This window comes from Cynocephalus volans, chromosome 9 (assembly GCF_027409185.1).
Source record: "Cynocephalus volans isolate mCynVol1 chromosome 9, mCynVol1.pri, whole genome shotgun sequence".
NCBI lineage: Eukaryota > Metazoa > Chordata > Mammalia > Dermoptera > Cynocephalidae > Cynocephalus > Cynocephalus volans.
In genome coordinates, this window is record NC_084468.1 from 137,667,391 (window position 1) to 137,739,479 (window position 72,089).

The following is a 72,089-nucleotide window of genomic DNA, read 5'->3' on the forward strand; positions in this document are numbered from 1 at the left end:
GATCTTGTTTCACAACATTTTGAAAAGCCGTTTTAATATTATATTTCACTATATACTTAATTGATAACATTAAAATTAAATTCTATATATTATGAATATATCAGTAAAATATTGTTGTGACTAAATTTGAAGAGTTCTGTCATAGACATTTTTCAAACAATTTTTTAAAATGTAACTCTTTAACTAACATCACTTTTATTGACACGTTAAGATATTGTATAACCTTGAATTTTTTCAGAAACTGTACAAGGGAAATTAAATCCTGTATTTACATTTGCTAACAATTAACAAGGGGTACATTTGCTAACAATTAACAAGGTGTTTGCATAGGGGAGAATTTTTTTTTTTTACAGGTTAGTTTAAAATAATATGATGTGTTCCAAAAAATCTCTAGTTATTTTTATTTATTTATTTTTTCAGAAACAGATAAATACCAAAAGAATGAATCTCTACAAGTAAGGGGAAACAGAAAGACAATGCAATATTTGGATAAACCAAGCCAAAAATTATGTTATCAGTGGGGAAAAATTTTGGAAGATGTGGTTAGTCAGAATGACTTTCTATATGCCACATTCACTAAAAAGTTGCTTGGCTTTTCTTTCATTTTCTAGGATATCCAACTTGTATTGCATTGATTTTTGTACCACTTAATTAGAAATATATACCCAAGCAACTTTTCTTAAACATTCCTATTTAATATTTTCTGCACATTTGTAAAAACAAATATTTTTCTTTCTGAAAGATCAATGATTACGAGTTTTGTCTCTAGGCCATCTAGATTCATTCTGCAGGTGTAAGTTCCTGTGCAATAGTTAGTTTTGAGTGTCTTCATCTTGACCTGACACAAGAAGAGTTTTTGACAATTATTAGTTCTTTTGTTGAACAGATTTAGTTGTTCATGAGCTACTTGATTTACTTGAGATTGGAGTGATTTCTTGGTTATCCTGAATCATATCTGCTTCTTTTATTTTCTTTCATAACCATTTTGGAATGTCTTACTTATTTTATATTTTTTTCCTCTCTCTTGTGTCCAGGCCAACAGACTTCATCTTCCTATAGCCTTGGGGACTTACCAAGTACTAACAGAATTGCTGGGGAAGAGTGAAGGGCTTTGGGACCAGTTTACCCCTCAGCCCACAGTAGGAGAGAAGGACTACATTATAAAACTTGAGAAGCTCTGGGCATGGTCTCCCTTGCCACAAAAATGTGACTCACTGCTCATAGTTACTAACTTCTCTTACCTGGCATGCTTTCTGGCCATTAATGATCTTTTAATTAAAATAAACCCTTTCTTTTATAAAATCGAAGCCAACTCAAATTAATTAACTCACATACCACTTCTCTATCTCACCATAGTGAGAATTAGCAGGAAGTCAACATAAGACAATGGCTTTGGGAGTGAACATCCTGGGGAAAGGAAGTGGTGCAGACCTACTTCTTAATCCTGAAATGTCTTTCTAGGTCAGACCTATCTACATAGCTCCTTTTGCTATGCCACATTACATTGAAACTACCTGTTTAAATGTCTGCATCTCCTACTAAACTAAAATGTCTAAGTATCCATCACTTGATCTGCAGTGTTTGGCACATAGTGAGTGTCTAATGAGCTTAATATTATTGTGTTTGTTATTATGGAAGTAAGGTTTTTTTCTTCCTCGATGCTATACGTTTTTTTGTTTTGTTTGTTTTTTTGTCTTGAGAATACAGTGTAAAGCACAATATTTGTTTTGTGATGACCCCACATGTAGTATTGTAATCTTGGTCACACAAAGACCCTTCTGTGCTCTTTTCTCATATAGTTTGCAGCCTGTTCAGAACTGCTCGTAAACTGTTATTTCTTTTACAGTCCCCTCATTACCCTTCCTGTTTTTAAGTTTATATCCTTCACTATTGTTACCCTCTCTCCATTACTAGTGCCTATTGACCTCCTGAACATTCCACCATCCTCGAAAAGCTAAAATAGCAGCAGTTTTTCTTTCTACACTTTAATCTGCTGTTATCATTCAAGACCTCATTGAATATATCCATGTGTGACTTTTACTGCCTGCTGAGAATGTCCTGGGATTCAGCCAAACCTTGGTCTTATTATCACTCAGAATTGCTCTAACTGGAAAATATGAGAATCTTACATTCTCTTTTTGATCATAATCTCTTATCTTTCCAATAATTCTCCCACTTACCACCTCCTAACAGCCCCCTTTCATTTTTCTTGGCTGTCCTTACTTTTCTAAGTTTTCCTCTCTTTACTCACTACACTCATCTTAGACAGCAATTTTAACTCTGCTTCAGCCCTCAAATCTGTTACCAGTAGACATATCGGAACCTGCCTTCTTAATCTCAGTTTTGCTTTTAGTGTCTGTTTCACTTTCCTTTTTGTGGATTTAGTTGGACAAAGTGATATAATTGTATCTTTTGGTCAACTCCAATTTGATTCACCCCATCTTTAGGCTAAGGGATGGTTAACAGTGCTACAAAGTTATTTTATTCTTTCTTGGTTAAAACCATATCAAATTCTTTATACGTTCTAGATTTTTCCAGGTTTTCCAGTCCACCCAGATCATCCTAACTCTTTATTCTTAGCAGATAACCATATTTTCTTATTCACAGAGGGTATTAAGTTAGGTGTTGGCAAATTACTCGTCAGCACTCATCTTGAACTCATCTTGAATATAGTAAGCATTTCTTTATCTGGCCACTTTTGAGCATGAGAACTCCTTTCTTACACTGAACTATACTACTTGTGTCTATAGTATTCATATTCTTATGTTTACCTCTTAGAGTACTTATACAAAATGCTTTCACAAATAAGACCTCTTGCAGTCTCTAAGAAAATATTCAGATCCCTCAACTCGTCCTTTTTTGGCTTGGGTTGAAAGTCTCATTACCATCAGGGGTTTCTCCTTTGGATAAACTCCTGATTTTCTTAAGTCTGGTCCCCAGAGCTGAACATGGAGGACTGTCCTAATATCATTGGATATATTGGGTTATCTCCTCTGGATATCATATAGTAAATCAACCTAATATGCCTTTTTCTTTTCTTTTCTTTTTAACAATCACACTACACTGTTCAATTACATGTCTCTTTTGCATATGCTTCTGCAAAAATACTTATTTTCCCTAATTTGATGTCTGGCCACTACTTTTTGATTTTAAAAATATTTACTCCGGTTAAATTTAATATTTATGTTTAATTAGCTTATTGTTCCAGAAGGTCAAGGTCTTTTTGGATTCTGATTCCATAATTCAGATTAGCCACTTTCCCCGATTTAGAGGCATTAACATATTTGGTTAAGATATAATTAATGCCTTCAGGTAACTTGTAAAATGCTGAAATGGAGAGACATTTGTCATGATCGTCAACACCTTCCTCCTGCTTTATGTTACTTCATAAATTAGTCCTCTTTATAAGGCTGTTCACCAGTTATATAGTCAAATAACTCTCTTTCCTTAGAGTTTACATTCCTTTGTGTGTCCCAAGAGTATACTGTGACAGACTTGGTCAAATTCTTTGCTGAAATGAGTTTCCACTTTCTGCAGTATCAAGTAACCCTATTAAAAACAAAAGGAAATAACACTAGGTTAGTTTATAATGATAAGTTCCTGTAACCTTTCACTGGCTTGTAGATAACAACACTTCACATTTTGAGTGCTCACATACCATGTTTTTAAGGATCTCTTTGGAATAGTGCCTGGAATGATTGTCAAGCTCTCTAGGCTAGAGCTGGTGGAATCTACCTTCTCTGTTTTGAAAACTGAGGCAATGGCTGGATTCTTCATTCTCTGTCAATCCTCTCTTCATCATAATATTTTAAAATGTGCTTTTAACAATTCCTTTATTTTATTTGCAAATGCTTTCAGTACTTCATAGTGTAATTTCTCCAAATTAATGGATTTAAACTCATGTAGAATATTTAATATTTTCTTATACCCAGGACATTAAATTTGTTATTTTAATTTACATCCTACTTTTATGAGTATGAATATTATTTTCATGAGGAATTAAGATGAAATGAAATGGGAATAGAGTAGTTTTGCCTATCCAATCATGTACTATTATTTGAATTTCTTCATCCCCCAGCAGCCAGTGTACTCTTTCTATATCTCCTAAAAACACTATCGTCACCACTTTATCTGACAATCATAACAAGAATTAAAAGGGCATTTTTTGTTTTTGGCATTTTCGAAAGCTTCCTCTTATTTTATGTTGTATACTTTATGACACTTTTCATAGAGGTTCAGCTGCAATTTTGTACTTGTCTTAATAAAGTTTATTATGGATTATGCTTGTCACTGAGGGAGATACAAGCAAAGTTTATGGCACTGTCCCTGACTTGAAGGAATTTAAAGTCTGCATGTGAAGACAACAGAACCAAAAAATAATCTCAGAATTATACATGTCAGCACTTAACAATGAGCTTAATGAGCTTTGTGGAACAGTTTTTATGAGTTCTAAAGAACTAAGGAGGAAAGAGAGAGTTCTGTAGGATAGACATACTGAGGAAGGCTTTCCAGAGGAGATCTAAGACTTAGCTGAGATTTTAAAATAAGACCAGGATGCTAGACCTCACAGGACCCATAGGACCTAAATATAGAACATGGTGAAAAGAGTGTTCAAGGCAGAGGAAAGGAAACAAGGTACTGCAGGGAGCAACTGAGTGGTGTGTGTGTATATACCAAGGTATGACAGAAAGGGTGACACTGAGCCTTCTCAAGCCACAGTTTTGAAGTATTCCCTGTGGACAGCACCACTACTCCTCTCCCCTTTTCTACTTTTCCTTTTCCCTTGCTCAGTCTATGAGAGGCCCACACCTGCTCACCCTTTAGATCTCAAGCTAAGCTCTACTTCTCAGAAACTTGCCCTGATCTTCCGAGTGTGAATTGAGTGCCTTGTTATGTTTTCCTGTAACACTCTGAACTTCCTCTGTCATATTATTATACTGCGTCCTAGTTGCGTGATGGATCACCTCTTTTCCCCATTAGACTGATCCCATATGGGAGGAGGCACCATTCCTGCTCAGTTCCCCTACTCTGTGCACAGACACCTAATAGAAGTGCTTGATGGCTCATAATAACTCAGCGAAAATGTGCACTATGTGTTATGTGCCTGCTTGGAGCAATGAGATTATGTTGTGCAGTATTTGTAAAAATTATTTAAGATAAAGAGGAGTTAGATTACAGCAAGTCCAGGATATCAGGCTGACTTTTGCTTTATTAGGTAATATGAAGCTATATTATATTTTTTGAGTTGTTACTTTTAATCAGATCTTCATAAATCAATTCAAACTATTCAAAATTTGATATGCATTTCTAGACTTGACAAGGAAATTATTTGGCATCCTTACCTTGTGTCTTAGTCCGTTTGGGCTGCTATAACAAATTACCAAATACCGGGTGGCTTATAAACAACAGAAATTTATTTCTCACAGTTCTGGGGGCTGGAAGGCCAAGATCAAGGTGCCGATAGATTTGGTGTCCGGTGAAGGCCCTCTTCCTCATAGACAGACAGATGGCCATCTTCTTGCTGTGTTCTTGTATGGTGGAAGGGGCAAGGAACTTCTCTGAGTTCTCTTTTTTAAGGGCACTAATCTCATTCATGAGGACTCTGCCCTCATGACCTAGTAACCTTCCCAAGGCCCCACCTCGAAATACCATCACTTTAAGGAATGAGTTTCAATATATGAATTTTGGGGGGGACACAAACACTCACTCTATAACATGGGATTAGGTGTTTCCATCCCTGAGGTTGAGAAACTCTATGACTTTAATTATGTGTGTTTTTAGTAGAAAAGTTTGTTACTTTACTAGTCTAATTTTATGTATATGTACTGAAATTATTAGCTGCTTGTTATTCTCAGTTTTCAATGATTTTTGCAGCTTCAGATATGTTCTGTCTTAAGTAGATAAATGAAATGACATTATTAAATTAATAAAACATAGATGAGGAATTTCAATATTCCATTAGTATAATATGAACTTTTAAGTTATGTGTTCATGAGAATAAAGTTTAATCAAGACAGCATTATGTGTGAAGTATGTAGAGGGTTACGAATGTAGCATAGATGATTTGATAAACATAATAAAATTGTCAGTACTTGATATGTCAAGATTTAAAACAAGATGTTCTTACACTGCATTAGCACTATACATTTGTAAAGTTTGATTAGCAAAGTTTTCCCAGTGAAAGAGTGAAAATTTGGGGGGTAAAATTGCATTTTAAAAAATATTTTGAAATATTTACAGTCACTAATTATAAATAATATTTCTCTTTGTCCATCTCTATCCCGAATAACAATTTAACATTCCACAGCATCTATTTCTGGTTCTTTTCTGCGATGACTATTTCAGAGTAACTCTTAAGCTCTTGTTGTGTCATCTTATGCTAAAAAAATTCAGCAGTGTTATGTAGAAAAGCTGTGATATTTCTTGATAAGAGTTGGTACTTTGGAGAGCAAATTATCCTAAATGAAGTCACTGCCTTTCTCTTTTGCTCTTTTTTCCCATACCTGTGAAGCTATGAGTTTGACTTGATTTAGACTGGTTGTCACCTGTAACTCACCTGCTAGCTTGGCCAAGAGTAAGAAGGTCATGCACAGAGATATCACAGGGTCACCCTCCACAAATGTTTCTCTCCCACTGGTCCTGCTGTCGGCCCTACAGCTCGTTTGTTTTGATGCAGTTCTTTGGATTGTATTTCTAGGAGCCCAAGGAATAACTGTTTTATCCAGGAGAGCAGCAGCACAATCTTTTTTGCCCAATAGCAAAAGTTATTTTCATCATGTTGCCTTCTGCCTTCTATCAAGAGCATGGTACTTGGCCATAAACTTTTTAAATTAAGAGAAAAAGAAAACTGAGAAGTCCAGCTTCTGGGGCATAGATAAAAATGGTAGACCCCGATAGGGCGTCCTGGGCAGCAACATGGTGCTCGAACAGGAGGAAAGCAGAGAAGATCCTGAAAAGAGCTGTTTCTTCACACATTTGTTGCCCATTAGTTTTCTTCTTGGAGATATTAGGACAGTTTTCCTCATCAGCACGTTGTGTCCTTGGTTATCTACCTAAATCCAACCAGAGTAAAATCAGTTTAGTTATCTTAACATTGGATCTGTTTCTGTGCATAGTGGAAATTAGTACTTGCATGTTGTCACAGTCTATTTTATATGCAGTGAAGTGGCATATGGCTATGATTCTTTACACAAACTGTCCTAATAAATAATAACTGGTTTAGTGAATAGAAGTCTCAATAATTTTTGCTGCATACCATGTGTTAGAAACCATTTTAAGTGGTGGATTAGTCCTGCAGTGTTCATCAGGTCACGCAGGTCATCTAACAGCCATACTTTACTGCCCAACTGCAATCCATGTCTTGATCATTCTCTTACTTGAATACTGTGTTTCAGCCTTGTCATTTTAACTACAATTCGTTACCAAGCTCTTTTTCAATTCCATGTCTTTGTCTTTCGCACATATTTTTTTGGCTCCTGTAATGTCCTTCTTGTTTTCTCTGCCTTGTTATTTTCTACTTATTCTATGAAGCTCAGCTTAAATGTCACTTTTACCAATGTATCATGCAGGGTTAGATCCAGATTGTCGGTGTGCCCATTACAACCTGTCACGACATACTGAACTGAATTTGTGTGATTTCAGTCTGCCCACATCCCCTACCCCTGCTTGATACACTCTTTAAGGGTCTAGGGTTGGCTTGTTTTCATTTTAAATTCCTGAAACCCCATCCTTTAGAATAGAGTAATAGGTGCTTAATAAATATTTTGGGGATATATGAACAAATGAATGAATGACTGAATTGTCAGATGGATTGATGAAAGATTCTAAGGGAAGAACAGGTAGAGTCATTATAAAAGAAAGGTCCTGGAGAAAGTGTGTTGTGATGGAGTCCAGAACAGAATATAAGATTATAAACTTTAAAGAGGCCCTGTCCAATAATTGAGAGAAGAATGAATCAGTAGGTACAGAGTTAATGTGATGTTGTAAAGACTATGGAAGATCTAAATGGTGTTACCCAAATGATTAGTGAGATATAAATTTACAGCATATAATTCCTAAACAGTAACTAACTACACATTTAGTAAAAGAATCCACAATCATTGTATGATTGTTTGGAATAAAAAGGAATATGTTTTTAACTTTGAATAAAATTCAGGTTGTGTCGTTGAAAATATTTGAAAGGAAAAAAATTCCAGCCTTACAATGACCAATAGTTGGAAAGGGAGGAGTGGTATTGTAGTGTATACTATCAGATAATTGTAGATATGCTTTGGGATAACACCAAAATTTGAGAGCTGATAATTTCTTAAATGTTACCTGCACTGTGGGATATAAAACCATTAATATTCCTTGTTCTGTCCTGTACTTAGAATGGGTCTTTTATTCATGCACAGTTTTCTACATCATGATCACATAACATCATAGTCATTTGGAAGATATTGTTCCATTGAGATTTACAGATTTTCCAAAGGATGACACACTTTATTATACAGTATCAAAAGGTCACGTTCATTAATATCACCACTGATCTCATCGGGACATTTTAAATATTGAGAAGCCATCAAGCTCACATTGGCAGAAGGAGATGGTGCAGCTGTGGGTGGAGAAGGTCTTCCAGGTTCCTTTTTTGAAGCCAATAATCCATCTTTAAATATAAAAAAAATAGATTTTGAAGTTTATCTATTTTGTTGAATGTATCTGCTGAGTAATATTCTTTTGCATGTATGGCTGTTCAACGTTTTGCTTATTCATTCTCATGATGATAAACATTTAAATAGTTTTCAGTTTGGGCTATTACAAATAAAGCTGCTATATACATGTACATACAAGTCTTTGTTTGAATATATGTTTATATTTCTCTTGGGTAAGTACCTGAAATGGAATAGCTGGGTTGTATGATAGGGAATGTTTAACATTTTAAGAAATGCCAAACTGTTTTCTAAAGTGATTGTGCCTTTTAACATTCCCACCAGCACTTTATGAGTATTCTGGTTATTGTCAGTAACTCTTGAAATTATCAATTTTTTTAATTTTAGTGATTCTAATTGGGTTTTGCCTAATAATGACTAATAATGCCGAAAGTATAAAAGTTTATTGGCTGTTCTTATATCTTCTTTAGTAAATAGTCTGTTTAGATCTTTTGCCTATTTTTAAATTGAATTGTTTATTTTCTAAATGAGTTGTAAAACTTTGTATATTCTTCACTCAACTTTTTGGTGATATATGTTTTGCAAATGTTTTCTCCCAGTGTGTGACTTTTTTCTGTACCTAATGATGTCTTTCAAAGAGTCAAAGTGTTATTTAATTTTGAAGTCCAGTTTTTTATTTAATTTTGAAGTCCAGTTTTTAAATTTTTTATGTTTTGTGCTTTGACTCCACATGGTCATAAAGAATTTCTGTTATGTTTTCTTCTGGAAGTCTTATAGTTTTAACTTTTGTATTTTGGTTTGTGATCCACTTAGAATTAACTTTTGTGTATGGTACAAAGTGTGGATAAAGGTTTTTTCTTCTTTTTTTTTTCACAACTCAGTTGTTCCAATGTCATTTATTGAAAAAACTTTTCTTTCTCTATTGTGTTGCCTTGATGTGTTGAAAATGTAGTTATGGATCTCTGTTCCATGGATATTTGTGTCACTCCTTCAAACCAATATTTAACTTCGTTGATTACTGTAGCTTTATAGTAAGTTTTAAATCAGTTGTGTAAGTCCTTCAGTGTTGTTTTTCTTCTTTAATACTGATTTGGCGATTCTATGTCTTTCATTAAATCTTAGTATCATTTTGTCGATTTCTACTAAAAAGCTGCCTGGATTTTGACTGAGATTGCATTAAATCTGTAGACCATTTAAGAGAAAATTGATACTGTAACAGTACTGAACATTTATTTCCATTTATTTAGGCCTTCTTTAATTTGTCTCACCAATGTTTGTATTTTTCAGGGTAGGGGTTTTGCAAGCCTTTGGTTAGATTTATTCCTAAATATTTTATATTTGTTGACATTATTATAAGTGGGTTTTTAAATAATCATTTCCCAGTATTTGCAGGTAGTACAGAAAATGTAATGGATTTTTGTATATTAGCCTTGTATCCTGAAACCTTGCTAAATTTACTTCTTAGTTTTAGTTGTTATTTTGTAGATCCCTTGGAAAATCCCACATGAATGACTATGTGTGCGTGTGTGTGTGTATATATATAATTTCTATACATATATAATGTATACACATATAACCTACATACACAAACACACACACACACACACACACACACACACACACACACACACACGAAGGATGTTCAAAAAGTTCATGGAAAAATTTATATTATCTTTAATTCTATTTTTTGAAGTACTGTCATATGTATGCCTGTATGTCAAACAGGTAATCTTTTTGCCTTTTGTTTCTTTTTCTTAACTTACTTTAATGGCTAGGACCTAACTTCAGTACAATGTTGATTAGAAGTGGTGAGAGCAGGCATCCTTGCTTGGTTCTAGTGGGAAAGTCTTTCACCATAGGTGTGACTTTAACTGTAGTTTTTCATAGGTACTTTCTGATGGAGATTTTTTAAAACCATGATTATATAGCTTGTCTAACTTGTTCTCACTGCCAGGGTTGGAGTGGGAGTCTCTTGTGATTTTCTGCAACCCAACCAGAAAGAAAGACCTTGTTCTTTGATTTTATTTGAGCTAACATTGTACAAGGTGCAGTAAGTATTTCTATTTACAGAAAGCTACTAATAGAGTTACATAAAGAAAGAGATTTCCTGTCCTCAAAATTCTTTTTCCAAACTTGCTATTCCTCAAAGCAGTGTTCTTTATGTAATCTGTACTAACTTGCAGTACAGTGTTTCCTCATCTTAACTCATTTCCTTTCACTTTCACCCACTATTCTTATTAAAATTTCTCTCCTAAAAGTTCTAAATGTCTGTCTAATCTAAAAATTAAATGACATTTTCTCATCCTCTTCATCCTCTTCAGATTGGCGAGGTACACACACCGTATGCTTCTCTTTGCACATTTGTCCTCTTTGCTGTTCCTTGTCATCATGCTTTTCTAATGGCTGCTTCTCTGTCTTAGTCATAACATCTTTCTCCAGTCCTTAGGCATTATTCCTCCGAGTACTAAAGTTGGCCATTTTCTCTCTCTATATGTAGCCCTTCGATCTTGAACAGTTTGAATTAAACTCTTGACTTTGATGGTTTCCTTTATGTGGAAGGGCACAAATTCACACTTCTCATCTGTTATATGCTTCTGAATTAAAGACTCAAATTTTCAAATGCATCTTTACCTAGATGCCCCGCTACCAGTTTGAGATCCATATATACAAAAAAAAAAAAAAAAAAATCAGCATCCTTACATTCAAGCCTACTGGTCTACTTCTGTTACCTCTTTCTATTAATGACACCTTATCATCCCAGACAAAACCTCAGAGTCATTGCGCTCCTCAGATCTGGTGAGGTGCCACATCCCTCCAACTTTCATTTTATGGTATCTCTAGCACCCGTCCTTTCCTCCCCCTCTCCCACAACTTCCTTCATTGCTTGCATTCACTCACGCTGTTCTCTTTCTACGGCATGTCCTTTTGCCAGAGTCTTAAAGTCCAAATGCTAGTCATTTTAAAAAACAAGGGCAAATTCTGTACATTCCAGGAAGGCTTCTCTGATCATCCTTATACCGCCATTGTCTAAAGTGATTATTTTTTTTAAAAATTGTTAACTCTCTGTCTCTATCTATTCTCCACGTTTTATTATAGCCATTTAAGAAAAGTCAGTGTATATATGGATATGTGTATATATATATATGAGGGTCCTTCAAAAAGTTCATGGAAAGACTCATATTAGCTTTCAATTTTATTTTTCCACAAACTTTTGGAAGTACTCTCGTGTTTATAAACTAAATACATGTGTGTATATGTAGCTATATATCTATACCTCTATCTATCTATCTATGTGTCCCACCCATACTAGGCTTTGAAAATAATTAAAGGAAAAAATAGCTTTATCCTTTCAGAATCTCATTAAGTTTTAATTGAATTACAAATGAATTTATTAACAACCATTTTAAAATTTGTTTCCAAGAAGCATGAAATTCTGTAGGCGCTGATTTAGCTTCATTTTATTTGTATTTTATAGGGTTTTTTTTTGGGGGGGAGCTTTTTTTGCCCTATATATTGTTTATAGTCAATAGCTTGATATTAATATGTTTTATTGACATGGGTTAATATTCATTGAGTGTCCAATGATGTGTGATACTGTACTGAGTACTTCTGATAAAGCAATGAACTATAGAAAGAATGTATTGCTTTTCATTTAGCTGATTTCACAGCTAGGTGGAAAGGAAGAGTAAGGAATTACATGAGAACTGTTGACTTCTTCAGCAAGCTCAGACCTGAGAAATTCATAAACTTCCATGTATGGTGAGATTTTGTTCTTCCAAAATGAGTAAAAAACTGCAGCTAATAATAATAAAACATAAAAGGATAATATATAGAAAAACATAAAAAAAAATTTGTCAAGTTGTGTGTTATGTACATATGTGTGTTTATGTCTTCACATACTAAGGATCAGGGAAAATAAAGACGGAGTGAATTTGATAATAAGGATTTGGAATAGCTATACCCCTTTCATGTTCATACCAGATGACCTGGAGGCAGTCGTTCTGTCTTTTAATGTCAGTGGTAAATTACTTACTGGAAGCCCAGAGGTGGATAAACTGTGGTCTCCATTGGCTGAAAACATACCTAAATTTTTGATTAGGTCACAAAGACAGAATAATGAGTAGGGTTATTTAGAAAATGTGTTTAGAGAATTAAAGAGAGACTAAAGATAGCTTTTTGAGAAAGTGCAAAAGGTGATGAGAAAATTATGAAAAGGAGCCTGGGAAAAAATTTTATAAACTGTAGAGAGTCAAAGCAATTTTAGTGTGTATTAGTATTAGTAGGATGTGTAGATGAAATGTAACCTTCTGATTGGACTGAGATGAAGTATTTATGATAATGCTTAAAAGATGGCAAGTTGTAGAAATTGAATTAAAAGAACTAAGTGTTAAGTTTTTCTCTAAGCAGTCCCTGCAGTGGCTGGGGTCCACAAAAGGAGAAGTTCTTCTCTGAATTTCAGTTGAGGAGGTGATCAGAGTATATTGGGTGAGCGCTGGGGTTATGGTCCAACTGCTTGAGTTCTTGTCTCACCTCAACATCTCATGAGTTTTGGAGTTTGGGCCAAGTCACTCGAATCTGGACTTCCATTATCTACAAGTAGAAGAAGTTGCAATAAATAATCTCTAACGTCTCTGCCAGATCTAAACTTCTATTATGTAAATGTATGTCTTCATACTGATTTTTAGGTAAGACATACTGAAATGAAGAGAAAAAATTATTTGAGGTTTACCATGAACAGGAAGGTTTCTTTAAATTTTCCGTATTTTTAATAAATTAGGGCAGAAGGCATTAAAAGAATAAGGTTGTGGTTTGGGATTTAATAGGAAAAGACTCAGTTTTTCTCAGCATATACTTTACGAGTATCTAAATATATACCTGCAAAGTATGTGTTCAGAAGCTAAAATTCATTTCTGGTAATGATTTCTCCTAAACTAAGCATTATGTAAAAATTCAGAATGAATTGAATTTGTGTTGGAATTCACTGCATGTTTTTTTGTTAGCCTGGGCCCAGCATAAGCATCAAAAATCTCTGTCCCAGTGTCAGTGATGAAAGGTCATTTTATTTATTTATTTAAAAAATTTAATTGACACATTGTAGTAGTACATGTTTACAGGGTACAATTTGATGTTTCAATACATATGAGGGATCATCAAAAAGTTCATAGAATGATTCATATTATCTTTTAATTCTATTTTTCCACAAACTTTTGGAAGTATCCTTGTATATGTTATATGAAGATCAACTTAGGGTATTTAGCATATCCATCACCTCAAGCATTACCATTTCTTTATGGTGAGAACATAAGCCTCTCTTCCAGCTATGTTGTGATGCATAATGGCTTCCTATGAATCACCATCACCCTACTGTGTGAACAGCAGAACTTATTCTTCCTATCTAATGTACCTGGGGGACGTCACGTTAAGTAAAGTGAGCCAGACATGGCAGGATCTCACTAATATGTGGAATCTAAACATCAGTGAGAGAGTTGATATTATAGAAGCAGAGAGTGGAACAGCGGTTCCCAGAGACTGGGGAGTGGAGAGGGGGAGGGGGAGAAGGAGAGATTGGTCGACACGTATAACAGGTCATTTTCTGTTTCAAGGATCAGAAAGAACTGTGCTTCTGACCTGAAAACTTGAAAAGGCTCCTACAGCTGGGTTTCTAACTAGTGAGTAGTAGCATGCGCCCCAGTCAACCTCCAGAGAAACATCTTCCCTGGGGTTGCCAGGACTCTGATCTACTTCTTTCCCTCACTTTTATTAGGCCTTTTCCCAGAATCTTAACAGAAAATTTCTCTGAGAAATGTTTTTTGTCAGAATTTCTTTCTCTGCTTTACTATGAAAGTCCTTTTAAGACCTATGGTCTTTCTAGTTGCCCTCCAATTCTTCTTTAATTCCTAAAACCAAAGAGGCTCAAAGTAAAATTTGGCAAATCCCAAGTCTCCTTGGAGTTCACCAGGACCCTGAAAGGATCTCTCAATACCTGCATTTTGGGAATATCTAAGTTTCATTGCCTTAATATGCCCAACAATCTGGCCTTCCATTTTCTTCTGTACTCTAATTTAATAGGCAAAATGTAATCTTTGTTTTCTCGGATTATATTTATTTGTAGAGGAACTTGAGTAATAATCATCATGGTATGTAAAAACCCTTTGTTTCTCGAGGTCACTAAGTAGTAATTGTGACAGTCAACATGAATTCATCACATACTGGGGGACAGTTCTTTTCTAAGTGCTTTGTATTTATTGCTTTGTTTAACATTACAACATATTTATGAGATAGTGGCTATTATATCTTTACATTCCAGATGACGAAAGTTGAGGCAAATTTCATTTAAGAACTTGACTATGGCTACAGAGCTAGTAAATGGTAAAAGCAAGACGCAAACACACACCATCTGGTCCTATCGCCTAAGCGCTTAACTGCTACACTAACTCCACTGCCTTGGGGCACGACAGGGCATGGCACCTGCATTTATGTAAACCCAGGTCTCCAAATCATGAAGTCTCTTTCATGCTAATCATCTACATGAGACACCCCCCCCCGCCCCACCCCACACACATATTTCTCAGACACTTAAAAAATTACCATTGCAGAAGGGGGAAAATAAGTATGTATGTATTATATATGTATGTATATAACATCAGGGATATGGAGGGTATACTTCCAGGCCTTCCTGCCTGATCAAAATTAAAACGAAGAAAAAACGGAAAAGTTACAATGCCATGTAATCATCAATTTCATTATGTCACTTAAATGAAATCTAAATCTATCAATCAGCCCAATTATTTAATAATCAAGGATTTGTTTTCATTTTAAAAGTTTTACCAGGTTATATTACCTAAATCATAATCAAAATTGTGGAGTCTTAGAGAATGTGACCTTACTGAGTGTTTCTTCCAGGTAGTTAAGTCAGCTGTTTGTCTTACTTGCAAAATTTCAATCAAACATTAAGAGTACAGGCATTTTTGATATAACATGATATATGTGCTACTGGAAACCTTGTATGCTTCAAAACTGTGTGCTAAAAATAAAAGGACTTAGGAAAGAAAATATGTTGGGGTGAGACCACTCAACACTTATGAGCACTAACAAAAGCAATAACAATCCTCAAAAACATACAAGCTTATTTAAAACATAGGCTGAATTATAATGAATATTTCACTACAACAATTATTGACCTAACACAAGGGGAAAAAAGGGTGAAAGTAGCTTGATGGGGGAAAACTATAAGAAAGTGTTTAGCTTGCTGAGTTATGAAGACAAAGGAAAATAGTGGAAAACTGCAATAAGGACTTCCAGGACAGGAGGTATGCTCAGACTGAGCAGTGAGGAACACAGGGTAAAGGGGCTCGCGTGACTGCCACTTCATTCCTCTATTTATAGGTGCGTCTGAGCTGGTCCACTTTACAGAAATACACAGTATTTGTTTGAAAATAGATAAAAGAAAAGTGTTTTGTTCTACAGTAAAAAGAAATTATGTTTCTTTAACTCATTTTGTAATAATCAGTATATTTTCAGTAAGTATAGTTTTAAGTGGCTAAGTCTCTGTAAGGAACTATTTTAGCAATATAACTATGGTGCAGATCACGGAAAGAGTTGCAGAAAATTGCTTTATATATTTCAGGAATGAAACTGAAAAGTTCCTCCTATTTTCTCATGGCCCGCATGATCCACTGTAAGTGGAAATGCTATTTAATTTGAAGAGGTTTAACTGCATGAATTCAAATTTCAGTGATTATCACACTAGAGAGTTTTTTAAATGTATATATTTAGGATTTATAGTACCAGAGTTTCTGCTCTTTAGTTGGCTATAAAACATTTGGTAAACATTTTGATATAAAACTGAGAAATACAAAATGCTAATTCTTAGAGTTAAAATCTTACTGTATACTAAATTTTTCGATTATTTCAAAGATGTCACAGAATTGCTCCCTAAATCCAGTGAAAAAGATTGTGGATCACACCTACCTTCTTTTTAAGGAAGGATTAAAGTAGTTTATTTAACATAATTTGTGTCCAGAACTGTAGCTTTAGCGAAGCAGTTGTCATCTGCACATGGGGAAAGGGGCTCCTGGTATATTTGATTATTAGAAGTGAGGTTGCAGTTGCCTTTAAAGTTAACCACTTTGTCCTGGGAGAGTTACCAGTATGGGCTCCTTAGTTACAGAAATTTAAGGTAAGCAGCCTCCAACTCTTCTTAAGACTATCAGGAGACAGCTTTCACCTGCATGCAGATACAGTCTGTTGGGAAGATAGGTACTCTTTTCGGTAACAAAAATGGGAGTCTGTTTCCTCATGTCTAGACTATTGAAGAAGAAAAAGAAATTTCTTTACATAAGGAGATTTTAACAGAAAAGTTGGAGCGCCCCAACTCCCACAAGATATTACATAATATTAAAAACCTCAAATCGGGGCTTAGTTATGAACAAATAACTAAGGTATTACGGACTGCTTTGATTGCTCTTCACGGTCCCCAGAGTTTTTCTTTGGCTATGGTATTAAGAAATAAAGTCAGAGAAATGTGTCCTCCCTTTCCTTCAGCCTCTCCATCCAATCAGTGGCCGAGGCCTGTGGTTTTTCTCTCTGAAATACTTCTTCAATTGGTCCACTTTTTTATTCCCAGGGTCACCGTTTTAGCCCAACTCAGATCTGCCATCTGTCCGACTCTTACCCATTTTTCATTCTACGTTCCAAATAATCTTTTAAAAATACAATCTAATTTATTCATACTCTTCATTCTTAGTCATTCTGTGGACTGCTCTTATTTAACGTGGTTTACAGAACTCTGCAAAATCCTGACCTCTGTCTATTTTATCTCTTCCTGCCATCACCTTGCTCTCTCAGACCCCATCCTCTAGCTGTACTGGAATCATTTCAGTTTGTAGGACACGATGAGGTTCGTCTTGGCCTCCAAGCATGCTGTTCTTTCTGGTACCCTCTTCACTGGCTCAGCCCAGATATTTCTCATGGGACAAGGTTCAGACCCCTGATTGTGCTTCTAGAGCACAATGTGCTTCCCGCTTTTGTAACACACGCCACACTTGGAACTGATGTGTCAGAAATAGTTTTCTCACGGGATTGTAAGCTCCTGAGAGCAGAGAATGTTCTTTATACATCACTCTGCCCCTGTGTCTAGAAGAATGCCTGGCACATAGCAGACATCCATAAATATTTGTTGAATAGAATGATAAATGAACAACTGAATGAATGTGTGAATGGAGTAGAAGGCAATTCAGTGATATCAAAGAATCTATGGGAGTTGAGATTATGAAAAAGAAAATGCAAATTAATGAAGAATTCAAGTTCTTAAAACCCCAAAGAATCTTGAGCTTTGTCTTTTAGGCATCATTGAATTTAACAAAGAGTTTTCAGTAACACACTGGAAGCAAAAGCCAGATAGCTGTAGACTTAGGAATAAATATGATTCAGGGTGACAAACACAGCCCATAAGACGTGATCTTTCAGGAAATGGGACAATAAAAAGATAGTGGTAATGCTAGGGAGGATGACGGCATGAAAGAGTCTGACATTCGTTTCCCTTTTTTCTTAATTTAGTCCTGGAGAGACTCGGACATGCTTACCAGTTTTTCTACTCTTTTGTCCTGCTTTCCTGATATAGCACAGTGAAAGTTCTACAAACATTTCCTACTGCAAAGTGAAAAGAAACACATATTAGAAGGCTGGTTTATGAGATTTTATTTAACAGTTTTTCAATTTTTGAGGAAGAAAAAGTTTCTAGGTTTGCAGTCTACCTGATAGTTAAGTTGCTTTCCCTACATTTGTTTATGAAAATGGTTCTTACAATTTGTACTGGAGTGTACAAACTTTTTTCTTACTAAGGCAATTTGCTTTTAAATTCTGTCCTACTTTTGGCGACCTCTTAAAAATAGGGATTTTGAAATTTGATCTTAAAACACTTATATCTCTTTCCTCACAGATATTGACATATCTAAGTCCTGGGTCTGATATTAGACATTGGAAATAGCTATTTGCTTTTACGATGGAGACTTAATTCTTAGGCTTGCCCCACTCCCATTTCTAATTTTGAAATTTGCTCTTGTAAAAGAGGCTTTCCGTGTCAGAGAGTACCTAAGGGGTGTTTTGCTTGGGTCTGCATGACCTTGTTACATGTAGTAAACAAGGTGTTCATGCTTAATTAAACTCTAGAGTTTAAATGATGGAGAGCTCCCTTACCTGAACAATAATACATCCGGTTATTAATACGAGGCCGGTAGCTGGGTCATTCTCACCACAGCAAAGTTAATCACTCACTAGTAAAAGAGAGAAAGCATTTAATATATTCGGAGGCTGTTTAATCATCAACTTTTAGGATGGGAACTACCTCTCCAAGTTTCTGAGAACATGTTATCCTACTGCTTGCCAGGCCTTGTCACCACATTAATTATTTTAATTTATTTGTTTTCCCCTTACCATGTTACTACCGTTTCTACCACCAGCTATGTATTGAATTCATCAACTGACCAAAGCATTTCTAAAGTTACTGCTAATGTTACACATAAAAACTACAACTCATTTAGTTGAAGAATGTATTCTGTATTCCCGGAAGGCAAACACAGGACAAATGCAGGTTTCCAGGGTATCAGCATTGTGGGCATCTGCTTCGTAGGGTAATTTCATCAGCTGAGAAGATGAAGAATGCTAATTAGTTTGTTTATACATATGTGATTTAATGAGACAAAACACTTAACTGCTCTTGAAGTAAGCACAGCTTGTTTCCTGTTGCTGTTTGTAGTTTAATAAAAAAAAAAAAAACAGCATTAGGCACATTTTCTGGAAATTATAGTACTGTGCAATATAGGAGAAGAAAGAATTTCAAGGAAGGTTGACTGGTCATGTATTTCCTGCTGCAGTGAGACTGAACAGAAAGATGAGAATGAAAATATTGGGTTTGGGTACCAGGGTTGAAATCTACTTTAATGGAATGATTTATCATAAACTATTATGTCAAACTTCTAAGTCCAATACTAAAATTCTTATACGTGCTGGCATAACTTATTTTAGGAAGCTGTTCTATACTTTCATCAGATCCAAAATTTAAACTTTTATTTCTTACAGCTTTTTTTTTTTCTTTTTTAAAGTACTCTCTTTTGCTAGTTATGGTAGTTGTATTTTGATATAACTGAAATCATGGCATTTAGTTTACAGCTCTTCTTCCTGAAAATTAATATAAGGTAATGGTATTATTATTTTTATAAATAAAGTTATTTAATATTATCTACTATACTATCTTTGATTCCTTTCAAGTTGTGCAAAAACTGGATCCATATAGGCTGCTGTTTTGGGTAAGAGGAGTGCTGGAGAAGATGAAGGAATAAATAAATCTGGCCCTATAGTCAAAATTATATTTAGATTAAAATGCTTGAGTTGACTAGCTCAGGTTTTTACAACCTGGGGTCAGCAAACTATGGCCTGTGGGCCAAATTTACAGCCTGTTTTTTCAAATAAGTTTTCGTTGGAACGCATCCATGCCCATTCATTTGTAGATCGTCTAGAGCTATTGTCATGCTGCAATGGTAGAGTTTAGTTGCAGTAGGGACCATACAGCCTGCAAAGCTAAGAGTACTCTCCAACTCTTTATAGAAAAGGCTTACTGATCACTTATTTAAACCATAAATCAGAACAGAAGTTAGTAAGCAGTAATAGATTTATTTTGAAAGGTAGTAAAGACTGATAAGCTTATTTATTGAATTGAATCTTTAAAAAAAGTGGGTGAAAGCCTTAGATTTTTGGGTCTCTCAGAATCCAAGTAGCCTTCCCCCCTATTGCCATATTACCTTTGGGCCACCTCGGTAGACTGCTGAGATAGACAGCTTCTATTCTATTCTAACAGAATATGTTTTCTGTTCACAAATATATAGGATCTGCCTTTGTGCTTTTTTTGGAAATTCATAAATTACACATTATCACAGATTTTTGGTATAACTTTAAATACAAGTGTATTTGCAGCTCCTCTTCTGGCCTATAGCATTCATAATCTCCCCCCATATCTAATTAATGTCCCTTGACATGCCCAGGGCTGTCAGATGTTGAATTTAGCTTCCTTATTTGCCCAGTTCAGAAAATGAATTGTCCATTGTTCTAAATTTAGATAACTTACCTGTGACAATTATAACTTACCTGTGACAATTTCCAGGCTGTGGTTTATACATACTGGGAGCATATTAAGGGTATTGAGGAACATAAAAAATTTAAAAAGCAAAACTTGAACTCCAGTTTTACAGATTGGAATATAAGGCTATTTCTGGAATGATTCACACATCATCGGCCAGTGAGCAGAAGAATTTTGTTCTTGATTGATTTTTAGTATAAACTTGTAAACTAATTCTAGTTTATAAACTAAGCCTAATTATGCTGAAACTGTTCTAACTTGGTAATGTGAATTTGGGATCATTGACAACACATTGGCTCTGGAGTCAGATGGACCTACATTTGAACCCTAGCTCTCTCATTTTCTAGCATTTCAAATGAAGGAAAATGACTTAAACTTTTGAGCCTCTGACCCACTGGGGATAATAATATCTGTGTCATGTTGTTGCTGTGGGGATTAAATATAAATATAGAATTCCCAGTGCTGTGTCAGGTGCATAGTAGGGGATTTATAAATGCAGTTTCCTTTCCACATTTTTTTTTTTGTTTTTTGTTTTTCCAAGAGCAGGAAATAGTTGATGGACCCAGTTAAGATCATTAGTATTGTTGATGAGCTGAATTCACAACTAGACAGTTCCAGTGACAAATAACTAATGATAAATTGGTCATAAATTGTGTGACAATTTACAACCACAATATCAACTAAAAGAAAAGTACAAGGAAAAATATGCTGGAATAGCAATGCGTCTGATGTCAGTGGGCTTCTGACAAGAGAGGCTTTCTGGGTTGTTGTATAGATTCAGATGCAGAAACCACTGCAAATCTCATGGTGTGTTGCTAGGAATCAGGAGTTCTTTAAAAAATTTTTTTATTTTGATGATAATATTTAAAAATTATTTTACCATTTATAGCCATAAATATTGTCTTTTGCAATAATTATTTTCATGAAACTTTTTTTTCTTCATCTGAAAGTCGGTGTTTCAAATCAGAAAACATATACTTGGGCACCATTATACATATCTGTATATTTTTTTCTTCTAGAAATTTCTGAGAAATATTGATTTATACTACTATGGTTTTTTAGAAAGGACAGCATAATGAGAGGGTCATGGTACTAGCAGTAACAAAACATAGATTTAGACTTGGCTTCTGTTATAAAACCATAGTGTTTCAATCTTGCAAAATCAAACTTTACCAAATGAGTTATGAAAATGAAAATCGGTAGTTCATGCTGAGGATGTTTTGGAAAAATATATTTTATCTAAAAAAATGTTAAAATAATAAAAGGAAGTATCTTACTAGTATACTAAAATGCACATATTAAGTAAAGATCTTAACCAAATGTTACATTCATTTTATAATTGGCATTTCTAACAGAATTTTTTTTTTACTTGAAAATGACATATGACTGTATGGTCTTTGTTTTTTCACATCTGTCTTTTTCTGTTTTCGTAATTGTGTAAAGTTACTCCTCTTTCTGTTCTGACTTTGTGCTGCCTGTAGAAACCTCAGTCATCAGTGTCCTTGAATTGATAGTGGCTCCTGTTTGTCAGTCCCACATAAGGACAACAGAACATCAGGAGATCGCAGCAGTGAGAGCCATCAACACCATGTTCTGCACGAAGCTGAAGGACCTCAAGATCACAGGGGAGTGTCCTTTCTCCTTATTGGCACAAGGTCAGGTTCCTAAAGAGCCAGCAGAGGAGGTAGCAGGAGGCTCAGAAGCAACTCTTCCCATCTGTCAGGACATTCCTGAAAAGAACATAAAAGCAAATCTTCCTCAAAGAAAGACCAGTCGGAGCCGAGTCTATCTTCACACTTTGGCAGAGAGTATTTGCAAACTGATTTTCCCAGAGGTGAGAGCTTGCCCTTTAGATATTTTCATGATTTTTTGAAATTGTTAAAAAGAAAACTTTTTTCTAAGGAAAATGCCTAGAAACACTCGCCTTCTCACTTACGAGGCTATAATAAATATATTTTATATGTAAATATATAATAGGCTATTTCCTTGAAACACAAAAACATTCTTCTAAAACAATGATGTTTTTAAATTGTATCTAATCTTCAAATGTTTAGCATCTTGAATTCTTTTCAAAAGGATCTTGCATTCTGACAAGCTTTATGTCTTTTGGCAACTGCTTAACCCCTATTAACCTCATCTTCCTTATCTATAAAATGGAAATAATAACAGTACCTACCTACCGGAGTTTTAATGAGTCTTAAGCAAAGTCATCCATTGTTCTTGTGATACTGTAAGTACTCAGTAGTTGCTAGCCATTATTTTAAAATTAAATCTCTTGAGAAATATTAATGTATTTTCTGTGGGTATTCTTCTTCTAATTCCAAAGAGCTTTATATGTTCCCTGAAAATTTGCAGATGTGCGAAAATCATTTTTTGCCTGCTGGCTCTGAGACTGAAGTCTTTGCTTACATCAGGCTTGACCTGCTTCCTTGAGTCAGAGTCATGAGCCTGTGATTGTCTGCCTCTGTGTGTTGTTAGCTCTGACACTTCTTGATATAGCCCTGCAAGCTACATGACATTATGTCATTTTGAAATCTGTGACAGCTTCTGTCAACCCACCTTTAAGAGAACTCTAGGAATAAGGTATATACCCAAACAGGTTAAGTATCTTAGGAGTAGAGAGGGTACGTAGATCTCCTCTCCCCCTGCAGAGCTGAAGAGAAGAGCTATTGAAGTCCTCATGACGCCTTCTTCCCCTTGTCAGTGTTCACAGTTTTATATACACTTACTTGACCTATGAGGTTGGGCGTGGGTATCATCAGACTTCAGCTGTCAAGTCATTGATCATTTTTAATTAACTCAAAACTGACCCTCTACTTTGTGCCAAGCACTGAAGAACACAGACTCACTGACTTTTAGGACTGAAAGTAATTTCAGAGGTAATCTTGATTTATCCCCAGGAAGTGCTAAGGAAATTAAGTCACTTGACTAAAGTCAAACCGTTTTCAAAGAGTAGAGCCATTACTGCTGTAGACAATGTAGACTGGAGTGCCCAAGAAAAAAGAGACTTAGCAAAAAAGAGGGAGCTTATTTCAAATATAATATTATTTTTTTATTATTGATTATTATTATTATCTTCAATATATTATTTTTATTATTTATTATTATTAATATTATTTAGTCATACTTTGGCTAATGGACTTTGAAATGGAAATATGACTCTCAGCCTAATCCTGTCATTAGACAGCTAGCTTTGGCTGGGATCAAGAATGTAGACCTTCTTGAGGAGTTGGTTTGCATCACAGTCGAAGGAGCAGCTGGTACTCTCATTTCCAAGAAGAGAGTGGGATGCACAGAGATGTGCACGTGGTAATGGTGGGGAAGCTGGATAACGTCCATGCTTTCCCTGAGTCTTGTCATTACCATGTTGGCTTCATTATTTTGTTTGATAAATTTTGAATTCCCACAATAGGAGTCATACACATGTTGGAATTTCTTTTTAGAATATTTTGGTTTGCTTGATGGTCTCTCAAAAAAAACCACTGGCCTTCTATACTTCTTTTTATTCTTTTTTTATTTTTGCTCCTTTGACTGAATAATTTCAAATAACTTGTCTTTGAGTTTGCTGATTTCTTATTAAGTCTGCTATTGAAGGTTTCTATTGAATTTTTCAGTTCAGTTAGTATATTGTTCCACTCCAGAATTTCCATTTTTTTTTTGTATGTGTGTGGTTTCTATCTCTTTGTTCACGTTCTCGTTTTGTTCATGTATAATTTTTCTGATTTTGTTTAATTGTCTACCTGTATTCTCTTGTAGATCACTTAACTTCTTTAAGATTATTATTTTAAATTCTTTGTCAGGCAATACAGAGTTCCCCATTTCTTTAAGGTCATTTATTGAAGGTTAATTTTGTTCTTTTGGTTGTGTCACATTTACCTGATTCTTTTTGTTCCTTGTAGCTTTGCTTTGGTGTCTGCCCATGTGAAGAAACAGCCACCCTTTCTAGTCTTTATGGACAGGGAACTACTTTCACCAATTGGCCTAGCTAGAGATTCCTTTCAGACATTTTCCATGGATGTGCATATTCCTTTCTTTTCCCTCTTTCCTGGGGGAGAAGTTTCAGGGTTGTGTGCCTTCTCCCAGTCTTGAAGAGATGTGCAGGTAGCTATAAACTGGGAGTTATAAACACTCCTTATGGGAGTGTACTGAAAGGCCAGAAGGAATACCAAAGTAAGATATAGTTTACTTTTTCTTTGTTTAGAATAAGCTGTATTGTTTGTTCATGGGCTCGTAAAAATAATAATCAAGATTTGACTACAACATCTTGTAGCAGACGGGAGAAGATTATAGGAACTCTAGCAGGTAGAAGTACATTTGGCATTAGTGACTAGGAATCCTCTCCACTAGGGCCATTTGCCTTATGAAAGTAAATGTTCTAATGTTGAGTGCATATGAACTGTGTAGTAATCAATCTAGGTTACTCTTTCAACTGTCCAAACAGCTACCTGTCTGTTAAATACCTATTTTTTTCCTGATTCTTTTTCTAGTTGACATATTTAATGTTTAGCCTACTGTTTAGTTTCAGTTCTATTAATAATCCAAAACACAGAGACTTAAAGTAGCATTTGGCAACAGAGTTTTTGCTTGAGATGATCAGATTCATCTCTTCAATTATGTTTTTATGGGATGGTGAGTATTCAAAGTCATTACCCTTGGCAAATTTAGAATGGGAGATGTCACCTCAAAGTAGTAGAAGACACAGGTACTTTAACATGACTCAATTATCTATCTTTCATCAAGCCAAAAGATAATTGTTCTTTGGCTTGAAACAGCTTGAGAGTGACACCTTATTTACTTTTAGTGTCCTTTCTGTGAGTCAGAAATTTCACAATGCACAACACTTCAGGATCCAAGGGTTGTAAACTTAAGAAGAAGGACTCTGTTCCTCCAAAACTCAAAACAGAGGCCCTCTCAAATATAAGGGAGTTTGAATGCTGGGCAACTAAAACACCTACAGAAGACCGTGGTATTTATAAGTATGTGAATTGTAAAGAATGAATTTTGAAGGAAATAATAGATTCAGTCCTAAAATATTATACTAAACTAAAAATCAGTATGTAGAACTCTTGGGATATGGAGTAGTCCTACAGTGGTTGATTTCATGACATAAGGTCCTGAAGTTGGCTGTCTGTGACAGGTCTCACTTAAAGTTGAGCCTTGCCGATGGCTTTATTGTGGACTCATGTCACCACAGAGTCTGGGTTCAGGATATCTTACAGGAACTACAGCACCAAGGTAGGAAACTCTATGCACCACCAGCCTTTACCAATTAATGTTTACCGGGAAACATTGTGGGTTTTGTTTTGTTTTGCCTTGCTTTGAACTTACAACAATTTTCAAGAAGAGCAATGGTATGAGATGAAGGTAAAATCCCACAAAATTCTATCAATCTGTAATATCACTATAATATGCCAATAATGCTTTGCCAGGACTTCAGCACTTTTTTCTTAAGCAAAATAACTTCTGATTTAAAAGAGAAAGTCAGGAATTCATCTGCTCCACCAACCCCTAGCAATGGGAAGAGGGTCCATTTCTCCTTCCCTCTTACAATGACAGCATCTATGTTAGGAGGAAAGGACGAGAAAAAAATGTTTCTGGTGGCAGTGAGAAAGAAATGAAAGACCAAGAGGCTCTTCACTGAACAGAGTAAAATAGTTTAATCAGAAAAGTAAAGAGGACAAGAATGATAATGTCTCCAGGATCACTGGGAAGGAGGGAGGAATAATTCTTCAGTGACAGAATTGTTTAGATTTTCTTTCCTCATAGCCCATCAAAAGTTCAAGGTCAAAACAATTCATATAGAAACAAATATAATTCATATTATTTTATATTGGAAACAACCTAAATTTGTTTGTAAGCAAACTAAGAGAATAACACCTCTGTATTTAGCTATATCACTGCACTTATAAAATTTTATAGATCAAGCCCTCAAGACTTTGAATAGCTGACAGAGGGAATGCCATCATTCATTCATTCATTCATTCAAAAAATATGTACTGAATATCTCCTGTGGGCAGGACCTGTGCTAAGTTCTGGATATATGGTGGTGTATAAAATAGGTACTCCCTGACCTTTTGGAGCTTCTGTTCTAGTGAAGGAGATAGATAATAAGAAAAAAAGGTCAGGTAGCAAATGCTATAAAGGGGAACTTCAAGCTCATGCACAAAGGCAGCAGCTCTCATTTTACTGATGACTCCTTTTTCCACATGAATATATTTTACAGTAAGAAAGAACTCACAGCAACCTATGATTCCAAGGGTGTGTATCCACACTAATATTTTGGTGCTAATAATGCTACAGTAACTTTCTACCAAGTAGAAGGCTCTTAAGAAATTTAAACTTTTTAAGCACCCTGGCTGATCTACCTTATTTCTAGTCTCACCACTTTAAGATTACCTTCCTCTTTCCTTGATGTGAAAGACTACGGAGAAGCATGCCCATATTTTCCATCCTGAACATGTTCCTCACTTGTCAGACTTCCTGCCCTCTGCTGTCACATAGCTCACTAGGACTTTGCTCAGAATCCACCCCCTAGATGGGTCCCCTGCCAGCCTTTCTTTCATCCTATGGCAGATGTATCCTCCCTCTCTATACTAGAACAGTTGGAAAAATTATTGTACACTGTAAATTTAAATTTTTATTTCTTTTTAGTGATTGCATTTTTTTCAGTAAATTTTAAAATTCTCTTCTAAGCTTTATGTACATTTCTAAAACTGAAAGTTCTTTTCATAACTCATTTTGTTAACACAGAATCTTACTCTAATCTGCTTAACTCCATTCCCTCACTTGACTAGTGGAAACTCTGCAAGAAATATAAATAGTTCTTACGGAAAAAGTAATTTCCCAACTTGGAACATAGCCAAAAAATTCTTCACTTTCCTCTGGGTAAACTACAGAAAGAATCAGTTGTTACATACACATGTAAATACATATGGTTTTTACATGGAATGCATAATAATAATAATAATAATAATAATAATTGGCAGCACTAATAATCAATTAGTTAGAGACAAAGAGCTGTTAAGAGAGAGAGTCAACAAGTGTTTATTAAGTATGGAGGCTTATATACAAATATCTTGCAAAATAGGGAAACTCATGAAATACTCATAAATCAATAAAAGAGAGTAAAACTGAATTTGGTGAAGATTATTAGTTCAAAGAAAAAAGTCAGTACAAGGTAAGGTAAACCCAAGACTCCTTTCAAATAAATGACCAACTGATGCTGGCGACAGACTGGATTTAAGAGATTAACAAAAATGGAAGAGATAGAGATATCTCCAGAGTTTTCTAGACTAGAAGATAAGAGACAAATATGAATGTGTAGTTAAGGGCAGAGAGTCACCTGGGTGGCCAGGTATAGAGTTTGAGAGGAGCAGGAATTTGTGTAGCCTGAGCCAGGCTGAGGCCAAAGTATTGGCAATGCATCCAAGGGGATTTTCTGACCCAGACGATGTAGAAGACCTGACATTACCGAACTGGAGTCTTCTGTTTGGATTCAGACCCAGCTGGACTGTTTTGTGGCTGTCTGTCGGAGAGACTACCCACCAAGGACAAGGCCTGTGGGTCACAGACGCATCCAAATGCAAATTAATCCGAGCTCATTGTTTCTTCTCAAGTTTGAAAAACCCATAGAAAATCATTCTCAGTTTCCAAAGTGTAAATTCACTACACTTAGCATTCAAATAATCATGTTTCTGCTTCTTCGTAAGAAACTTTCAGAATTAATTTTAAAAATGCTGTATGTGTCTTTGAATAAATTATTATTTAAGGGAATGTTTAAAACATTTCTTTTCAATTTTCAGTTTGAACGGTTGAACCTTGCACTTCAGAGAACATTGGCAAAGCATAAAATAAAAGAAAACAGGTAAGTGAAACCACTTTAGTTGTGTGAACCTCCTATGACAATCACTAATACTGCTACTAGTAGCCAACACTTATTGGATATATGAACATTTATTGAATCATTGTGGTATGCCAGACATTAAACAAAGTGTTTTAACTGTTACTAATTTGAAAGTAAGTACATTTATTTTTCACATTTTATAGATGAGTAAACTTAGGTTTATATAAAATATTTAAGATTTTATTGCTGTTTAGGAAAAGTCAGAGCCGGGGTTCAAGCCTGCGTTTTTCAGAGCCCATGATTTTAACCATGTTACCATATACTGCTGCTTTTAATAAGCTACCAGAAGGCCTATTCTTTCATACTAAGGGGTAATTTCTAAAATATTTAACAACAGGTAAGGCTTGGATCCCAAACAATCAGAACAGACTCCTTGCCTGAAGGATGCTTCCCAAAGGTTGAAGCAGTGTCCCAGAACTGTCCTGACCTGTCCCCCCTGCCAATACCACCTCAACCACAGGTTAAACCTTTAGTTGCTGCATCAGGAGGAGGTGGAAGGAAGGGGATAAGAGGAGAGGGACTCAGGGTGTTCAGGGCAACAGATGTCTTTGGGGAAGTGGTTCAGTATTTTCATAACCAGTTTGGTTGTACGAATGTGCACTGGCGAATATTAGTTCTGTTTATACTTTTTTCCTTGTATTCTGTCTTCAAAATTTTTCTTAAGAATGTTTTTTGTAGAGGTGTCATATATAAGTTGATCTTTTAAAAAATTTTGATTTATATCTGCACATTTATTGCTGATAGACAACTTGATTGCCCCTGTTTTTAATTTCCCCAAATCTTGGGGATTACTTAATTTGTAAATAGCAGAATAAATGCTTGAGTTCGAATTTGCAGAATTAAACGTTGAAGTTTTACAAACCAATGCCATTGTCAGGAATGTTGTATAAACTCATTCATCTGTCTCCTACTCACGAGTGGATGGTCTGCACTGTGGGTGATCTGTGCTTCATTTCCCTTTCCGACTAAAGGATCCCACACTGTGGCAGCAGGGCCAAACCCAGAAGGGGTCACAGCTGGGTCCACAAAGAGAGAGTGTGAATCTGTTTGTCTGACGGAAGCTTTGTTTGTACAAGAGATAGGAAAAGCATTCCAGGACCCTTCTGACCTTAATTCTCAGTCAAGCTGATAAGATAGCCACAAGTCATCCTAGCTGTGCTACTGTGTCTGTCTGCCTAAGTCCTTGGCAGACGGTTTATTCAAAATTTATTCTCAGGGCTTTCTGCTCTGAAATGTTCTTACAGCGACATGCAGATAGCTAATGATACTCAGTTAGGCTGAGTTCCCGGCAGTGTATCTCTTAAAAAGTCTCAAAACTTAAACAAATGATAATTTTATTTGGAAATCTTGAAAATCTTAAAAAATTATTTGGATAATAATTTTATTTGGAAATCTTGAAATTTTTCTGATTTCTTAAAGGAAAAAAAGCTGATTATACTTTGAAATTGTCTTATTGATAATAATTTATTATTATTTTGTTGAAATAAGATTTCTGCTCCTAAGACTGCCGGCTGATATTGCTAAATGGCTCCTCTCTGCTTGGTCTTTTTTAGTGCTTGGGTAGCCTCTTTGTTTCTGTTTTCTTCTGTACTTTCCCGTTGGCAAGTCAGCTGCCATTTCTACTGATCTCAGTTTGCCAACTGCTGAACACACCTTAACCCATATTTGTGCTGCTTATTATCTTCTGTGACTTGAAAAACAGAAAAAAAGTATATATTAATAAACAATTGCCCTTGAGTGAATGATTGGAGCTGCTCCTGCCCCTCCTTTTTTTAAGTGAATGAGTTTTAGCACAGTCATTTTACCTTTCTGGATTGGTTGCCCAAAGAGGTTTTGCTTAGTTTTTGTTCGTTTGTTTTCCTGGGATCTTTTGATCACGTCATCATGCATATGAACTCATGGCTGGGGTGTGTGTGTGTGTGTGTGTGTGTGTGTGTGTGTGTGTGTGTGTGTGTGTGTGTGTGTGTGTGTGACATGCACATGTGTTTGCTGGCACGCATGCAGGTACTTACCCTGCTTGTATTTTTTGAAGGGGAGGGGAGGTGAATTTACTTTGAATTGTACTATGTACTGTTTGGTCTAGCTAAGCTTTGCTTACATATCCCATCATGGGTGCTGGGAAACTGCAGCATTGGAGTGAGTTCTCTGAGCAGATAGGCTCTCATTTACTAGGTGGAAAAAAAAAGAAGTTGCTTAAATGAGAAAAAGCACCAGATCTAAAGATTGATTAACATCGAAAAATATATAACAAGGGATTTGAGGATTTCTAGATCCAAACTGGATATGATATCATATAGTGACCTTCCATCAACCTAGATAAGAAAATATTTCCACTGGTTATTTTAAATAGTTATAGGCAATATATATCTTCATGTGATAAAGTGATGGATTGAGCAATTTTCCTTCTCGAAAAATATTTCCTTCTGAAGCTTCTCAACACGTATTGTGTTTTATTGAAATATACTTAAAATTTAGATGTATGTCAGTTTTTAAATTTGGTTTGTCTAATAGCAAATTGAACCACAAAGAGAACCCTGGGTGTTTTTTAATATGTTCAGGTTGTTTGGAAAATTTGGTTATAATTAATCGTCACTGTCAGAAGTTATCAAAAAACAACTAGGCAAACATGAATCAACAAGTTGTCAAGTTGAAATTACTGAAACATTCTGTCAATCAAAATGCATGCTATCGTTAGCTTCTATGCTATAGAAACAAGTGCAGTAATTGAATAAAGAATAGATTTCTTTTATTACTATTTTTTATATAAGACCAAGGACAAAAGTTTAATGTAATGATGTCTGAGAGATAAATATATACAGCCTTAATCTCAAAAGTAAGAAATCTATGTATTTTCTTTAGGAAAAAACAAAAAACAAAAACACAGTATCACTTAAAAGTGAAATTCATCTGTATGTAGATTTTTCTTCTTAGTTGGTTCATCCCATTCTTGGCCCTTTCTCACCCCTGGTTGCCTGCCAGTGATGGTTCTCTTTAGAATTAGTCTATGTACAGTTAATTTAAAAGGCAAATATGCTTCATAAAGAATGATGAAACACTTTCTGTCATGTATATTTTGGGGTGTCCCAGCATTGTTTTGGATTGTACACATCATTGCTCCTCCTTTCCTGTAAACTTGATAGTCAGTATTTGCTTTACAGAAAAGGTAATTTAAATTATTTGCTGTCATTATTTCTGTATGTTATGATTTGAAGTTTTAGCATTATTTGTCAGCTTATAATTTAAGATATTGAAATATTTCCAGGAAATCTTTGGAAAGAGAAGACTTCGAAAAAATAATTGCAGACTACGCAATTGCAGCAGGTAATAGGATTGTTTAAGTATACGTAAATAAGAAGTATATCCTGTACCCGAAGAACGTATATTTTCTCCAAAAATATTCATATTTACATAGCTGTGATTCCAGGATGGTGTATTCAATATTACATATTGTGTTAATGTAAAGAGTAACTCTTTCATACTTGACCTAAAACATTTCCTCTTTTTTAATTTTTATATTTATTTGCTGAGAAGTAGATAAGTCTGGATGGGAAGCTGACTCACAGACATTCACAGGCCTTGGTCTTGAACCTAAGTATTCCTCATTTATGCATGAAAAAATTCTACTCAAAAAAAGTAAAATAAGCAATATTTTTAAAGGTTTTTAAAGGTTGGAAGCAATCATGGGAAAAAGGGATGACAGTGTTCTCACATTTATAATCAGTTTGGAATTACAAAAATAGATGAATGTCTTTGTCATACTGTACTTTCCAAAGCTTGAGTACATGGACCAAAATGTTGAATCTTTCTAAAAGTTCAAGGTGTTAAGAATTAATAATAATAAAAATAACAGTAACAATAATAACGGCTAACTTATATTGAGCTCTTCCTAGGAGCCAGACTATTCTAAACATAATCCCCACACATCACAGCAGTGCTATGAAGAGGGCGCTGTTGTTTTTCTTACATTACAGATGAGAAAACTGTGGTGCACAGTATAAAGAATAAAGCAGTTTAAAGAAGGAGAAACTGTAGAAAGTCAATAATAGTTTCCAAAGCAAATATTTATTCAGGTAACATTAAGCAACAAGAATGATATTTTTCTTGGGAAAAAAAATACTTTATAATCATCTCTAGACAAAATTGAATTTCATGAGCAGTGATTTTAAATTAATTTCTGTGTCTGATGCTTATACTGCTGGAGACCCTCAGAAGGGGAGAGCCCCTTCATGAACGAGGATTGCTTTTGTTGTTAACAGAAAGGTGGGAAGGCTTTTTCTGAAATGGACTTAATCCTGGCATTCTAATTTTTCTTTCATAGTTATGTTTAAGGAAGATAAAAAGTTGAGTATTATACTCAGTTGGTCACTCTTTTTTAATCAACTGATGTGGAATTGTCATTCAGAGATACCAAATTTTTAGAAATTGATCCATGTAGATCATGTAAATATAGGTGTTTCATTTTGGTTGGAATTCTAATTGTCAGATATAAACAGAACTAAATCAGCAAACAAAACAATGTTCAAAATAGGAGTAACAGCACAGCTTTACCAAGTTGACATATTTGATATCGTAGAAAAAGTGTTATATGCTTTTAGGAGTTCCAGTGGAGATCATCAAGCAATCTCTCGGTGAAGAGCTTTTTACAATATGTTACGAGGAAGACGAACACATCCTCGGCGTGGTTGGAGGCACCCTTAAAGATTTTTTAAATAGCTTCAGTACCCTTCTGAAACAGAGCAGCCATTGCCAAGAAGCAGAAAAGAGGGGCAGGCTTGAGGACGCCTCCATTCTATGTCTGGATAAAGATCACGATTTCTTAAATGTTTACTATTTCTTCCCTAAGAGAACCACGTCCCTGGTTCTTCCTGGCATCATTAAGGCAGCTGCTCACATATTGTACGAAACCGAAGTGGAAGTGTCATTAATGCCACCCTGCTTCCGTAATGATTGCAGCGAGTTTGTTAATCAGCCCTATTTGTTATACTCTGTTCACGTGACAAGCACCAGGCCATCCCTGTCCCCCGGCAAACCCCAGTCCTCGCTGGTCATCCCTGCATCTCTCTTCTGTAAGACATTTCCATTCCACTTCATGTTTGACAAAGATATGACGGTTCTGCAGTTTGGCAATGGCATTAGAAGGCTGATGAACAGGAGAGACTCTCAAGGAAAGCCTAATTTTGAAGAGTACTTTGAAATTCTGACTCCAAAAATCAAACAGACGTTTAGTGGGATCCTGACTACGCTGAATATGCAGTTCGTTGTGCGAGTAAGGAGGTGGGACAACTCTGTGAAGAAATCTTCAAGGGTAAGGACAACATAATATCATCTTGAGTATGAAATAAGTTACTCCATAGTTAAGGACTACAAACAAAAAGGTGAAACTATATGCATCACTTCAAGTGCTTTGATAAAACATTTAACATTTAAAACAATTCTAAAATAATTTTAAGGCTAGAATAAACTTAAGACAAAATCCTTTCTGTATTCTTTTCCTTGCTTAACGTGATCCACTGCTTCTCAAATATTTGTTGAATGCAATCTGCCTTTTAAAATTCATATGCAGTATTTTATAAGTAAATAGATAAATAATTATATGGAAATATTTTTGCAATGATCACATAGCTGCCTTAGTTTCAATAATAAAGGGTGTTGTTTCACAATAAACAAAAACTACTTGTTTCTTATGAGACAACTAAATGGAGTTTTTAATCGATATTTAACTAGACATGGAAAAATAAATAGTTTGATTAATTGTTGCAAAATGTGGGGGAAAAACATATTCTGTCATGGCAGAGAGCTTTGGTAATTATTTAGTCTTAGGAAAGAGAGTTTGTTAAGTCATTGTTGATAGTACCAGCAAAGCTAAAAGACAGACTTTAAACACATACAACACCAGCAGAAGTACTGTTTGTTCCCAAAAATGAAGACAGCTTTATTACTGTTTTTTAATCATAAAATGTTTAAAAATAGGCAATAAAGATGCCCATTGCAGCCAAAAATTAAAAAACAAAAAACAAAAAACAAGAAAACGTTTGTTATAAACATTTTTGTTGAAAACAAAAAAACACTGTTTCACAACTTCCTTTTTATCACTCTGCAGTATATTTTGGGCACCCTTCTTTGTCATTAGATATAGGCCTATTTCACTTTTTTCAGAGGCTGTGTGATATTCCATTGCATGGTTGTTCCCTAATTTATTTAACCATTTCCCTAGTGAAGGACATTTAGGTTGCTTTTGACTTTTTGCTGCAGTGAGCACACATATTTGTCCACAGACATGCAAGTAAATCTTCTCGTGATTCAGGGTGCTCACTTGAAGCCCCACCTCTTACAAGTCCTCAGGGTACAGTCTTTTCTGTTGGCTGGTTTGTTCTTTAGTTTGTGTTGTGGAGGGCAGTGGTGGTGAAGTGCTCAAGGCGAAGTTGAAATAAGGAAGTAGCCTCTCCTGCAAGACCCAGCCACCTCATACTGAAGTCTCCGGAAAAATATTGATTCCCTGATGGAAAAAAAAAAAAAAAAAAAAATAGGGAAAAAACCTTACCTTTGGAAGCTTTTTAACTTTAATAGATGCCAGATGGAGCAAGTAGTTCATGGGAGAAGGGGGGGGGGGAGAGAAAACAAAACATGCTAAAACAAGAGAAAAACAAAAAATGAAAAAGGAAAAGGAAGGAAGGAAAAGAGGGAGGGAAGGAGGAAGGAAGGACGTAGGTAAGGAAGGAAAGGCAGGCAGACTACCTTCACAAGAGCACTAAAATGTACAAAAATTACAACTCTAGATTAACCAAATGAGAATATCAAAAGAATATAGTAGCAAAAACATCAGCATGCTGCTCAGTGAGAAGCCTTGAAGGAAGGAATTTTTGCATTATTCATTGCAAATCATTTCTACGTAGAGTATCATCCAATATATTCTTCAAATATCTGTATGCATTTTAAGACTCATAGCAAATTGGAACTATAAGAAAGCATATTATTCTTTTTCACCAAGTTGAAAAAAAGAGTTTAAATACAAAGGGATTATTACTGTGTCTACTTCCTCTCCTTTAGTCTCAGAACGGCATTGGAAACTTGAATAAACCACACAATTGGATCTCCTTTGTTTCACAGGTTATGGATCTCAAAGGCCAAATGATCTACATTGTTGAATCCAGTGCGATCTTGTTCTTGGGATCACCCTGTGTGGACAGATTGGAAGATTTTACAGGACGAGGGCTCTACCTGTCCGACATCCCAATTCACAATGCCCTGAGGGATGTGGTCTTGATAGGAGAACAAGCCCGAGCTCAAGATGGCCTGAAGAAGCGGCTGGGGAAGCTGAAGGCCACCCTTGAGCAAGCCCACCAAGCCCTGGAGGAGGAGAAGAAAAAGACAGTAGATCTTCTGTGCTCTATATTTCCCAGCGAGGTTGCTCAGCAGCTGTGGCAAGGGCAAGTCGTGCAAGCCAAGAAGTTTAGTAATGTCACCATGCTTTTCTCAGACATTGTGGGGTTCACTGCCATCTGCTCCCAGTGCTCGCCACTGCAGGTCATCACCATGCTCAATGCACTGTACACTCGCTTTGACCAGCAGTGTGGAGAGCTGGATGTCTACAAGGTAGGGGTCGAGCACGGCAATGACTGTTTTGCCAGCAAAAGTCACTGTGGGTAAAGCACTGTGCATAGGCCCTGAATTAAAATGCAAATGAAAGACTTTTTATACAGGGTCATGCAAGCCACATCCCGGGAGCAGGCATAGTGCATTAATCATGTGGGTGTTCTCCAGCCAGAAATAGCTGGGAATCTGCTCAGAAACAGAGAGAATTTTTCTATGGAAGGACGGCCACATTGTCTTCCCAAAGAATGAGCATAGAATGGAAGGAGGATAGGCAGAATAGAGGATGAGGTGTAGGACCCGTGCGAACAGGTAGACTGCAACAGTCCACAGACCAGCCACTTCACTGTGGATACTGAGTTGATTTATTAAGTATGAGATAATTCAAGGAATGACTTATACAGGGAAACTTTATCCTTTGTATTTGTAAAAGTAAAGAAACATGAGGATTATAAAAATTGTCTTTAAATGGATTAATTCAATAAAGTTAACATGATATCTTTCATGGCCAGATAATGGAAATCAAAATCACCTGCTTAAGGCATTTTTGCAGCTTGGCCAAGTGCAGAGACATTTGAATAAGGGAGACCTGTCTCCAAATCTCATTCTCTACCTTACTTGCTTTGTAAACCGAGCAAGTGAAATAACCTTTCTCATTTCTAAAACAGAAAAAATAACATCAACCCCCAGAGTTTATATGCATGACTTATACAAATTATGCCCCGTGATCTTCATGAACAGTACTGTTGTAAAGATCATGGTAGATCATATATGTTTATTCATCAGACATCCGGGATTGATTGAATGCCTATGATCAGCCAGGCATTATTCCAGGCACTGGGGATACAGCAGTAAATGTCCCTGACATAATAAGTTTTTTTAAAAAATATAATTATTAATAAGAGAGCTAATGAAGAGATTTCAAATTCTTCCTGCTTCTTTAGAATTAAAACAGGTTTTTTTATTTTATTATTATTTTCTTTTTAGCTGATTTAAATTATTTTGCCTTGTTTTGGATACAAGCATTAAGAATAAGGCTTGCTTCTCATTTATGTGACTTGTAACATCCTCTTGATTTGCCACATAACAATTCGTCATTCCAGAGCTTAACCCAACATGAAATAAATTATTGAGGAGGAAACAAATAACATTTATGAGAATACATAAACCCTTGCCATATTACATTCTAGATGCTGCAAGTAAAACCTTCCTTTTTGAAATTTTTAACAGGAAATTCCATGATTCCCTTGGGAAAAAAAGAGGTCACATATAATTGCAGATAAAATAATTGGCTTCAGTTAGGTTAAGTTTGATGGCCTCTTGTGGAATTTACTATAATTATTTGTAGACATTTTCAATCTTGAGAATGTCTCCTTTCTCAGCATTGAGAGAAGGAAACCTTTCTCTCCTTTTCAAAGTGCTATGATTTCTAGGAGGAGGAATAGGCCTCTTCTAGTTTTGGTTACTTCTACCATGGGTATAATGTAGAATATCAAGCATTTGGGAACTATGCTCCTTCCTACAAGGACAGCAGCCACAGAGTTCCCTGATTAATCCAACTGTAGCTGGAGCTAAGAGGAAGTCACCTTCAGTCCTCATTTCTTCTTTCTCATCACTTATGATTTTGCATGAAAATACCTGCAGATAGCTAAAAATAAATAAATGTCTTCACCGTAAATTTCAGTTATACAAATCATAGGCTGACCTATGAGTGTGATGGCTTCCTAGGAATAGTCAACTTTATTTATTCCAGGATCTGATTGTACCAGGGCTTTACTTAATTTCAGTTTTCTTTCTGTCTTTAGATCTTTTGGCCATTTTAAAACTCTATTTATATCTGTATTCATTTATCCATTGTTTTAGCAAATATTTACTGGTTGTCCAGTATTTGCCAGCATGTGGCGGCAATGGACACAGAGATGGACACAACCCCTGAAAGAAGAGTTCACATGGGGGTTGGGGAGGCAGAATTGACAAGTGCCAGATTTTCCATGTGACATGCTGGATGTCTGCTTCCACCCAAGTATTTATAGGATGCTGAAAATAGGAATAGGAAAAAAGAGAGAATAGGCCTCTAACACCAACCATGGGTTACGGTTTGGACTTCTCCTAATTAGTTTATTTATTGAACATCTGTGATATACTAGCCACTGTGATGAGCACTTTTAATGCATTTATTGCTGAGAAAAAGCTCATGGGAGGCACTGCTACCTGGTTTATTCATTACTGGGTACTGGCAATACAGGAGTCGGTAAAATAGACAAACAGAGAGCTTTCATCCATTAGGTGAAAGACAGACCATAAACAAGTTCATTTATAGTATTCCAGTTAGTTTTAATATTCTAGAGGAAAAATAAAGCAGGTTAAGGGAGAGAAAAGGTGCGTGGTTAGGAGTGATCGCTCTTTCACAGAGGGTGGTTGGGATAGGCCTTTCTAATAACATTAGACATTTTAGCAGGGACAGAAGGAAATGAGGGACAAGCCAAATGTTTTTACTGCAGAGAGTTTGTTCCAGGCAAAGAAACAGCACTTGGGAACATGTTTGGTATGTCTGAGGGGTAAAAGGAGGCCAGTAACATTGAAACAAAGTGAGAAAGAGGGAGGATTGGGAGATAAATCAGGGATTAGTAGAAAGACAGGTCAAGAAGAACTTTGGAGCCATTATAAGAGTTTCAGCATTTACTCTGAGAGAAATGAAGAATGACTGATAGTTTGTCCCCTTTCTTTCTTCCTTTCTCACCCTCATCCCTTCAAAATGGAGGCTTTGGATAAGAATAGTGTTATGATCCAAGAAGTTACTATAAATATTTAGAGGAAAAGAAAAATGCAACTCTTAGAATTCAGGGGATTATTCGTGGGTTTAAATTAACTATTAGCTTTCTACAGCCAGTATCATGGACAAATAAAAATTACCTGCAACAACAATGATAGTGATGACAATGATGATAATAATATTTGAAATTTACATAATACCTTGACTTCCAATAGCCTTCTAAGCACCATTGTTTTTGTCTCCTGCTTGACGTTTTAATTTCCATACTTTGTAATGAATATCCATGTGGACATTTAGTAATTGCTATGAGTACCCCCAAGTCCTTTAGAAAAGCCATATTTCTTTTACTCTTTTGACTTAATTTCTTAGTTTTACATTGCACAATTTTTGTTATATCCATATAATATTTATTGAGTAGCGATTTCATGCACAACACTATTTTATGATGAGGGGAAATAAAATGAGCAAATCATCCCAATATCTTTCAGCAATTTATTATAAATCTAAAATTGATCATTTGTTTCTGCAAAATCTATTTTACACAGTGGGAAAAAAAGGTTAAATGACATAAGTCAGTGGCAGATCTGGGAGTAGAAGCCACATGATTTTTTTTTTTTTTTTTTGATGGCCGGCCAGCACAAGGATCAAACCCTGGACCTTGGTGTTATCAGCACCACGTTCTAACCAGCTGAGCTAACTGGCCAGCCCTTCCACCTGATACTGTGTTCACAGGATTATGCTGCCTCTTAGTGCAGTGCCCTGATGTATAGGGTCTAATACTTGTGAATTTCCTGAAAGTTGTTTCTGAGAGTACCTGATTTACCCTGATTCTCCACAGGGCCTGAGCACTAAGATTTCTGCTATATGATATATACTGTGATTCTTCCTGAGCTTTTGTTTATAATATGGAAAATATACTATGTCTAGGTGGAGACTATTGGAGATGCATATTGTGTGGCTGGGGGACTGCACAAAGAGAGTGATACCCATGCTGTTCAAATAGCACTGATGGCCCTGAAGATGATGGAGCTCTCTGATGAAGTCATGTCTCCCCATGGAGAACCTATCAAGGTAAGGCAGATGGTATATTGTCCAGTATATTGTCCAGGAGATGTTGTGAGAGCTAGTGTGTACTAGTTAGTTATCAAAAGAATGGTGTATTATTCAGGGGTTAGTCGCAGAGAGAAAAAATCTTCTCTAGGTTGTTTAAGCAGGAAAAAATTTACTATAGAGTATTACATGGCTTGCGGAATCATTGAGGGGACAGAAGAAGCCATCTATAAGTAGGGCTTTTAAGAAATGGTTCCCAAAGCCACACTTCAGAACCACTGCTTTATCCATGATCTGGAAGCCGACCCCAGAAATATACCACCACAGCTATGGTCAGGAAGCTACTATGTTCAGAAGCTACTGCTTCTACCCCTGGCAACAGAACAAAACTGCACAAACTATAATATGAATCAGCAAGATGGAAATCCTGCCTCATGGCCGTCAGCAGATGAGTGACTGGAAAGCGGGCTCTCTGCTAAGCATGCCATAGATAACCCAAAGGCTTCCACAATTGTGCTTGCACTTGGAAGCAAAAGAGGTGCAGGCACAGTGGAAATTCCACCTTCCAAGTCTAATGCAAGTGCATCTGAATTGCCAAACCTAAATGCGCCTAGAAGCTGCAAGGCAGTTTGGAAAATGAAGCTTTCAGTTTTCCAACCCTTGGAGGAGAGAACATTACACTAGACTGGATGTTGACTAATAATGCACCAGTATTTTCTAAGGCACATAACATTTCAAAATTTCTGTATGAGCCAGATCCCAGAATAATGTCTTATTGCAGATGAGAGAAGAAAATTAACATGCGAGGCATTGGTTGAATAGAATGCGAGTGAATTATGTCTTTTTGTCCTACTTGTAGTGAATCTGTCACATAATTTTTATAGAACAGTTCTCAATTGATGACCTTCAGAAATGGGCTTTTAGGGTAATATAGAATCCAATCTGGTATGCTATAAACTACGTACAGAAGAAAGAAAAAAATTTAAAAATGAAACTGTAATATTTAGAGGTTTAGCCTTGACTTTCTTTAACCTTAACAGAAGTCATATGTCTAAGACTTCACAACTATTTTCTAAGTCTGTTCTTGTCCCATTTATATGTTGCTGTGTGGCATAGTTCCCTCAGTTTAGTGGTGAAAGTCACAAACCTTTTATTATGCATGGGTTTTGAGCATCGGGAATTTGAATAAGGCATAGAAGGGATACCTTGTCTTTGCAACACAATATCTGGGACCTCAGCTGGGAATATTCAAATGATTGAGGGTGCCTAGAGTAGGTGGGATTGAAACACCTGAAGCTGGAGGAGCCATTTCAAGATGGCCACTTCATGTAAGTGAGGCCATCTTGTAGCTTACATGAAGCGGCCATCTTGAAATGGCTCCTCCAGCTTCAAGTGTTTCAATCCCACCTATTCCATGCCTGATTCCTTGGTGAGGATGGCTGACAGAACGGGCTCAGCTGGGACTGTCAGCCCCAGTGCCTACATGTGGTACTCCAGCATGGCGGTCTCAGAGTAGTCACATTTCCTACACAGTGGTTCATGTCCCAGTGAACAAGATGGGTAGAAGCTGCGTGGCCTTTTATGACCCAGCCTTGAAAGACATGCAGTGACACTTCTACTATATTCTATTAGTTAAAGCAATCATAAGTCTGTCCAGAGCAGAAGGACCTTAGACCCTATGTCTTAATAGGAGGAGTGTGAAATAATTTGTGACTATAATTTTTTAAAAGTTATTTATTTGTTTATTATTTTTAAACAACTTTATTGAGATATAATTTATATACTATAAAATTTACCTATTCAAGTGAATAATACAATTCAGTTATTATTGGTAAATTTACAGAGTTGTACTATCATGATAATCCAATTTTAGAACATTTTCATCATTCCCAAAAGATCCATTCTAGTTCCTACCCACACTCCCAGGCAACCACTAATCTACTCTCTATCTGTGTATTTGCCTATTTGGGACGTTTCATATAAATGGAATCATACAATGTGTTGCCTTTTGTGTCAGGCTTCTTTTACTCAGCATAATGTTTTTGCAGTTCATCAGTGCTGTAGCATGTATCAATACTTTGCTTCTTTTTATTGATAAATAATATTCCATTGTATGGATATAATGCATTTTGATTTTTGACTGTGTTTTAAAAGTACCACAGTATCTGACTTTTCCCAACTTAATTTCTATAATTGCATTGTTTTAGAGGGTAGTTATGTATTTCTTTCTCTTTCTAATTTTTTGTGAGGGAACTCATAATATCATAGTAAATATTAAATATCAAGACTATTAACAATAAGACCAGTGATTTCCATGTAAATGGATTTTGTAATTAAGATGAGTATGTTTGGGGTATGTCAGGGGTATTAATGGCAAGATTTTTGTTATTTATAGAAATGTATTTTTAGATGTTTGTAATTGGAAGAATTATTTATAGCTAGTTTCAAAGACAATTATCTGACTAACAATAGGTTAGCTTTGGTGACCTGTAAAGTGAGACACTAAACATACCTTTTTATGTGTACTGACTTACAGTCCTGGGAAATTTCTGATGGCCTTAGGAGTCACCTGTGAAACATCACAGAGGCAGAGTAGAGAACATTTTTAGTAGACAGAGAAACATTAATATGCATTAGAAGGGAGCATATTGTGACTTACACTTTGCCTCATTTAATCCTTACAACAGCATTATGAAGAGGAATCCACAATTCCCTACTGGACGAGAGTAATCAAGTCCCTCATCTGTCAGGATTTGGAGCCATGTGCATCTGGCTTCAAAGTCCAGGCTTTTTCTACTTCTTAGCCTGCTACCTCATGTAATAAAATAGAAGTGAAAGAATAGAAAATATTTTCTTTTTTTTTTTCTTTTCAAACTTTATGCTTTCCTCCAACATGTCATATGTGCAAATCATTTACCTACTCACTGTTCCTTTTGATCTTTTCATTAACGTCCATACACTCAGGCTTAGAAAACTGCAGGTGGATTGGTAATAGAGAACAGAGGGCTGAATGTAACAATGAGTCTGAAAGTAGTAAGTGGACACAGAAGCAAACTTCTGGTACCCCTCCTTTCCTATTCCCAGAATCCTCTTATGAAAAACTGGGCTATGCTAAAAGTGGTCCACAAATAGAGGACTCCCCCAGCAGGTTCCCATTCAAGCTTTCACTGGGAGCCAGAATTCTGTCTTTCCCTTTCATATTTCACAAAGAAGTCTGTTACCAGTGACAAGAGATGCATTCAGGGCATGATGTGTAGCTAAAACTTTGGATCATTTTCTTGCTCATGAATTTGAAATACTCTTTGCTGAGAAAACTTTGAGGTTGAGAGTGAGATTTAGAACTCGAGATGGAGAGGAAGGAAGATGAGCATGGGAGGAATCAGAGGAGCATTTGCTTGACCTGCATTGTTTGGATTTGTATGAGGAGAATGTATTTATATATTAATTATGAAATAAAAAGATAAATATTAAAAATGCCATGGTAAATTTATCATACAAAAATCAAGAATAACTAAGTACAGTGAGAGGAACTGGTATAACTAGAAAAGTGCCTCAAAAGAGCAAAAACTTCTCAATCTAAATGTGCTAAAGTCATGGCTGATATTTATAGGCAGAAGTTGGTCTTTACTCACCTTTTTATTTTATTTTTTCGTATTGTACAATTGTTATATGTGTAATACTATATTTTCCTAAAGAAGAAAAAGCCATATATAACAGACATCTAAGTTTCGATTCTTAAAGTAAAACTCTGATGAAGAAAGAACTTTAAAAATAATCCAACCCTGCATTTTATAGATGAAGAAATGGTCAGAGGAAAATAAGAGGCTTACAGAAAGTCAGACACCAATTGCTAGCAGAGTTTGATTTAGAATGTGAATCTCTTGATTCATAATCTAGTGCTTTTGTTTGAAGATTTTGTAGAATTCATGATACAACATCTTAAAAGCAAATAGTTCTGGAAAGTTTCTAGCAGAAATCTGAAGTTATCTGTAAAGCTGAGCAGAACTGGAGTCTTCTGATTTCTAAATTATACCTAAGTTACCGAATACTTGGCCTTTATTCAAAGAGCGTATATCTAATAAGACTTTCTTAAACAGTCAACTAAACATAGAACTTGAAAATAATGAACATGGTGTTTGATTGTCATTTAAAATATTCCTGCTTTAACATTTTAACTTGTTTTGTGGTAGCAGTAATTTAAGGAATTGGCATGCTTTAAGATCATCAAGTAATCAGAGCTTCTAGAAGATCCCATTTAAAAATATTATCTCAATGTCATCCCAAATCATTAATTATTAATAATCATTAATACATCATTAATCTAGATGTGGCACAACTTTGATTTTACATGGGTCCTGACTTTTAGCTTAGTGTCTCTGGTCACTGTCATCTGGACCTAAGCAACTCCAGCTTTCTTCTTCCTCTGTCATTTTCTGCTTAGATTTTATAACTTCCTTTCCTCAGTTGAATAGTGGGATAGTGTTTGACATAAAGCTATGTTAACACAAAATCTCTAAAAAAACACATTTTGTATCCTTGGAGCTAGCTTCATTTGCTCTCTCTGCAAGTGTTTTGGGAAACAACTCCCAGAGTTCAGAAATTATGCCTATCTCACTTGATGGACAGAGCGGGTTTACATAAATATCTCATAGACCCTTTGTTATCTTGCCGTGGTGACTATGACAGGTGTGTGTGGAAATTTGTTTCAGATATTAAGACAGACAAAATAAAAATGGTCTATATAATAAACCTAAATGCGTAAATGGAAGAGAGTTAAGGAGTGTGACTACTGATTGTGCATTAGTAATTTTTAATTGCATGTGACTAGTAGAGAGAAGTTGGCTAGAGGTTCTGAGGAAGAGAGTGGTATGGGGTGAGTGAATGGTAAAATAATTTAAACGGGACATTTAAACAACACTGACCAGTGGGAAGTGTTTTACCAGTAACCTGGAACATTGTTATTTTTTGCTTTCAGATGCGAATTGGACTTCATTCTGGATCAGTTTTTGCTGGAGTTGTTGGAGTTAAAATGCCCCGTTACTGTCTTTTTGGAAATAATGTCACTCTGGCTAACAAATTTGAGTCCTGCAGTGTACCACGGAAAATCAATGTCAGTCCAACAACTTACAGGTATTAATTGGATTAAGCACCTGAAATATATTTTTTAATTTATTTATATACAATTGTGATTTTTTTCCCCCACTAATTTGATTCATTCTCCATAACTATTTTCTTGCTTAGGTAACTTTAAAGGAAAAAGAAAGGCAATAACTTTTATCATCCTCAATTTAACATTTTAAAAAACTATTCAGCCTCATAAGCATGACTTTCCCAAGATATAAATAGCCTGAAAAGGTTTATTTCTTACAGTTTTGGAGGCTGGGAAGTTCAAGGTCTCGGGGGCACATCTGGTGAGGGCCTTCTTCTTGGTGCGAGTTCTTTGCAGAGTCCCAAGGCAGTGCAGGGAATCAATAGTAAGGGGGCAACAGCACATGTTAATGTGCTCACTCGCTCTCCTAATAAGAACCCCAGAGCCCCTCCTATGATAACCCACTCATCCATTGAGTTACTGATCCATTACCATATGAATGGGTCAATCCATTCGTGAGGGCATAGCCTTCAAGATCTAATCAGGTCCCCCCCTCCACACTGTCACATTGGGGATCAAGCTTCCACATGAGCTTTAGAGGAGACCAGCATTCAGACCATAGCACCCTTCTCAGAGGTAACTCTTTTATAGCATATTCTCTCTCCTTAAAGCTCCAGTGCCTTTCCTTTCCAGCCTAGACTCTCAGTTGATAAACTTGCTTCATATTTACAACAAGAATAGAACAGTCAGATAAGAACTATACTATCTTCATGCTGTAAATTCCATGTCATAGCTACGCCAGTCCCTGTGTCTTTGGCCTTTGTTCCTGTTGCAGTGGGCCAGCTGCCTCACCCCTGTTTGAATACAGTTTTGCTGAGTGCTATTTCCTCTTACCTTCTCAAGAAGTTCTCCTCCTTAAAGTAACAGCTTTCTGTCCGGGATCAATTTCTCTTTGATTAAATGATGATTCCCAACAGAACAGAAGCCTATCTTACTATTAAAGTTCCTGAAAAAATAAAAACTCTTATAACCAAGTCCATCTCCTACTACCACCTTACATTTCTGCTCCTTTTTACAGCAAAACTCAAAGGAGTCATCTGTGCTCACTATCATATTTTTTTTCACCTCTTACTCTCTCTTCAACTCATTCCAATCCGTGTTTGTCCCTTTTGCTCAACTGAGATGGTTCTTATCGGGGTCAACAGCGTACCTTGCTAGAATCGTGGTCATTTCTCTCTCCTTATCTCAACATCCTCAACATCCAGTAACAACTGAAGAGGCTGAACACTCTGTCCTTTAAATGCTTCTTTTTTTTAGGTTTTTTTAACGCCAAGCTCACCTGCTTTTCTCATTTCCCCATGGTTACACCTTCTCGGTGGCTTTTGTTGGTACACCTTTCCTACCAAACCTTTTAATGTTGTACTGCCCAGAACTCTGTCCTTATTCTCTGAGTCTAAGCTTTAAGACGGTAATCTTTTTTTTTTTTTTTTTTTTTTTAAACTCTAGCCCATCTTATAATTCTCCATGGAGCTACAGACTCATATCTCCTATTCTGTATTTCCACGTGGGTGACCGACTGACATATTAAAACTAACTTGTTCTGATAAGAACGAGTGACTTCCCACACTCCCACACACTCCACCCTAACAAAATCCACTTCCTGGCCAGCCAAGCTTCACTAATCACCTTAAAATGGTGCCACCATCTGCTTAGTCACTCTGACCATAGACCTTGCTGTGACCATTCCTTCCTCCCCCTCACAGCCCCCCCACCCCCACATTACTCCCAAATGCGGCTTTCCTCACCTGCTTCAGTGCTGCACCCCAAGCCAGGCTGCAGTTCTCTCTCCCACCTGAACTGACCCAGTTTCATTCTCTCTCCTCTCCCTGTTCTCTCTAGTGTTTGCCTTCTCCTCACAGTTCCTTATCCACACAGTGCCCAGATTATACTTGCATTCCTAAAGTACAAATCAGATCTTGTCATTCCTGCATTAAAGACCTTCTACTGACAATCAGAATAAAATTGAAACTTTTTACCACAGACCAAAGTGTCCTGTTTGGTTAGTGTCCTGCCAGCCTCTGCCACCTCATTTTTTTCCATTTTCTCCTTTATTTTCTGATCTCCTGCCACCCTGGCTTTGTTTCTGTTCATCAGACTTGCTAAGCTGATTTCCTGAATCGATGATACTTTCTGTTCCTTCTGCTTTACATTTTTCTGCTGGATCATCCCATCTGCCTCATTGTCACAATTAAACCTTGCGTTAAATATGACCTCTTCAAAGTGACATTCCTTAACTCTCATAGCTAGAGCAGCAACCTTCCCCACTATACCCTCACATTTTCCTGTATCTGAAATTGTCTTATGTATTTATTTATGCATTTACTGCCTGCCTCTCTTTGTAGAATGTATACATTCTAAATCCCCAGCTTTTAGATCAGGACCTGAAACACAGAAGAAAACAATGAGTATTTATATTGGTTGACTGTTGACTATTTGATATGAAAATAATTCAGTAGAATGTGAGAATTGAAAAATCCCTGGGGATCATTGTAACAGTAATTGACCTGTAGTTGGACCAGGTGTAATAGGTATGGATGAGGAATCAATGTGCTGAGAGGGTATGATCTGCTCTCTTTGTAGGCATTAAGAGGAATCATCCTATTAATAATGTAAGTCAGTAGCTAGTCCTTTCACTGATACCTATGCTGCTTTCTCAGTGTTCAGTGATATATACTGTACATGTGCATATTGGGGAGTCCTGGTGTGCATATCTACTTGTAAAATGAAATCTTTACATATGAAAACTATATTTTCTGTTTCTTCTATTTTGATTGCTTTTAAGCAGTATAAAACCAAACTCTATAAAAAATCTTTTGTTCCTTATCTTAAAGTCTGGTGGCCTTGAGTCATATGAGGAGACATTGATCTTAACTATTGATTTTACTACTAATATATAATTGATCTCACATGTTCCAACAGAGGATCACGACATGTTGATACACATTTCCAACAAGAGCACAAGGCTCATGACTTAAAGTTTTAGGTTTATTCTATTGACAATGTTCCCAAAAATGTAGATACAGGTTTTTTATGTGTTTATATGAATATATGAATAATGAAAATTTAATTTAATTTGTAATGAACTTCAATGCATTTGCTAAAGTCATTTCCACTTTTTACAGACAAATCTCCTATAGTTTTTTTAATCATTTTTTACTGATTTGAATAATAATTTATTTTCCTTTTATTCTTACATAGAAAATATTTATGTCTTGTCTAAAGGGCAAACAATGGTTAATATGCTTTATTTAGGAAAGAAATAAATACTTAATGTGAAATGCTTTTAACAGCATTTTAGAATCTCTTCTTTTAGAGGTACTTCATTTTCCCCCCATATGATAGGAAAACTTGAAAGGGTATAGATAATTTAAATTTTAATCAGATGTCAATGCTTCATGAAATTTAATTAATAATAGTGACATAATTTGAGTTTTACTCAAAATTCAGGACAAGTAGTAGATTCTACTAGAAGGCATACATATATAAAAGGTAATAATTTCTTGGAAGAGCTTTATTGGTAGTACACTGAATTTTGGAATGACTTTTCTCAAATAATAAAATAATCTGTTTAGTACAGAATGAAGCTTTTTTGATATATATATATGAAACATGTAAATTTAGGACAGAAAATACATACCCATTTTTTAAAAATCCTTATTTTCAAATTTTCCCTTCCAAATTCTAATCTGTGATTCAGACTGTAGCTATGTGATGACAGTTATAAATTCCTTTCTTTTAAGCATCAGAAGGAATTTTATTTTTATGTTAGGAGACAATATCCTCCTGTATTTTTGTTTGCTTTTATTGAAGTGAAGAAAACTAATAGAGACTACATAAGATATTGTAAGTTTCAGGTCAGTAGGTGAATGATAGAGGTTTTTGGGGTGATTCAGGGATCATCTAAGACAAAAGTGTCAGGTGGGTGGTACAAGAGGATGCTGTCCGGTGTGGGGTGGGTAAAGAGACCCAGTTATTCTTCTTTGCAGGAAAGTTCTGAGAACATAGTGATAGAGAAGCAGGACTTGGATTTTATAAGGCGAAGGAACAACTTGAATAAAGAAATATAGGAGGGATAACAGAAAGTAGGAGAGTTGCTGCGATAACTTGGGGAAAACAGTATCAAATCAAGAGGGAGTAGAGAAGAACTTGCACCATGTGAGGACGTCTGGACTATTGCTGTTTTTCTTGGGTGTTGATGCCATCAAGTTTTTATCTCAGTATTTTAGTCCATTTTGTGTTGCTATAACAGAAATACCTGAGACTGGGTAATTTATAAAGAACAGAGGTCTATTTGGCTTACGATTCTGGGACAGCTGCATCTGGCACGGGCCTCAGGCTGCTTCTACTCATGGTGGAAAGTGGCAGCAGCCGGTGGGTACAAGCAGATCACATGGTGACAGGAAGCAAGAGAGAGAGAGGAGGTGCCAGGGTCTTTTTAAACAACCTGCTCTCGTGGGAACTAATAGAGCGAGAACTCACTCATTACTCCCCCCTCCCCCAGGGAGAGCATTAATCCATTCATGAGGGATCCGCCCCCATGACTCAATCAGTTTCCAACACTGCCACATTGGGGATCAAATTTCCACATGAGTTTTGGAGGGGACAACACATCCAAACTCCATCACTCAGTGATTTTATTTTTCCAAACTTTTTCTGATCTCATTTTAAGGAACACTAAATGAAAATTTCTAACTCTGTGACACTGTAATTGTATGTGTAAGTATCTTTAAAAAGCATAGGATTTATATTCAGAAGTCATGCCTTAGACTCCCAAACACAATTACCAAATGTGTGACATTGAGCGAGGCACTTAACAAATTAAAATGATGTAAAGTCACTTGTAAATGCTGAATATTTTATATAAACTTAAATATAAGATTATGATTGTAATTACCATGTTTAGTAGGAAATGTTGGGTTGATGTGGATATAAAAAAATATTTTTCAGTCATCTATACAGTTTTATACATTTTTATTTATTAAACACTTTTATATTTAATTTTTAAACATACAAAAACATACTTTCAAGCATAGAGAAAAAAATCAAAGAAAATAATACACCATCCATGTCACCAAAACTAATATTTAACAAGTATCAACATTTTATTGTATCTGTTTCAGATCCCTGTTTTATAAAATAAATAAAATATAGAATAAATAAATATAAATATAATTTAGTAAAATATACAACAAAAATAACTATAAATTAAAAATATAAATATAAAATATACAGTAAAAATATAAGAAAAATAATATACTACATGCCGCTGGTCCTGTTCCCTGACATAATGGATTTTATACCCCTAATAGTTTGTAGGAGCAGGTGAGAACATATGCTCCCTGCAGACAGGCAAGTTCCCAAATAGAAAGGCAAGAAAACACTGAGTACAGCATGTTGAACGACTTCTCCCAAAAACACCAAAGAAGATATGTCACTTCTGTTTACCAGGAAGGAAAATGGGCAGAGGGATGCTGGGAGTGTAGCTCTCATTTAGATCTCTCAAGATAGAAAAATAAAGCCAGAGGAAAAAAAGTTGCCAGTCAATATGTTCATATCCTTTTATTACTTGTCTTGAATCTACCCAATATTATGTTTTTGAGATTTTTTTTTTCTTGGTTAAATGTAGATCTAGTTGATATAAATCTAGTTCATTTATTTTAATTATTTTTAATGCAGTGGTTTGCTGGTAAACTAGTTTTGTGGAATGAAGTAGAGAATCCCTGATTTCTAGCATTTGCAAATTTCTGTGGTGTTAATACATCCACCATGGAAGGTCTCTGGCTACCTTATTCAATGCCATTAATGGTCTGTTTTGTGTTGCTATAACAGAATTACCTAAGACTGGGTAATTTATAAGGAAAAGAGGTTTATTTGGCTTACAATTCTGGGACAGCTGCATCTGGCACGAGCCTCAGGCTGCTTCTGCTCATGGCAGAAAGTGGCAGGTACAAGCAGATCACATGGCAAGACGAAGCAAGAGAGGGAGAGGAGGTGCCAGGGTCTATTTAAACAACCAGCTTTTGCAAGAACTAATAGAGCGAGAACTCACTCATTACTCCCCCCACCTAGGGAGAGCATTAATCCATTCATGAGGGATCCACCCCCATGACTCAGTTTCCAACACTGCCACGTTGGGGATCAAATTTCCACATGAATTCTGGGAGGACAAATCATCCAAACTCCATCAAAGATTACTTCTGCCAAATACTCTGGTTCACAACTCTAGTTCCAACTTCCATAAAGTCCTAGTCTTGCAAACTTCCTGAATATTGACCAGTTGGTTCTCACAAGCCAATATAAGCAAAATCTAGCATGTCAATATATGTGCTTGTGATATGTGTTCTAGTATGAATAAGCCAGAGTCTCATCTTCTACCTGTGGTTAATTAATGTGTATCCAGTTTTTCACGATTGCAGAAAGCGATTCAATAAATATCTTTATACATATGTCTCTAGATAATATAACTATAAATAGCATTCCCAGATCACAGGCTATACCCAGTTTCAGTCTTACTAAGCATCAATTAATTGTCCAAATTGGTTTACCAGTCTACATTCCACCAAGAGTGTATTAAGGTTTCTATTCCCCAAAGCCTGAAACTATCTAACTTACTCATTTTTACCAATATGATAAGTGTTATGTGGTTTCTAATTGATGCTTAATCAATTTTCTTTAATTAACTTATTTAATCTTTACAACTATCCTAACAGATATACAGTATTATTATTCCCATTTTAAAGGCTAGATAACAGACATCTTTGCGGCCCTTAAGACCTAAATCTATCAGACTTTAAAGCTTATATTTCTAAAACTTTGTAATTCTATAACTTTCCATTGTATATTCCCAAATAGTATATCACATAAATAATAGACAGTGAAAACTATTATGAATTTATGACTAAAGCATCATTTTAATTAATTTTGTTATTTTGCTGATTGCATATTTACTGATGCACTGATAAAAATTTGTTAATAGAATACTCATATATTCTACTCAAGGTCTGTCATTCTTGAGACACAGATTACTATTCAGTTGTTTTCTTCAGTACATAGACAAATTTGTCTATTTGGTATTTTGTCACAACACCAAAATCTAGTTCAGCACCATCATTCTATTTCATTTAGACATGATATCACAGACTGGTGAGTAGAAGGCCATGGTCTGGTTGGGAAGATTGGATAAATGATTTTCTGTAGAAGTTTGTTTAGTGCCTACAACTATTCAGCCTTTTTCATCCATGGCCTGAATAGTAGATTAGAGAGAATGCTTATTAAGTTTGTATTTGACAGTAAGCTAGGGAAGCAAATGGGAAGAGAAGCCAATAATTTAATCAGTAAAATTAGAATTTAAGATGAAATTAGCACAATGGGCAAGTAGTAAGTAGCAAATAATAAAATTTAGGATAACAGATATATTTAAGAAGAAAAAATATTGCAAATACCAAATAGTAAGTACAGTGCTAATATGTATAATTAAATCTCATTTGAGTCCTTCTAACCTGGAATTCATAAAATTTCTGTTGAAAAATTCAGAAGTTATTCTCACATTACTTTTATCATTTTACTTTTTCACTACTCTCCTATGATTACTTCTCAGTCATATTTACAAAATTAATGAATTGATAAATGCATAATGTCTTACCTCTTTCAATTTAGGAAACCTTATTCAATACCATTATAATTACGTGTGGGTTTTTTGGCTATTATTAAAACTTTGGATTATTTTGAGGGTTTTTTTCACTACTGTGAGTTGCACTGTTATACAGATTATATCTTTGCAGAAATGTTTTATAACTATTTTTTTCTATTATGAGTAAACACATTAGTTGATAAAATTTTCTTGTTATTGTGAATTGATTCTTCATTGTATTTCTGTGAAGATGTCTGTTAACATCACTAATATCTTTCTGTCACACTGAAAATGACTGGTTTATTAATATTCTCAGTAATATGCATTTAGTTATGTTGTCTTCTTTTCTTGAGTGGACAAACATTTATGTCAGCATTAAATTTTAATATTTTTATTTTAATCTTTTCAGATTACTGAAAGACTGCCCTGGTTTTGTGTTTACCCCTCGATCAAGGGAGGAACTTCCACCTAACTTCCCCAGTGAAATTCCTGGAATCTGTCACTTTCTGGATGCTTATCAACAAGGAACAACCTCAAAACCATGGTTCCAAAAGAAAGATGTTGAAGATAGCAATGCCAACTTTTTAGGCAAAGCATCAGGAATAGATTAGCAAACCGTATACCTGTTTATTGATCTTTGGGGTTAACTCCTTTGAAGATGTGTAGAATCTCTGAAAGCACTTTAGGATTGCAGATGGCTCAATAGCAGTGTTAGGACTTCAGAAGCTAAGCTACAATCTACTCTTTCTCCCATTTAACATGACAAAAATGTACTCACTCACTTCAATACTTCAACTCTTTTATTTAAAAAAAGGAAACCTCAAAACTTGACTTTTTGGGGGATATTTCTGTTATATAACAATCACTTGCTACCTATACTCAAAATTCAGCACATTGTACATTTATCAGATAACTGTAGTCAACTGTACAAAGTGATGGACTCACATGCCATCTCATGCCTTGGTCAATGCCATGGTTATAAAAGTGTATTTGTGATAGTGTTGCCTTAAAAAAGCTTTTTGAATAGAAATTACATTTTTTGATACTGTAAGTTCTTTCAACCTTTCAACTCTGCATTTTATTACATTTTCTCATATAACTGTTAGCATGTATAACAGAATACACTGAGTTTTGTTTTTTTTCCTGTGCGCTTTTTTCTTTTCTTTCTTTTCTTTTTTTTTTTTTTTTTTGGAAAATACGCAATTAAGGGTTAGATGCAATATGAATATAAAATAGTTCTGTAAATATCAAAAATTACTTTTAGTTCTTGAAGTTAAAAATATTCTCCATAACACAATGTGTCATAACAATAAATATTATTTTAGTTTGATTCTTTTTTTATTCTTTACATGGTAAAGGCTATTTTAATTCATATTAGCAGTTTAATTTCTATTAATTCATTGTAGTATTACGGTAGTAAAATATTCAGTATAAAGGAGGCTATAGACTATATTAAAATGCAATAATATCATTCTAATTTAATTTAGCCAGAGGCAATATGGGAGTAAAGTAAGCATACAAGGGGACCTATCATAAACTACAGTAGTGACACATTCACACACACACACACACACACACACACACACACACACACACGGAATAATTCGGACCTAATTCAGCAGATGTCATTTATTGCCATGCCGAGCCCTGTAAAGTTTCCAGAAGAAAATCTAAGTTCAGAAGTGGAAATTATGACTTGCTGTTTTTTGATGGTAGCTCATTTTTAAGTAATTTGTGTTGAACATTTTGGTGTATGTTTATGTATCAAGAATCAAATTTTTGCCTCATTAAGTATACATCTGTGAAGTTTCTATTCTAGTTGAAATATTTTGATGATATTTTTAAAAAGAGACTGTTAGCATTGTTGAAGAAAGTGATGCAGTGATTTCATTATGGAAACTTGTGAACATTTTTCTGGAGTTTGAACTTTTATTTTTAATGATGTCAGCTTTAGTTCTCTGATGCACTAAAAAATCTGTAGAGTTTGGTTTGAGATAAGGATTTGATTTTAAAAAGGGCTCAAATTTTAAGCAAGAGAAGATAGTTTTTAAACCAGTATTAGCAGAGCCACAGGTACAGTGAACTCTTAACTGGGGTTCTGAGAAGTAACTTAGTTTAAAAGTTCTTTAACTGTCTCCATTAGTCCCCAGGCTAGGCCATGATGACATGAGGAATAAAAAGTGGTTAGTAACTGGCCTCTAGTATTCTAGGGGTACTACTGCAGACATTACAGTGATGACTACTTACTAAATGATACCCCAGTGTCTTAAAGGACTGAATGTGTCTCATTAAACACCAGCCCTGTTATTGGGAAGTACCGTAGACCTTGGGAAAATATAGTTACAACTACACATTGTATGAAGTTAAATAAGTATTCACAAAGAAACTAAAGATGTAAATACATTTTTCTTTCTGGAACTGAACCCTTCTTACAGAGAAAATTATAGGAACTAGAAGAAATTTAAAAGCATAAAATAGAATGTCATCTTCATCATTTTTTTTTTTAAAGCAGACTTCAATTTGGTATTAGTTTGAACTCTAACAGTTTGTAAGTTAATTAGAATTTAAAAAGTATTTTCTATGTGTGTTTGATGTTTAAGTACACAAACACATACACACAAAAAACAAATGGGAGAAATGTACATAATCTTGGTAAAAAGCTTCATGGGAGTTCCTTGTAAAACTGCAACTTTTCTGTAAATGACATTTTATCTAAATAAAAAGCTACCAAAAATGTATTTCTCCAGAGAAATTAAGTCATCTGTGATAGTTTTCCCAGGTCAGCCTACAAAGGCCCATTAATTATAGAATAATTCGTGGATCTTAAGCAAGATGAACACACAACATTTCCATGATATGATGCATTCAAATTCACAATTAGGGTGCTAAAAAATTTTAGGGAATTTTTCCCTCTATCTTACCCATTCTTGAGGGCAGAGGTTATGGTGACATTTTTAGATCCAGACCATGGGAAGAGACCATGGAGGATAAATTCTCAAAGGAAGTGAGGGACCAAACTCAGAGCACTGAGGTTAGGCGTGGAATTGAGGAAGGAGAAAAGAATGGACAGGCAAGGCCGATAACAGGATTGGGGACTAAGGGTACTGAATAGTGTTGCTAGTTAATTATCCTAAAAAATAACGTTGGGTCCCAAGATTGTTTTCCTATCAGCCTGTTTCTGCCAAGGACCCCAGCAGTGTTTCCTTTTATCCTGATTTTATTATTTCCTCCGTGGCTTCTTATCCCATTGTTTTGCAACAAGTGCACAAAATAAATTATCTCATCATACATATTTCTCAAAGAAGTGCAGAATTATACTGAAGTTTTCTAAAAATGCTTTCATCAAGAAGCAAAGGGAAATATTGAGTTAAAATGGTTATTCCCATTTGCTTTATCTTTCTAGATCCATCTAGACTTTATTAGAAAATACAAAGTTTAGCATTTAGGAAAACTTAAATACTAATGGATTCATTTAGTCATTTTCATTTATTCAGTTATAAATTATTTATTGATTGCCTACTATGTGCTAGGGATAATGCTATGTTTTTGAAACTCAAAGATAAAGTATGGCCCTGTCTATTGAAAATGGAAAAATAAAAGACAAAACATAAGACAAATAATTACAGAATTCTATGGAAGTACAGAATAGGGGACTTGGTGTTCGGAAAAGTCTCTTGGTTTTAGAATTCCTCATGCAGAGAAGGGGAAAGGAACACAAAGAAATGGGATCTTGGAGATGCATAGTATATTCTGGACAGCCAGATGCCTGGGATGAGTTGCAAGTGAGGAGAATAAGGACAGAAAGACCATTTGGAAATAAATTGTAAAAGGAGCTGTTTGTCATATAAAGGTGTGTGATTTCTAATTATTATTATTATTAATAATTTCCATGACACCCTTTGTTCAAAATAAATCTCACCAAAGGAAGAAATAAGTAAGCAAAACAAACAAAAAGCAGACCCATTGGCACTGCCTTCCTCTGCAACAGTTTTAAAGCTACTAGACAAGGGAGATGCCAAATCATAAAGGAGAGAATGATATGATCAGATGTGTGTTTTTGAAAGGCAATGTCAGAAACAGCCGGGATGAGAATTGATATTTACTTGCATAGATGACTACATAAACATTCATATAAATCTCAAAAGAAAATGAATCATACTACATCCTGAGTCTTTTATCACAAGTATAAACATAAATCCAGGATGTCTGGCATTGAAACTTCACATCACACTCAAGACCATTAATCCTCAGATCCTTTGGTAGAGGGGAAAGAAGAGTTGCTTCAGCATTTCAACTAACATTTCTTTCAAATTGGCTTCTCCATGGTACTGTCGGTCACGCCAAAGCAGACCCTGCCTGGGCTTGTCTTATGGTTAGGTTAGAAGAAGGAACAGAGATGAACAAATGGGATTGTCTTCTCCAAAGGGGCTGGGAAATAGACATGAGATTATAATCTCATGAAACAGGCTGAGATTATCCTGCTGGGAAACTGTCCAAATGGAGCTTTACATACAAGCCTCCATGAAGTCTAGGGCTATATAATGCTTTGAAGCCATATTCAAGTTCCTGTTAAAGCAACTGTTAATAGACACAAAGAGAATGGGTTAATGAATTATTGCAGTAGCTTTTAAGTGCATAGGCTTGATTTGCATAAATCATTATTAATAAGTGGAAAGGAATCTCTTTGATACATACTTGTTGGGGTGATTCAACAGATTATTATCCTTTGAACAATAAATGTTTTAATAAAACATAGGCAGTTTATTTCACTTAATTGTGCACTTTGGTACTATTTCACTCTTTAGATAGCAGTACTTGGACAGTTAAATGGAGGTAGACTTGAAGGCTGCAGGGATGGGGAACCTAGTATGTATGAGAAATGGGAGGGCAGTCATTAAAGGGGGCTAGGACAGAGTCATTTCAATTTCTGTGAAGAAAGACTTACCATCTCCTCCAAATCAGAAACCCAATGCTGCAGAATTGTCAGAGAAGTGCAAATCCCTTATCTAAACACAGTCTAAACACAGGGACAGTTTTCCTTATTAAGCAGAGAACACCAAAATGTAATTTTCAATCAAAATTTACAGTGTTATACTGTCCAGTCTTTGCTGGGATACTTTTCAAGTCCTGGAAAATTAGTCCTTTGTAGTCTTTGTTGGGTTGTTTCCTTCTGTTCTTAGTATGTCAGCTTCTAGACTTTTGAGGAAGTGTTGGTCTCTTTTACATGTTTCTTTTACTTTTTTTTTTTTTTTTTTTTTTACTATATGATGATGTACACTCATTTGGTATTCTTATTTTAAGCCACTTTATACATCATACATTTTAGTGCCCTCTGTATTTCCCTCAAAGTGCCTTGCTCTTAATTTAGCCACATCTGCAGCTGTTTTGACTAGCCCACATTTCCCATGCATTTTTTTCATCCAAAACTATCCCCTTATCTCCTTATTTATTCCAATTTCTTCCCATGTTTAGTGCCTGCCAAAAACAAATTTCAAAGTCTTCATAAATGCATAGATTTTAATTTAAAACAACTGAGCAAAAGAAAAAAAAAGACTATCCTAAAGTCATAATTCCCATAATAATAAATTTAGTTTCACAAAAATGTTAATATTTTAGATTTAAACATTGGGGTAGAAATTAAGAAAAAATATAAATATCACATCCAGGACTCAATCTCAGATATGCTAGTGGAAAATTTTAGATGAGGTTGTGGCTGCCTTCCAAGCTTTTTAATTTATTTTAAGTATTTAATGTCAGAAAATTAAATTGAAAATAAACCTTACAGATTGTGAAGAAAATTGCTTGGCAGAAAATGCCTTTGCACGATGCCTAGATCTTAAAGTATCTGTTAAGATGTTTGTTTAGTCTAAAATGCTGCCAACCCATCTGTATTGAGGAGAGAACTATGAAGTAGTTTCAGAGAAAACTAAAACAAAACAAAGCAAAACAAAAATGCTATTATATAAGTTAAACAATCTAATGTGTTAAGTATTATTCACCTGGAATAAGAGCAGCAAAATTGAAGCTCTTTGGAAAGTTATGATGACAGTAGTATGGAATTTTGCACCTTTAGAAGTACTTCTTCCCAGTGACATGGGAATGTGCAGCATGAAGACTATTTAATCTCATTGAGCTGCCTTCTTTCCCAATAAACTGTATCTTGTAAAATTGAAGTGAATAAAAAGATATTACTATTTGAGAATTTACTGTTGCTTTACCTCCTCCCATGTGTAAATCAATGATGCCCTGCCAAATCCTAGAACTTGATATTCATTGATTTAGAGCAGTGTTCTCCAACATTTTAGATTCCTGCACACTATTAGTAAATATTTTAGCACACCAATTATATATGAGGGTAATTTTAAAAGTTCATGGAAAGACTCATATTATCATTTTATTCTATTTTCCACAAACTTTTTGACGTATCCTCACATATACAAATATGTATATATATATACGTATATGAACACTGATTTATAAATATAATATGCTACTCTCAATCAATATACAGCACTACATATTAACACAGCTTCTTTTCTGTTCTAAAAGAAGATTAATATGGATAGAAATTCTAGCATTTTCTTTACCTATGCCAGACAATCGTCTTTTATTGAGTCACATATCACTTTGAGAACTGGATAAGAGACAAAAGATATAGACCATACCCTTTTAAAAATGTGCATGTGTCCTACGCCTTAAGACATATGTACTTCCAGAGGTTTGGGAACTCCCTGGAATCTACTCCTAGACCACCCCAATGAGGTACCATAGATCATATTGTGTAGAGGGGACAAAATAGTAAATTATGACTAAGAATTAGTAAATAATGTTTGAAGTGAGAAGAGAATGAATAACTGGCAGAACATTTATTCCTATGACTTTCTTTTGGTTTAGATAAGACTACTTTTGATTTTCGAGAAAGAATGGGAATTAGTTTTCTGATCCTACTGTGTGGAATGATTGATGGGGTTTCACATACAGACAACTAAAGTTTCCTTTTCAGCAAATATTTAACATATCTCTTAACATATTTTTCCCTAGCTATTGGTAAATGTGCATTGCTATAGGTATCCCAGTTTTTTAAAAAAATTATTTGTTTTATTTTTTTCTCTATATAAAAGAGTACAGACATTGGACTTTTCATCTTACTACTAGCAATACTTCTTTTGCTGTTACTTTCATAGTTGCTTTAAATAACATGTTTATTTTGAGTTCTGCTTCTGGCAGAGTTGTAAAGTCTATCAAAATGTCACCTATGTCTCCAAAGCTTGTTAGATATTGCTGCCACATAAACATGGTAACAAAAGTGTTTTAATAAAAATCTTCTTAAAATTTAAAATGAGTTCTATTTAAAAAAAAAAACAGATAAACCATTGAATCAAGTGTAAACAATATTGTTTCAAGTTACGTAAATACATTTGTTCTGAAATAGGTCTTGCTGCTGCAGGTAGAGGAAACCTTCAATACAACAGTGTGGAAAAACAGGATCAACAACTATTATTCAGGCATTTGCTGGTCAATGTATCCAAAATCCCTTTTCAAAAAGTTATTGTTAAATAACGTACTAATATAGCAAAAATACATTTCTTTAGTTGTATTTCCAACAAAACTTATATTCACATTTTTAAAATCACACAAAAATTAAAAAATACCAAATTTAAGAATAAAACTCTACTTGGCTTATCCAAATGTAACGGTTAGTAGCACAAGTTTTGGGATCAATTTGTGTCCATTCGACTTCTTTTGTTCTACACTATCTTTCCAAGGATGTTTGTATAGCAAACAGACTTAGAAGATAGAAATAATGTCTTCTAGAGAAAGAGCAGGTGTGCTTATTACCCATTGTGAAAGGTTTGTGTTCCTAAACGCAATGATGGTCTCCTGTGATGCAACCCACTGTGTGTGCAGGTGTCACTTGGTTCTTTTCACATTGCCCTGTGGAAACTTGGAATAGGGAATCAGTGCAAGATAACACTGATACGTACCCTCTGTCTGGCGCCATAGCTGTGCGTTAATCCTTTATCACTCACCCAGGAGTCTTGTGTCTTCTACCAGCATCCATAAGACTGTGGCAGTATAACTTCCTAACTTGCAGATAGAGTAAACTCTCAGTCCCTTCACAGTTATTGATAGTTTTGCCAATAAGGATGGGAGGCTGACAGAAACTTGACTTTCTGGAGGACAAAGGGTGAGGTTCTGGTAGGCTAATTAATGGGATTTGAGGGAAAAGTGCATGGGAATCAGTAGCAAATGTGGTGACCATTTGTCAACAGAGTGACAAATGTCTTCCGTTTTATTTTCTGTGAGTGGAAAAGAATTAAGAGAGAGTTTCTTGTCAAGTATCAGAAAATAGGCTCAAAGGCAGCTGCCTGAACAGTGCTTTGGTTGTTGTTAACTCTCCTCTAGGTGAGCAGAATTTCTCTCCAATTGGGCTGTCAACCTCAAGTCTACTCCATTGTCCTAACTAGTACAGAGAACCATCCTGGGTTAGAGAAAGGCTCTGAACCCCTTCAGACAGCAGTTACAGAGATGTACATTTTTAAGTAAGTAATGAATTTTTAATTAACAAATAAAAATTGTACATATTTATGGTATACAACATGATGTTTTGATATATGTATACATTGTGGAAAGACTAAATCAAAATACTTAACATATCCATTACCTCATACATTTATTTTTGTGTGTGTGGTGAGAAAATTTAAAATATTCTCTAAGCAATTTTTTAGCCTGCAATACATTGTTATTAACTATAGTCATCATGTTGTGTAATAGGTCCCCTAAACTTATTCTTTCTGAGATTTTGTATCCTTTGACCAACATAGAGATGTGCCTTCACATCTTTAAATAAAAGACTTAGCCCTTCCTGCAGTCTTTCATGCCAACCTTAGATTCTTTCAAAGATGACAGTCAAAGGTATCAGAGTTTTGTTTTGTTTTGTTTTGTTTTTTCTTTCTTTCAGTTCAACCTGGCTCCAATAAGGGAAATCTGACCTTTTTAGGGAAATTTCCCTGAGACAGATAGACTCTCATGGGAAACCATAAATGAGGCATTGCCATGGGTTGACTTGTGTTCCTCCAAAATTCATATGTTGAAGTCATATGCTGAGGTACATCCAGTACCTCAGAGTGTGGCCTTATTTCTGAACAGGGTCATTGAAGATGTAACTAGTTAGATTAAGAAGAGGTTTTACTGGAGTAGGGTGGGCCCCTAATCCAATATACCTGGTGTCTTTATAGAAAGGAAAAATTTGAACACAGAGAGAACACCTTATGAACATAAAGGCAGAGATCAAGGTAATGCTTGCACATGCCAAGGAATGCTAAGAATTGCCATCAAGCCACAAGAAGCGAGGTGAGCAGCCTGGGACAGATTTTCCCTCACAGCCCCTAGAAGCAACCAACCCTGCTGATACCTTTATCTTGGACTTCTCACCTCCAGAACTAGGAGACAATATGGCACTTTATCACTGCATCCCTAGCAAACTAACACAGGTAATGACTAATCTTTGGTTCTTTAATGCCCTGAATGGGTTTACAACGCTGATAAAAGGGATTTGCTGGAGAATGAGACTGACATTGCAGATAAATTCTTGAGGTCACACTCATAGCCTTGGACAACTCCCTTAGCCTCTGGATGTAAATTGGACAAGGCCTTAAGCATACTTTCTTAATAGTGGAGCAGCAAATGCCTCAGATTAAGGTAGAGTCCTTTTTACAAAGTTGCCACTGTGTGAGTCAATCCCATGTCAGTTAACAGGTGCAAAGCCACACCTCAGTTGGAATACGATGCTGCTGATCCACAGGACCCCCCAAACTGAAATAGATGGTGTCAATAATGAGGACTTTGCCACCTGTTACAGAATGTTGGCCAGGTCGAAGACATTGGAAGTTCATTTGATTGTGCCACAAGCTGTCTCTGTGTGCTCCAAACTAAAAGTAAGTGTTCCTTGCTTACTGGTGTGGAGCCACTCTATCCCTCTCATCCCTTGATCTATCCTTCTCTCTCTGACCTCAGCTGCTTTAAGGAGAAAGATGATCAGGGGTAAAGCCAAGGTCTCCCTGCCTCTAAGAATTAAAGGCCATAAGCACCTGCCTAAGTATGGTGGGGTGGTGGAGACTTTGGGGAGGGAAGATGTCTTAGTCCCTTTTATGCTGTTGTAACAGAATACCTGAGACTAGGCAATTTGCTTAAAAAACAAAAATTTATTGGCTCACAGTTCTGGAGGCTGGGAAGTCTACAGTCAAGGTGCTGGCATCTTGCAAGGGCCTTCTTGCAGCCTCATCACATGGCCAAAGGCAGGGGCAAAGAAACCAAAGGAGGCTGAAATCACCTTTCAATAATTGCATTAATCCCACCCATGAGAGCAGATGCTTTGTGGCCCTGTCACCCCCGAAAGATCCCATAATCCTAAACTTGCCACAGCAGCAACCAAATTTCAACATGACTTTTTTTAGATTCAAACCATAGGAGGAAGGAATCCAAATTATATGCCTCTATTGTATACTGGCATCCAGGTCACCATCCTACCTGGTCCCTTGTTCGGATGAGTCATGCAAATTCAATTAATGGGGTTTTGCAGGAATCATAGCAGAGACAGTAAGGAAATTTGGCCTTGTTTGGAGCATTTGGGGCCAATTCAATCTGTTATTTTTGTCGTATCTATATCTTAATAAATATCAGTGCTAGGTACTCATACTTCCTTGTCCAGGGTGTACCAGAGGGAATTCTCCTGATCAGTAAAAGCAGCAAGTAGATAAGTGTTAGTACTTTTGGAGCCCTGCAACCCTAATGACCTTTTAGAGCTACAAATCTCTGTATATGACAGTTTTGGTGATTGAAAATCCTGGTAAAGGGAATCAGCCTGCATCCAGAAGTCTTCCTTGTGGTTTGGATTTATCACCTTCCTGACACAGCTACTAAATAACCCTGATCATAAAGCCTCTCTAGCTTGCTACTAGGCCCTTGTCCAAATTGAATTCCTGACCCTTGAAGGCCTCGTGAATTGCCAACCTGATATTTCCATTTCAGAGTGAGTTGACTCAGACTCAATGATTGACAAGGTAGAAAGGGCCTAAAAGCCTCACCTGGTAAATGGAAATAATATATTAAAGAGAGGAACTCACCTAACACCAGCTGTCACTAAGCTTTACATGAAAGTGGCAGCCACCACTCTGAAGAAAACTTTATCCTTTTCTCTAACACTTAACAGCAAATCTGCTAGCTCAATGGGACCCTCTATTCACAAAGGTTTTCTATGTGTCTGGGCCTCATTCACTGACAATTCAGCTAACCTGAAACCTGGTGGTGTCCTGTAACATTTTTACTTATTCTTGAGTTCTTGCTAATGTGCTCACTCTTTGGTCTGCTACTTGGAAAACTACATATTATCAAATTAAAAGCATCCCTTCTGGAGGTGGTAAACTGTGGAAGCGAAGAACTCTGCATCACTCATGTAAATGCCCATGGCAGGGTTTGCTCTTTAAGATGGGATCATAGGCCCAAGAGAATCCTGCACAGCAGCCTGGATCTGTCTTCTCTTGTAACAGGCTCCACTTAAAACAAGAAGCTTTTTGAGTCACTAGGTAAATGGGCTGTAGTAACATACCTAAATGAGGAACATGTTGCCTCCAAATCCAAATGATCCCACTAGATGTTGCACCTATTTCTTGGTTGTAAAGGGGCCGGATACAACAACTTATCTTTCAACTTAGAAAGGATATCTTGACATGCCCCACACCACTGGACCCCTAGAAATTCTACGGAGGTAAGAAACCCCTGAATTTTTTATTTGTACTTATTTCCCACCCTCTGACATGCAAGTATTATACCAACAAGACTAGTCTAGTTGCAGTTTCTTCCTTACTAGGTCCAATCAGCATAATGTCATCAAGAAAATGAACCAGTGTGATATCTTGTGGAAAGGAAAGGCGATCAAGATCTCTGTAAACTAAATTATGACATAGTGCTGGAGAGCTGATATACCTTTGAGGTAGGACAGTGAAGGTGTATTGCTGGCCTTGCCAGGTGAAAGAAAACTGCTTCTGAGGGACGTTTTGAAAAGGTAAAGAGAAAGGCATTTGCCAGATTAATAGCTGCATACCAGGTACTAGGGTATGTTCTAATTTGCTCAAGCTATGAAACCACATCTGGTACAGCAGTGGGATTGGAATCACTACCTGGTAAAGCTTAAAATAGTCCACTGTTGTTCTACAAGAGTCATCCGTTTTCTGCACAGGCCAAATAGGAAAGTCAATGGGGATGTGGTAGAAATCACTGCTTCACTTCTGCATCTTTCGGGTCCTTGATGGTGGCAGTAATCTCTGTAATCTCCCCAGGATTTTGGTATTGCTTTTGGTTTACTATTTTCCTTGCTAGAGGCACTTCTAATGTCCTTTCCCACCGTAATATTCTCACTTCACATGTCATGAAATGAATGTGGGAATTCTGCCAGCTGCTAAGTATGTCTACTCCAATTGTACATTCTGCAACTGGGAAAATAACAACAGAATGGGTTTTGTGACCCACTGGACCCGTTGTGAGATGGACCTGAGCTAAAACTCCACGGATCACCTGACTTGCATAAACCTCTACACTGACTAAAGCACTACAATGATTTTTTTTGTCTTCTGGAATCAATATCAGTTCAAAGCCACTGTTCAATAGTCCCTGAATGATCTGATTATTCCTGTTTCCCCAATGCAAAGTTACCCTGGTAAAAGGCCATAGATTATTTTAAGGAAAGATAGGAGAAAGATTAACAGTATAAATTTTCTATAGGGTACTGTGGTCCCTCCTCAAGGGGACCCAGACTTCCCTTCATTCAAGGGGTTCTGGGTCTATAAACTGGCTCAGGTTTGGGAATTGATTGACATGGTTCTGTTTTTATGATTTTGGTTAGACTGTACAATTGACTTGGAAATATTTTGCTTATACACATCAAGTAAGAATTTAGTAGGCTTCCTATCTATTTCCCTTTCACGAACACCATGATTAACTAGCCAGTGCCATAAGTCTTCACAAATCAGACTATTCTGATTGTTGCTTTGCCTCTTCTGCTCATCGAGATAACCATAGTCAGCACTTGGCCTTTGAAGAGTGAATACCTCCACTTGGCCCCTGCCACCCGAGATCTTATTACTCCCATTGCATTTAGGTTTCTCAGTTCAGTGACTTTGATTCCCACTGTGGGTTCTGGTCTGCAAGAATAGTAATCACAAGCTCTTTAAGGATGCCAGGGCTCTCCTCACAAATTTATTTTTTATATAACATTGGTAAAAGATATGTGTTCTGGATGCTGCCAGTGAGGGTGAGTAGGTCTTAAATGACAAATACACTGTAACATTCCAATCTGCCTAAGCCTTTAAATTCTTTCCTCTGTATAAACCAAGGTATGTCCAACATTTTCAGTTCACTCACTGTGAGCCACCTTTTTGGTCCATGTTTCAGCCAACTAATCAAACAAACTGTTAGAGTCCTCTCTAACTCCCTGAGGTACAGTATTAAATGCAGAATCTCTGCTAGGTGAGCCCAGGTAAATAAATTCAACCTGATACAACCTTATGTTCTTTCCACCTTTATCCCATGCCATTAGTATCCATTTCCATATATGTCCCCTGGATTTCTGTCTACACAAATTAGAAAAACTCAAGTACTTCCTTTGGAGTATGAGGTACCTTCTAATGGGCCATAAATTGTACCTCACCTTTAGGGGCCCACTGGGACCTGAGTTATAGGTCCAGAAGCAAAGAAAGGTGTTGGGAGTGGGTCTTGAGGAGAGTCAGCTTTGTCCGGCATGACAACTATCTCAAGAGAGGCTATTACTGTTTCCTTAGGCAGTGCAATGTTAATTGCCTCACAGGGGGTTGGAAAGGCCAATACCTCTGTGGGTGGGGAGGCCACTTTGACATGAGTAGGGGACCAATTTCACTTGGGTTACGGAGGTCACTTCCACTGGGGTTGGGAAGAACTCTTCCACAGACAAAGAACACTCATCAGTGTTTGGGGGCTGAATATCTACAGCTTCATTAAGGTCTTCCCACACACCCCCATCTTAATTTACAGGATTCACTTCTTTTTAAATCACTGCCCTCACTTTAACAGTAGACTCCCTACCAGCCTGGGAGCTAGACTTGTATTGTAATTCAGCCAGTCAGAGGATGAGATTTTGCATTTGATTTTTAGCTGTTTCAGCCCTGTGGCTGCAGGAGATAAGGGTCTCCTTCAGGGCACAACATAAAAGCTTTCTGGCTATTTATGGGGTACTTGAGCTGGGAATTTGAATCTCTGATCCCATCCTTTACTTGTACCACTTTGTCCAATGATATTAGGAGCAACCAGTCAATGTCATTATATGCGTTAATTTACCAAAAACATTCAGAAGTATCATATACAGGGTCACCCATGTCCTTACCTCTTATAAGTGGTTGATTAGGAATATTCGATACAGATATTTTGCATATCCATATTGTCAGATCATACCATTGAGTATCAGTACTGTTTTTACTACTGGAAATAGAGTCCATAACATCTTTAAATCTAATCAGATTAGAGATCCAATTCTAGGAGCCCCAGAACAAATTCAACAACTCATTCTTAATATTTTGTTCCTTTAGAACCACTCTCAGTACCAAAATCTTTATTAGTCAGGTTTCTTCAGAGAAAAAGAATCAATAGGATGTGTGTGTGTGTGTGTGTGTGTATGAATATATAAAATATCTATATAAATATACAAAATAATTTTTTACTGTTATTAGAAAGTGGCTCACACAATTATGGAAGCTGAGATGCCCCACGATCAGCTGGCTGTGTGCAACCTGGAGACCTAAGAAAGCCAGTGGTGTAATTCAGTCTGAATCTGAAGTCCTAAAACCCAGGGAACCTGATGGTATAAATCCTAGCTCCAGAGCTGGAAAAGATGAGATGAGATGTTCCAGCTCAGGCAGTGAGGCAGATAAAGGGGAAAATTTCTCTTTTCTCTACCTTTTATTCTACTCAGGCCTTCAAAGGGATTGGGTGATGCCCAGCTACAATGGGGAGGGAAATCTACTTTATTGAGTCCTCCAATTCAGAAGCGACTCTCATCTGGAAACACCCATAAATAATGTTTAATCTGGGCACTCTGTAGCCTAGTCACATTGACACATAAAATTAACCATCACAGCAGGAATAAGAGATCTTCAAGTGTCTTCAGAAAAACACCACAAGTAAATCATGATGAGTACAGAAAACTATGGAGATCTCACCAAAGTGAAGCTATCCTTGATTACTCAGGGAAGTTTCCTTAAGGGATAATTGATTGATCATTTATGCACACAATGCAAGCAGTTATCTCTGGGATGGAAATCATACACTTAGAAGGATGTCACAAAATCTTCCCTAACTTAAGCTGAAGTGATCAAAGATATTACCTTGGTTCTCAAGATGTTCAGTTCAAGGCCCAGTCAGTTAGCTCAGCTGGTTAAAGCACAGCCTTGGAGCACCAAGGTCGAGGGTTAGTATCCCTATGTTGGTCAGCCTCCAGAAAAAAAAAAAAAAATGCTAAGACATTCAGTTAAGACTCAATTCACTGGCCAGAGTCCTTATAAATAATAATAAAATCACCCTAGACTTTCTCCTCACAGGCCAAGGTGGAATCTGTGTAATTGCAAATACATGCTGTGGTATCTGTAGTAATGCCTCTGGCCAAGTGGAAAGGTCAATAGAGATCTTGAGGAGAAAGCCGCCTGGCTTTCTAAGGTAGATGTGGTGGTTATGAGATTTGTTCAGCTGGTTGGGATCCTGGGAGCAGGGCATGATTGAGGTCAATGTTACAGGTTGGCCTCATTCTGCTGCTTGGAGTCCTAGTCTGCTGTGATTAAATATTGTATGAGCCACACCGAACATGTTTAAGCCCAGTTCTCTCAATCCAATTAATCAGAATGCTGATGTACTCATGGGAAAATTCACCAGAAGACCAGGTGGTATAGAAAGTAGGAGTGAATATTGTTGGAAGGCAATTCTCCATGGATCTTTGGTATTTATGCATGTCTTATGAGCAGAGGCTCTGACTGCCTTTGCTCCACACTATCTTTTCAGGGTTGTTTGTACAGCAAACTGCCTTGGAAGACAGAGATAGTATCTCTGGAGCAAAGGTCATACATACTGTCCAAAGTAAAAGATTCATGTTCCCTAAGTTCAGGATTCCTCTCTCTTATCCCACTATATGTACACATGTCATCTGTGCATCCCCCTGTGGGAAATGGGACTCAGGATACTGGCTACTCTGGCTATTGCTATTGCTGTGGTAATATAGTCCTTAGTCACTGACCCAGGAATCTTGTGTCTTCTCCAGCATCCAAGAATATGCAGCAGGCTAACTTATTAGTTATCCAAGTAGGATAAGGTTAGGATAGCATGCTAAATTAGATAGATTTTTTTTGCATAGAAACCTGGATCACATGTCTTATTGAAGAATTTCAGTGTATTTGGCATCACTGGGCCCATAATCTGTCCTGTCGATGAATAACACTTCGTGAGTAGCAGCTGCCTCATTTGGGTGGGGTAAATATCCACAATTCACTGCATTCCCCAACATTTCTTTTTATCTTTAATCTAGTCAACCTGCCTCTACGCCTTACATTACCTGCTAAGCCCCATGGTCTTTGCATGCCTAGCTAGTATAGCGAATCTGCCTTATGAAAATTAATGATAAGGCTAAGTATAAATGTTCACTGTGCAAAAGGAGTCTTTCCTTTAAAGAATCCATGTTTTATAATAGGATTCTATTAAATTACTTGCCTTGGTACATCTAAATGTTATTTGGTTTATGGTCACAAGAACTGTATTTGGTTGTCAGGAATACAGATTCTGTAAAGTGAGGCTTACTTTAATACAGTTCTCCCACAGTGCTGATATGAGATAGCTGGGTGTATTTATTTTGGAGATGACAGAGTGCTGATTTGTTTGTGTTCTGGAGCTGACCCAGTAGTACTGATATAAATAGCCATGAGTTTAGTCCCCAGAGGGGCCTTCCAATCAACTGTTTGGTAATTGTGACTTCTTCCAAGCCCTCTGCCTAATGATTTTGAGAACAGATCAAGTCTCAGCTCACCCCTTTGCTTCCTGTATAGAAGGAGTAACTCTTGAGTGGAACCTTAATTTTTCATACAAGGGAAAAACATAGTCCCACACCTGTTTGGATGGACAGACTATGGGGAAAATAATTCCCTCAGCTTTCTGCTCTGGGAGAGCTGTATATGGTACAGGAAGCAGAGGTATTACTAGGATAAGCAATCTTGCAAGGTCCTCAGTTAGAGCTGTGTTATTTATAGGCTAATCCTCTAATAGACAAACCCCAAATTGTGGGGGCTCACACGAGTAGTTCATTTCTTACATACTGTCTAAAGATGGGGGTGGGGGAGGCTCCACTCGTCATTCAGGACTTAGACCTACAGAGCTCTCCCGTCTTCAGAGTCACCCTGGACATAGATATCTATTGGGCAGACGTGGAAAGAAGATGGAGAAGTAAGTGGGGCAGGTTGTCATGTTCAGTCCTGGAGGTGAAACAAACATACCCTCTGTTCACATTCCATTAGATTGAACCAAGTGACATGGCCAGCCACAAGCAGGCTAAAAAGAAATGCGAATGATTTGGGTTATCAGTACAATCCCTGCCACAAATATTTAATGAGGGCTTACTCATTGCCAGGCAGTGTTCTAGACTTACAGTTACACATTATTTAAAAGTTTTATATAATCATGAGGTTAAAGATCTTTGTTCAGAACAGGCCCATCTTCAAGTCTCAGAGTAATGTAGCATGAAGGGTAGGTGACAATGAAAAAGGAATCAATGTAGGAACACTCCTAAGCCTCCCTGGGAAGATTTTTAAGTCCCTTCTTTCCTCTCCTAAGTCAAGAAAACCACTGATGATGTTCTCCAGATTGTGTCCATCATTTGCTGAGCCTACTGTATTACAGTCCAGAATCCTCCATGGAAGAATGAAATACATCTGCTTTGACAGCAAGAAAACCTCTTCCAATTATAAACCTGGGTGGTTCCCCCATAGGAGAGGTAGGACATCCATGAAAGGGCACGTCCAAACAAAGAAAACTATTATCAACTGGAAAAGGCAGGTAAATGTCTCTTGCTGACAGGTGGTTTAGTGTGGATAGTGGGTGTCATCTCTCTTTGGCTGCAGTATGGGCTGAGAAGAGACTGCAGGGTTTCTTCCCTCCTCTCTCTCAACTATGTAAGGGAGAATGAACTAGTCTCATTCTTTCTTAACAGATGCTCTGGACAATCAGTTCTTGCAGTTTGTTTGCCTCCCACCCAGCCAACTGTATATTGAGGGCAGCTTCTTCCCAAGAGAAGTTTTGTACTAAGAGCAGGAGCTTGGCCAAGCATTTGTTAATAAAAGCTTATTACTGTTAGAGTTGGAAATAGTCTATACAGAACTTTCTTGTAGCTGATGAAAACTGCTAATGAATCTCTTGTAGTTTTTCATAGGGAGTTCTCTGCACATTGGGTGCCATCAGTTTTCATCCTTTAGATCTGTTGAGAGGAGAACAGGAGTACTATGCAGTAGACTGCACCTGGAAACCAGACAGTGGACCTCTAAATGTGTCCCACCTGCTTAGAATCATTGGAGGTATGCTTGTTAAAGTTGCAGATTCCTGGAAACAACCACATATCTATCAATTAAAGTAGGAGTGTTAGAGCCCAGAAATCTGCATTTTAAACAAATTCTCCAAGGGATTTTTATCAGAGTTTTCAATCCCAAGAGCCTACTGTAGTCTCTCTCAAAGGGCTGGGGTAACTGTATTACCGTTAATCACTGGATGGCAAGCTCTGCTAACAACTAACATTTCTCTAACTATGTGGCTTTCTAAGTAAGTATTTTAAACTATAGTTCCCCTCCTTTCTGGACCAGGGGCATATTTAGAGAGGCAGAACATCAAGCTTCCTAGAATCCCTTCTATCTTGCCTATTTGTATCTCTCCTATGCTTTGCAGGTGAGGGCAATGATATACATGGTAGAAGTGGTAGATAAACCCTAAATGATAGACCATATGCCATAGGGTTACATCTAGGACAAGGGAAAAGGATTCTTCCTAAGAATCTAGGCCAGGGAATAGTGGTTAAATCATAGACCAGAGATGAATGACAGAGTTGGAGTCTAGGCAAGCCTATCATTTGGCTTATAGTGGTTTTACTCTATTTATACTCTATTGT

At 36.4% G+C, this 72,089-nt stretch overlaps 1 protein-coding gene across 2 annotated transcripts; it reads left to right on the forward strand.

Annotated features, from left to right (window-relative positions):
* Positions 1 to 22,369: 22,369 nt before the first annotated feature.
* GUCY1A1 (guanylate cyclase 1 soluble subunit alpha 1) lies at positions 22,370 to 53,487 on the forward strand. 2 transcript variants are annotated; one of them, XM_063108450.1, is made up of 8 exons: positions 22,370 to 22,615; positions 28,584 to 28,645; positions 31,947 to 32,005; positions 33,280 to 33,989; positions 35,792 to 36,277; positions 39,975 to 40,118; positions 45,073 to 45,227; positions 53,286 to 53,487. In XM_063108450.1, exons 1-8 carry the CDS (start codon positions 22,370 to 22,372, stop codon positions 53,485 to 53,487), a joined length of 2,064 nt encoding a protein of 687 aa, XP_062964520.1. The 2 variants fall into 2 exon arrangements, with proteins under 2 accessions (XP_062964520.1, XP_062964521.1); XM_063108451.1 differs by having other exon boundaries at positions 33,787 to 33,989.
* The last annotated feature ends 18,602 nt before the right edge of the window (positions 53,488 to 72,089 follow it).

Coding starts and splice junctions, on each gene's coding strand:
- GUCY1A1 (XM_063108450.1), top strand. CDS start 22,370: ATGTTCTGCACGAAGCTGAAGGACCTCAAGATCACAGGGGAGTGTCCT. Junction 28,646..31,946: donor CATAAAATAAAAGAAAACAG/GTAAGTGAAACC, acceptor AAATATTTCCAG/GAAATCTTTGGAAAGAGAAG. Junction 45,228..53,285: donor GTCAGTCCAACAACTTACAG/GTATTAATTGGA, acceptor TAATCTTTTCAG/ATTACTGAAAGACTGCCCTG.